This window comes from Ruditapes philippinarum, unplaced genomic scaffold (genome assembly GCF_026571515.1).
Source record: "Ruditapes philippinarum isolate M1 unplaced genomic scaffold, ASM2657151v2 ctg1086_1_1_1_1, whole genome shotgun sequence".
NCBI classification, from domain to species: Eukaryota; Metazoa; Mollusca; class Bivalvia; order Venerida; family Veneridae; genus Ruditapes; species Ruditapes philippinarum.
The window spans coordinates 198,245-270,333 of record NW_026857769.1 but is presented as its reverse complement, the minus strand read 5'-3'; the positions used below and the strand labels follow the sequence as shown (position 1 = coordinate 270,333).

The 72,089-nt window shown below is 32.6% G+C and overlaps 2 protein-coding genes and 1 long non-coding RNA gene across 3 annotated transcripts; all 3 read right to left on the bottom strand.

The window, feature by feature from the left end:
* Positions 1–14,340: 14,340 nt before the first annotated feature.
* Positions 14,341–22,338, bottom strand: LOC132750897 (sushi, von Willebrand factor type A, EGF and pentraxin domain-containing protein 1-like). Its single transcript, XM_060740969.1, has 8 exons — positions 22,326–22,338; positions 21,688–21,852; positions 20,195–20,359; positions 18,709–18,879; positions 17,696–17,781; positions 16,458–16,545; positions 14,890–15,093; positions 14,341–14,348 (listed from the first exon to the last, which is right to left on the bottom strand). Exons 1-8 carry the CDS (start codon positions 22,336–22,338, stop codon positions 14,341–14,343), a joined length of 900 nt encoding a protein of 299 aa, XP_060596952.1.
* Positions 22,339–23,186: 848 nt separating this feature from the next.
* On the bottom strand, positions 23,187–26,316 carry LOC132750904 (uncharacterized). The gene is made up of 3 exons (XR_009628614.1): positions 26,156–26,316; positions 24,659–24,823; positions 23,187–23,345 (listed from the first exon to the last, which is right to left on the bottom strand). It is a non-coding gene; the product is annotated as an uncharacterized LOC132750904 (long non-coding RNA).
* An 11,890-nt stretch (positions 26,317–38,206) lies between these two features.
* LOC132750896 (uncharacterized) lies at positions 38,207–65,715 on the bottom strand. The gene is made up of 11 exons (XM_060740968.1): positions 65,546–65,715; positions 63,561–63,659; positions 53,602–53,867; positions 53,335–53,355; positions 50,468–50,639; positions 47,908–47,971; positions 45,515–45,650; positions 44,134–44,261; positions 43,302–43,446; positions 39,522–39,695; positions 38,207–38,262 (listed from the first exon to the last, which is right to left on the bottom strand). The coding sequence occupies exons 1-11, from the start codon at positions 65,713–65,715 to the stop codon at positions 38,207–38,209; spliced, it is 1,431 nt and encodes a 476-aa protein (XP_060596951.1).
* Positions 65,716–72,089: the final 6,374 nt, after the last annotated feature.

Below are 72,089 nucleotides of genomic sequence, written 5' to 3'. Positions count from 1 at the left end.
GGGGGAGGAGATGTCGAAAGACGTCAAATCTCTTCTTCGTGACTTCTCTCGTCTTTCTATTAAAGATGGTGTTATTTATCGTACCGCCACTCTGGATGGAGAAGAAGTACAACAACTTGTTATTCCTTATTCTCATAGGAATATTGCTTTTACTGGTGTTCATGACAATGTAGGCCATCCAGGACGTGATAAATCTCTATGGTTAGCTCGTCAACGTTTTTATTGGCCCGGCATGGAGGCAGATTTTAATAGTCGCATTTCAGGTTGCAAAAGTTGTATTTGCAGAAAGACACCGGTAGTACCTGCTGCAGAATTGGTTCCAATCCAGACTTCAAGACCCATGCAACTTGTGTGTATGGATTTCCTGAAGCTGGAGAAGTCCAAAGGAGGGTATGAGGACGTCTTGGTCATTACCGACCATTTTACCAGATATGCCAAGGCTATTCCTTGCCGTAATCAAAAGGCGACTACCACTGCTCGTGCCTTATATGAACATTTTATTGTCCACTATTCTTTTCCAGAGCAGCTGCATTCTGACCAGGGGCGGAATTTTGAAAGTCGGGTCATCAAGGAACTTTGCAAAATTGCAAATGTTCGAAAGACAAGAACCACTCCTTTCCACCCTATGGGAAATCCATCAGCTGAACGATTTAATCGGACCCTTCTCAGAATGTTAGGTACTCTGGCAGAAGATCATAAATCTAAGTGGGCAGATTTTGTTCCTTCTCTTGTTCAGGCTTATAACGCCACCAAGAACTCTTCTACAGGTTTTTCTCCTCACTTTCTTATGTTTGGATGGCATCCCCGTCTTTCTGTTGATGCCTATCTTGGTACTTTTCCTTCTAATTCTGAACATCTTTCTCCTACTACTTATGTTTCTCGTTTGAAGGAACGCCTTCAGTATGCTTATCGGTTAGCTGGTGATGTTGCCAAGAAGCGGGCTGATCAAAACAAGAAGCAATATGACCGTAGAGTTCGCGAGAACAAATTGGTTATAGGCGATATTGTTTTGGTCCGAAAAGTCAATCTTCAAGGCCGACAGAAGCTGGCAGATAAGTGGGAGAAGGATCCCTTTGTTATCATTGACATACCATTTCCTGACCAACCTGTATATAAAGTACAACTTGAGTCTCGAAAAGGTCCTGTCAGAACCCTTCACAGAAATATGCTTCTTTCATTTATTTCTATTCCTGACGAAAATAAAAATTTACCTGTTGAAAATAAGCCTAAACCAAAACCTAGACGTGTTCCTATACAGAAAGAGTATGATGCTGATTCTAGCTCTTCTGAATCATCATCTGGTGTATACATCATACCACAGAGGAGATTTCCTGTTACTCGCAGTCGCAATACTCGTGTTGATTATGGACATTCTTCTGATGCTCCCTCTATTTCTATCCCTTCATTTGTTCCCAGGATTCACCCCAATCCTGCGACGTATTCCCCAGACAATGTTCCAGTTACTCCAGTAAGTGTTCCAGTTACTCCAGTAAGTGTACCAGTTACTCCAGTGAGTAGACCAGTTACTCCAGTGACTATTCCAGTCATTCCAGTACATACGCCCGTTTCATCTTCACGCCCTATTCCACGCCCTAGACGTGTGATACATCCACCAGATAGGTATGGAGAATGGGTTTAAGTGTTGTATAATGTTGTATCATTTTTTTATGCAGTCCTTTTAAATTTCACATGGGTCCTATGTATGGAGGTATATACTATGTATTTATTATTTTCAAGTAGAATTGACAACTCTACTGTATTGCATTATTTCTTTATATTTTACTGTTTAACTATTGCAAAATAGTTATAGGAGGGCAGTATATCTTAAATAATATGATATATTTATGTCGTCATATGAATATACAGTGTATTGCATTTTTGTTTTTCGAATTTATTTTAATGTTATTTTTTTCATAAATCCAGGTTTCATTAATAATTGTTTAAGAAAATGCCGGTGTCATTTTTAACCAGAGGGGGGAGTGTGTAGATAAGGTTAAATTTAGCCAAGTTCACTTTTTATAATAAATACGGTAGTTATTTCCCTTAAAGGCCAAACCAAATCTATTGTGGTGTTATGTGTTCATGTTTGTCTTGGTTCCTTTTGTTATGAGTGATTGAACTGGTTTTGCAAGTTTAGTGATGGATGATTGGTTTTGGTATGCAAGTTATTTTTAGATGATTTGGTTCTGGGATAACTAATATTTCTTGGTAACTGACCACTCCTTTCATTGCAGTCAAAGTGGAAACACATTCTTTGCATTTACATTAAAGTTATTTCATTATTTCTTTATAGAAATATTTGTATTCTCTATATTTATTTGAAATTAGATCTCATCTATTTAAAGCCTGGTATGTATATATTTATTTTAATTGTAATTGTGAAATGTTTATAATGTCTATATTGTAATTATTGTAAATTATGAAATATGCAATTCATGAATTTTCTATTGTATTATATTTCCCTTTGTTATTTGTATTATAATCTTTTTATTTTGTTATAGGTTTCTTCTACACCTGAATAAATATATAAACATCATCAAAGTGTTTATTGTTGAAGAAACCCCCCACTACATATGTATCAACTGAGGAAGCTTAATAAAGCGAAACATGTTTTGATACTTAATTTGTGTTGGTTTTTGATCAAATTATCCTATCTTGGAATATCATCAAACCTTCCTTTTTTCAATAGGAAGTTTGTGATTCATACTTCTAAATTTAAAGAGAATTAAAGCTAAATTCATAGGTAACTTGCTGAGGTATGGCTCAAAACAAAAATCCTATTTATAAATCCTGTAATTTAGACATTTACTGGAATTATTAATTGTACTTCTCCAATTTTGCATAAAATGATCACGCAATCTTAAGTTGACAGTATTCTTGAATGAAGCAGGAGATTCCACATTTTGATTTATCCAAAAATGCGACAATCCAAGATCATTTAAATTATTTCGAACAAAACAGACCCAATCTGATTTAATATTATTCAGAGTATATAAATTATGAGTTGTTCTATATAGAATGCTGATTATCTTATCATGTTTAGAATTAACTATTTTACCCCAGTAATGGAGAACTCTACTTTTAATTTGTGTTGAAAGTGGGGCAATACCCAACTCCCCATAAATCATAACATTTGGAGTACTCTGTTTCAACTGTAGAATTATCTTTAGGTATTTTAATTGAAATTTATCCACAACACTCACATCTTCAACACTTAAAACTTCACACCCATACAACAAAATGGGTGCTATCATTGTATCAAACAAGTGTAATTGCATATCTAGTGGTAAATTATGTATCCTAGATTTCCTAATTACAGAAAACATGGCTTTACGGGCTTGATCAATAAGGAATGTTTTAGTTCTGCTGAATTTACCATTAAATGAAAATTGGACACCTAAATATGAGAAATGCTCAACAATTTCAAGGACAGTCCCCTCATAGTGAAAGTTAGGCATATTACGCAAACCTCTCTTGGTTTTCCAAAATATAATAACTTTGGTTTTATTTGTATTTACTTCAAGATTCCAAAGCTTAATGTCATGAGTGTTGAGGCACTTTTCTGCCTTTCCGTCAACTTCGGATACGAATCAATTGGAATACCTCGGCTATTTTTCTTATTCGTAGTTTAACGTAAAGTGTCGAGAAGGTACGATTGGATAGCCGACAGTAATAGTCGAGGTGTTCCGACTGGCACTAGATAACGAAATGGGAAATTACCGAATAAGACGTATCTTTTAAATATTTACTAGAATAGCGCTATTGCACCTTCTTTTCGTACATTCACAGCTGCAGAAGCGCTAAGACTTAATAAAATATCTTTTATAAGGCTACCGTATATCGAGCTATACATGTATTATATCCAGAATCAACCATAAGTGCTAATAAAATCAAAGCACAGAAGGCGCTGAATTTGTTTGGGTCTCAGAATGTCAGAAAGGTGAAGGCTGTGAGATTATAAACCAATTTGTTTTTGTATAGTGCCACCAATGCTTTCCAGTGTTTTAAATTGGCTATAAGACTAATTACAACACTGATAGTCAATTCAATGTATATGACTTAAATTTAAAAAAAAAACATGAGTTGCCTCAACCTCTCGATTCACAAGCGAGCGTGCAAACCCCTGGGCCACGGTGAAATTACATGTCAACGGACCGAAGAAACCATATTATTCTAAATTAGGGTTTGTAACTCTTATTATTTCGACGCTAAACACAAATGTAAATAATCATGGAGATTACTGTAAGCATGTATATCTATAAAGACTGAAACACTATTAGAAATCTTTGACCATTCGGGAACTACTTTGCTTGAAAATTAATGAGCCTGTCATTTGACAATCTTTACGCATTGATCTCCCCTGATTTTTTCGGCGTTAGTGTACATATAAAGGGAAATAACCGCTTCAAAAAAGTGGACTACTTTAGGCATTTGCAATTAACAGCATTCGGCTCTGAAATTTCGCTACCATTATTTGGTCTGACGACCCAAACAAATAAAAACAACAAAAATCCGAAGAACGAATACTTGTTGATGTTTTGCTTTTTGTTTTAATAAGCTCTCTGGTATTTATTCTCCACTATTACTTTTCGCCAGGTGCTAATCTCCAGTTTTTATTTTGTTCAGTATTTCCTTTACCAAAAATACTGTCTGCAGTGTTTTTCTTCTCTCAAAAACGTGTTCTGCAGTTTCTCTTCTTTGCAGTAACTTTTATATCTTAAATTATCTCTCCATAATCTGTTCCCTAGTTTTATTTCTCTCTTTAAGGGTTTTCTCCACATGTCGTTTAATTTCGTTTCTACTTTATCTTCCATAATCAATAATGTGCCCAGTGCCAACTGTCAGGTTTAACTTCTTTTAAGTAGGTTTTCTCGTCAAGTTTTTCTTCCCTCCAGTGTTTCTCCTATCTTAAATGATTTCTCGAGTATGAATTATCCAGTTTTGTCTTCAGGATGAATTCTGAAGTTTTACATCTATTTAGTACTTCTTCGATCTTAATGGGGAAAACATATTTTAATGTTAAAGTTAATATCGAGGAAATTTTATTTAAACCTGTTTTCAAGCATAAAATTAAAATATTTTTTTATTTGTAAATTAAGTATTTTAAAAATTATTTTAAAGCCACTGACCTCCATATGTTAAAATGAAAAAAATGAAATAAAATTTCAAGTAAACAGTAAATACTGATCTAGTTAGGTTTATTGTATAAATCCATCATTACTGTCACCTTAAATCAAGAAAGAATTTTGACAAAAGCGTTAATATATCGGGTTTTTCTTTTCCATAATCTACTACGTTACTAACGAAGTAGCCAAATAGATTTGACACGGTCACGTGTCACAATAGTGGTCTGGAAAAATCCCGGTATCCGGTATGCCCGGGATCGTTTATCAATTTTCATTGAGTAGGCCCCTATCATATTTCAAGCTAAATGTTAAATCGATGAATTGGTCGTCATAAATATAAAATAATTAAACAATTACAATTTTTAGTGCCATGAATTACTACAAATATAAAAACAAAAGCAGTTATTGGTATCCCTGTATGTTTGATTAAATCCCGGATTCCGTGCGTTCCGGAGCACAGGTCGAGATATTGTCCTGTACATTTCTTTCAACTATATAATGATTTTGAGGGGGATTCTTCTGGAGGTCAGCTGCTTTTTATGTTCAGAATTTATTTCTGATTCTCAAATTCTCCATTTCACCTCCAGAAGCCAGCGTTTATGTTTGAAGACGAGAGTCCCCAACGTCATTTCCGCCAATTCCACAACAGCGAGGAAAACGCTACACGCACAGATTTCATTCTGTCTCTAATTTTCATAACCGTGACCAACATCATTCTGAGAGAAGTACTAATACTGGAGATTTATACTTACCTTTACTCTTGTCAGCATACGATAGTAGTCGCGCGATAAAACACGAAAGAAAAGGTCGTTGATCCTTTTGCAACACCAAGAAGAACAAGGAACAAAATAACTTACAATTGACAAGTGAGATGAAAAAAACAAGCGAATAAAAGAAGTGACTGAAGATGTTAATGAGTACGACGACCTTAAGATAATCTTTAACTTTCACTTCAAAGAAGTTACGTTGGATGAGACTTGTTTCGCCAATTTCGCGGGTTCTTAAAAAGACGAGTAAATGTAAATGCAACTCTTGGCGTACAGTCATGTCAAATGCTATTCTTTATTTGTTTACAAATTTAACATTTGTTTGTTAAGTATAGGGACTTAATTTAGAAGCAAATGAAACACGTGACATAAATTTGCTTTGCATTTTTTTGTTGATCTGTGTACAATATCTATATCTCATAGACTGTCGATTTTGACTGCGATTAAGACTTCCATTTCGGAAAATGTTGTAGATTTGCATGCATAATGAGAAAAATTGATATTGCAAATATGTGTGTAAATGAGATTGTACTTAATATCTGAGTAATGTCTTAATATAGATATATAGTATCATAGTTTTACTGTAACAGTTGTCATATAAATTGATAACATATTTTTTTTGCTTTGTAAAGCTGTATTGCATACATACGTATTCATTTACGTACAATATCACGTTTAAGGCGATATTTTCAATTCAAACAAAATTTAAGTTTTGATATTCACCAATTCTATAAATAATTTATCGAAAACAAACACCGCTTTATACCTCTTCCCACTTCGCTGTTGTTGTTGTTGTTGATGTTTTGTTTTCTTTTTTAAAAAATAAGCCGGTACGAATATTTTAAATTTGTATGTGTAATTTGAACTATAAAAATGCAGCCCATGGATGTGTCCATTTCTTTTTTTTAATGAAAGAGTAATTATTATGTTAGAAAAATGTGATAGGTTTGCTTACTTATCTACTCTCTTGAATTATTCCCTACTCGCAATTTTTAATCTCTACATGCTAGTATTAAATTACTACTCACTAGTTTAAATTTTGACTCACTTATATCAATATCTTTTCGCTAGTATAAATCTTTACTCACTTATGTTAATATTTACTCACAAGTATAAATCTCTACTCACTTATGTTAATATCTACTCGCTAGTAAAAATCTCTACCCACTTATGTTAATATCTACTCGCTAGTAAAAATCTCTACCCACTTATGTTAATATCTACTCGCTAGTATAAATCTCTACTCACTTATGTTAATATCTACTCGCTACTAAAAATCTCTACTCACTTATGTAAATATTTACTAGCTAGTATAAATATTTACCCACTTATGTTAATATCTACTCGCTAGTAAAAATCTCTACCCACTTATGTTAATATCTACTAGCTAGTATAAATCTCTACCCACTTATGTTAATATCTACTCGCTAGTAAAAATCTCTACCCACTTATGTTAATATCTACTAGCTAGTATAAATCTCTACCCACTTATGTGAATATCTACTCGCTAGTAAAAGTCTCTACCCACTTATGTGAATATCAACTCGCTAGTAAAAAATCTCTACCCACTTATGTTAATATCTACTAGCTAGTAAAAATCTCTCTACTCACTTATGTTAATATCTCCTCGCTAGTATAAATCTCTACTCACTTATGTTAATATCAACTCGCTAGTAAAAATTTCTACCCACTTATGTTAATATCTACTCGCTAGTATAAATCTCTACTCACTTATGTTAATATCTACTCGCTACTAAAAATCTCTACTCACTTATGTAAATATTTACTAGCTAGTATAAATCTCTACTCACTTATATTAATATCTACTCGCTAGTAAAAATCTCTACCCACTTATGTTAATATCTACTTGCTACTATAAATATTCTACTCACATATGTTAATATCTACTCGCTACTAAAAATCTCTACTCACTTATGTAAATGTTTACTAGCTAGTAAAAATCTCTACCCACTTATGTTAATATCTACTCGCTAGTAAAAATCTCTACCCACTTATGTTGATATCAACTCGCTAGTAAAAAACTCTACCCACTTATGTTAATATCAACTCGCTAGTAAAAAACTCTACCCACTTATGTTAATATCTACTCGCTAGTATAAATCTCTACCCACTTATGTTAATATCTACTCGCTAGTGTGAATCTTGATTCACTTATGTTAATATCTACTCGCTAGTAAAAATCTCTACTCCCTTATGTTAATATCTACTAGCTAGTATAAATCTCTACCCACTTATGTTAATATCTACTCGCTAATGTGAATCTTGATTCACTTATGTTTATATCTACTCGCTAGTAAAAATCTCTACCCACTTATGTTAATTTCTACTCGCTAGTAAAAATCTCTACCCACTTATGTTAATATCTACTAGCTAGTATAAATCTCTACCAACTTATGTGAATATCTACTCGCTAGTATAAATCTCTACCCACTTATGTTAATATCTACTCGCTAGTGTGACACTTGATTCACTTATGTTAATATCTACTCGCTAGTAAAAATCTCTACCCACTTATGTTAATATCTACTAGTCAGTATAAATCTCTACCCACTTATGTTAATATCTACTCGCTAGTGTGAATCTTGATTCACTTATGTTAATATCTACTCGCTAGTAAAAATCTCTACCCACTTATGTTAATATCTACTAGTCAGTATAAATCTTGACCCACTTATGTTAATATCTACTCGCTAGTAAAAATATCTACCCACTTATGTTAATATCTACTCGCTACTAAAAATCTCTACTCACTTATGTAAATATTTACTAGCTAGTATAAATCTCTACTCACTTATGTTAATATCTACTCGCTAGTAAAAATCTCTACCCACTTATGTTAATATCTACTCGCTACTATAAATCTCTACTCACATATGTTAATATCTACTCGCTACTAAAAATCTCTACTCACTTATGTAAATGTTTACTAGCTAGTATAAATATCTACTCACTTATGTTAATATCTACTCGCTAGTAAAAATCTCTACCCACTTATGTTAATATCTACTCGCTAGTAAAAATCTCTACCCACTTATGTTAATATCTACTAGCTAGTATAAATCTCTACCCACTTATGTTAATATCTACTCGCTAGTAAAAAACTCTACCCACTTATGTTAATATCTACTCGCAAGTATAACTCTTGACCCACTTATGTTAATATCTACTCGCTAGTAAAAATTTCTACCCACATATGTAAATATCTACTCGCTAGTATAAATCTCTACCCACTTATGTTGATATCAACTCGCTAGTGTGAATCTTGATTCACTTATGTTAATATCTACTCGCTAGTAAAAATCTCTACCCACTTATGTTAATATCTACTAGTCAGTATAAATCTTGACCCACTTATGTTAATATCTACTCGCTAATAAAAATATCTACCCACTTATGTTAATATCTACTAGCTAGTATAAATCTTGACCCACTTAAGTTAATATCTACTCGCTAGTGTGAATCTTGATTCACTTATGTTAATATCTACTCGCTAGTGTGAATCTTGATTCACTTATGTTAATATCTACTCGCTAGTGTGAATCTTGATTCACTTATGTTAATATCTACTCGCTAGTAAAAATCTCTACCCACTTATGTTAATATCTACTAGCTAGTATAAATCTTGACCCACTTAAGTTAATATCTACTCGCTAGTAAAATTCTCTACCCACTTATGTTAATATCTACTAGCTAGTAAAAATCTCTACTCACTTATGTTAATATTTACTCACTAGTATAAATCTCTACCCACTTATGTTGATATCTCCTAGCTAGTAAAAATCTCTACTCACTTAAGTTAATATCTACTCGCTAGTAAAAATCTCTACCCACTTATGTTAATATCTACTCGCTAGTAAAATTCTCTACCCACTTATGTTAATATCTACTAGCTAGTAAAAATCTCTACTCACTTATGTTAATATTTACTCACTAGTATAAATCTCTACCCACTTATGTTGATATCTCCTAGCTAGTAAAATTCTCTACCCACTTATGTTAATATGTACTAGCTAGTAAAAATCTCTACTCACTTATGTTAATATTTACTCACTAGTATAAATCTCTACCCACTTATGTTGATATCTCCTAGCTAGTAAAAATCTCTACTCACTTAAGTTAATATCTACTCGCTAGTATAAATCTCTACTCACTTATGTTAATATCTACTCGCTACTAAAAATCTCTTCTCACTTATGTAAATATTTACTAGCTAGTATAAATCTCTACTCACTTATGTTAATATCTACTCGCTAGTAAAAATCTCTACCCACTTATGTGAATATCTACTCGCTAGTATAAATCTCTACCCACTTATGTTAATATCTACTCGCTAGTGTGACACTTGATTCACTTATGTTAATATCTACTCGCTAGTAAAAATCTCTACCCACTTATGTTAATATCTACTAGTCAGTATAAATCTCTACCCACTTATGTTAATATCTACTCGCTAGTGTGAATCTTGATTCACTTATGTTAATATCTACTCGCTAGTAAAAATCTCTACCCACTTATGTTAATATCTACTAGCTAGTATAAATCTTGACCCACTTATGTTAATATCTACTCGCTAGTAAAAATCTCTACCCACTTATGTTAATATCTACTAGCTAGTATAAATCTTGACCCACTTAAGTTAATATCTACTCGCTAGTGTGAATCTTGATTCACTTATGTTAATATCTTCTCGCTAGTGTGAATCTTGATTCACTTATGTTAATATCTACTCGCTAGTGTGAATCTTGATTCACTTATGTTAATATCTACTCGCTAGTAAAAATCTCTACCCACTTATGTTAATATCTACTAGCTAATATAAATCTTGACCCACTTATGTTAATATCTACTCGCTAGTAAAAATCTCTACCCACTTATGTTAATATCTACTAGCTAGTAAAAATCTCTACCCACTTATGTTAATATCTACTCGCTAGTATAAATCTCTACCCACTTATGTTGATATCTACTCGCTAGTAAAAATCTCTACCCACTTATGTTAATATCTACTCGCTAGTAAAAATCTCTACCCACTTATGTTAATATCTACTCGCTAGTAAAAATCTCTACCCACTTATGTTAATATCTACTCGCTAGTAAAAATCTCTACCCACTTATGTTAATATCTACTCGCTAGTAAAAATCTCTACCCACTTATGTTAATATCTACTCGCTAGTAAAAATCTCTACCCACTTATGTTAATATCTACTAGCTAGTATAAATCTTGACTCACTTATGTTAATGATCCTGTATGTTGTAAATAAGGTTGTTACCACACTTAAGTGAAATGTTATATATGTATATAATTATGCTTCTAAAACAAGTTTTAAACATCGTAGAATATGTAAAATATGTTCCACATTATAAGCAGTCATTAAAACATATGCATTCATTTCATATTGAAAAATTTGACTTAGACTTTATAGAAAATATATTTCTAATAATCTCCCTTTACAAATAATGGTTTTTGGAACTTTTAGTACAAAAGTAATGAATCCTCATTTTAGCATTAAATTCATGATAAATCATGTTACAGGATCTTTAATATTTATTTGCTAGTATAAATCTACTCACTTATATTAATATCTACTGGTTTGTATAAATCTTGACTCACTTATGTTCATTTCAAATCGCTAGTAAAAATCTCACTTATGTTAATATTTTCTTGCTAGTATAAATCTCTACTCACAAATCTTGACTCACTTGTATAAATGTTGACACATTTGTATAAATCTTTACGCGCTAGTTATTTTATTTATACTCGCTAGTATAGATGTCACCCGCTTACATATATTTCTATATTAATCTTTACTAAGATAGAATAAATTTGTAATCGTAAGTTTAAATTTCTGCACGCTTGTATAGATTTATTTTCGCTTCTATATTGTATGTAATAAAGAATTGTGGAAGCTACGTACGTTTTAGTAGAAAATTAATGCACGAGAACGCATTTAAAGCCCGGTCTCGCAGGGCGAGGGAATTGATAAGTTTAAGAGATGATATGTCGATAAAGGTGCGTTAGTGCTATTCTTAGATAATAAAGTACAAATGAGCCGCGTCATGACAAAACCAACATAATGGGTATGCGACCAGCATGGATCCAGACCAGCCTGCGCATTAGCCTTATCAGGATCCATGCTGTTCGCTTACAAACCCTATAGCTAGTAGAGAAACTGATAGCGAACAGCATGGATCCTGATATGCGCAGGCTGGTCTGGATCCATGCTGGTCGCAAACCCATTAAGTTGGTTTTGTCATGACGCGGCTCCAATATTAATCGAGTGACTCGAGCTACGTGAGCTTTAAATAGAAAGTTTTCTGCAGCGGGACCAAACTTCGCCTTAAGTCGCACATTTGCTACATATGTATAAACTAATATAAATCGGTACCCGTGCGTTGATATTAACTATTAGTTAGCAATTATGTAGAGCATATAACGTTACTAAATGTTACTACTTGTTAAGTTGAATATTTAACTCAGTAACATTGAAAAATTACATAAGTTTGCTGATGTTCTCATACTACTAAGCCTAATAACAAGTAATTTATAGATAATTAGGCAAAAAAGACTAGTAAGGACTTCAGCTCAAACATTGTCTTATGCGAACGAAAAACTCCAAATAAGGAATTACAAAAGTCCCATTAGTCCTTTAAAAATAAATAGTATATGAATTGGCTTTTAAACTGCATTAATTGTAAGCAAGTACTAAAAACATAATATGTATTAATTAAATGTTTAACTTCAAGCGAGTAACAAAAACATAAAACATGCTAGTAAAATCTTTAACTGAAATAAATAATAATAATTGATGAACATTAATTGAACGTATTTTAAATACCTGGGCAAAACCATTTGCACTTAAACACAAACTTTTATAAAAACTCGGAAACGCTTTCTGTTGGCATTTTCCTATCTTAAATAAGCTGTTTATATGAAAACGGATAAAAAGTTCATGATATTATTGATTATTGGATAGTCTAGCGGAATACCTACTAATTTATTCTAGGACGACAATTATCATTATGGTTCTAAGTAGCAGCCAATTTGTTTGACAATGTCGGGTCACCGACTTAAAATGAGAGATGTAGGTGGAAGAAGTGTAATATGATCATTTAATATACCCATTGCACTTTTTTGAACATTCCATGAAAATCACTTATCAACAAATAGAAATAATTCCTCATCATACATATCTAGGTATTGCCAAAGCCAGTTCAGGGTCATTTAAGGCATGTTTCAATGCATTTTCTGCTTCAGCAGTCTCAAATCCCATTTCAGTAAGCTATAAAAACTTTTCCTTGGATTTTCTCTCCATTCCATCACTATATTTCTGCATCTCAACGCTTTCTTCAAAACTAAAAAATCTTATATAAGGCGCACGTAATTCTGTGAAGGGCTAATGTTATTATTCTATTCTGCGATTGTTTTCGTAGGCATATCATCATTCAAGACTAATGGTACAATCTTTTAAGGAAAAATTTACCTTAGACTTATGTTGCAAAAAGCTTTATGGAGAACTCAAACTTCCTTTTATATACTAAAGCCAGGGTCAAATATAAGCAAGAACTAATGCTCCCGGTTTCTTTTTACAAGAGTACGTTTTGCTATATAAAGAGCCAATGTTAAGTTTTTCAAGCGCTAATATTTTATTTACATTTGGACAATAAAATCTGTTTGAAGGGTTCATGTCAGTTTTTACCTAGATCTACTTTTACTTATATTTAATTATCATGGCAGCTTCATATATCAATATTGTTATTTTTAAATACGACTTATTCTTACAGTTTATATCAGATTTATCTGTGGTTCGTGTGAAGGATTCGTCGGTGTTTATTCTTTTATTCTAAAACTGATGTTTTATCAATGACTCACATTAGCGTTTTTATAAGCTCAATTATCTTTTCACAAAGGTCTCAGGTAAGAATTATTGATGGTTCGTAATACGTTTATTTTAAGGGTAAATTTAATGGCTCATAATAATTCAATCCATCTAGGTTGCACAATTGCTTTATTTAAGGCTACTTAAAGCATTATCTGCTGCTCATTAGATTTAAGCTTAAACGAAAGAACAATGTATTAAGATTTTTAAATACAAACACTTTTCCATATGTTGTGAATTTACTTTGTATCATTAACAGGGTCCTCTGGCTTATTAATATGACCATGACATTTCAGAAAAACAATACTTTTTATCAGATATAAAGATCATCTAGATTATTACTTCAATACCAAGTACCTAAGTTCAAATGCTATCTTAGGTAAATAAACAACACCCAGTCTATCAGAACGAAATTTATTATTGATATACTTTCAATATTTTATGAATTTGCTTCGTTTGAATCATTTCAATTTTGAAGAAGAATAAAATAACAACAAAACGATCCCAGTAACTACATCTTTTTAGAACATTTCCCCTGGTAAGTTCCTTCATTTTTCTGAAAGAGAAGAAATGCATTTTATTCCCTGAATCATGGTGCACAACCATGTCATTACCTTTTTACCGAAAATATCTTTTAACGACACTTTATGGTTCTATTTTGAAATTAAATATTATCTATTTCTATTGAGTTTGGTTTATATTTATTCAACAAAATTACTTAGCTGTCGATACAACATGATACACCTAAACCAGTAACGACTCCAAATTGACAGTGTTTGCTGATATTTATAGAATAAAAGTCCCTGGACCTTATACATAAACTCCGACAACAAACGTTTGAATTGTTATTATAGGAAATGATATTTTTTATAAGTGTCATTGTAATTAACCGTTCACTTATTGTCAACCGCGAAACTCCGAAAGCGTATTGGTAAAACAGCAATCTGAGGTCCCAGGCTTTATCTCCTTGTCTACAAATAATTACGTGTGACACTTTGAAGTTACAGTAATGAAGTAACGCTACAGAATATCTAATTTAAATCAATAATTGCTTTATCAACGCTTGAAAATATAATTATGATAAAGATTATACTCACTGGGTGAAATTTCGCACATATAATTTTTGTTGAAATCACAAAGTTCTACAAGCCACTTGCTAGCATACCCATGATAGACACAATCGGTTATTTCACTATTAAAATTAATGCCTTTGCCTACTTCAGAGATGTCAAATGTTGCTCCTGAATATTCCCACACAAATTCACCTTCTTTTTGTATGTCGTTTAATCCCAACCAAACATCTGAAAAATAATATTTTATAGTCCAATTGTACAATTTTGTTTCTTAATATATTAAACGTTAAAAATTACGTAGTAGTCCCGTTTAATGTTAAACAAGAAACATTTACAGACTGTAAAATCTCCCGTCGAACAGAAAAAGTGCTATAAAAAGAGGATCATTAATTGGCACCGACTGGCATTTAAAAATAAAACATTAAAGAGTTTTGTGATAAAAGCTCCACTTTTCTGCTAAATAGAACACTTTTGAAAATTAAAACAAAGGAATAACTACGAAACCATAAAAGGGTGAGGTTCTCATTCCTGTTCACTGCTTTTCTCTTCAAGGAAATCTTTCTGGTAGTGAAAGTTCAAGTTTATATATTAATCACAAAAAGAAAAACGGGCGAACGCATGGACGGAGATTATTTCCATATCCATCGCCGTCTTTTCTGTACATATTTTCCCATCTTTAAAGACCTTTTTACAACGCGGTCCATTGCTATGAAAAATAATCAGAAGAAGTATTTTCTTGCACATGCGCAATCTGCGTAGGACAAAAAGAGCATCGCCCTCCATAGAAATATAATAGAAGTTCATAGACAATTTCGTGTTAATTTAAGGTAAAAAGTATAAAACTGTAAGAAATAGCTTTTAAGAAAAACATAGTAGATACCTTTATAGCTTTCTGGCCAAGTTTGCCACAAACATGCATGGAAAAAGACGATTCTTAAAGAATTCCATCTTACGATAACGGAACTGACATTGACATTTACATTGTTTTTTTTTTAATGTGGAAATATATTTATTAGCAAATAAAGAGGTCAACTTAACTGTTGTCAAATAGTTCATATAAAAGCTTAAGAAATTTTAATAATATATGAGATCGAGGTTAATTATCATTCTGAAAAAAGCCTCATTTTATCCTGCCAAGCATGTTTTAAAGTCACATGAATTAATTCATATAGTTATTCAAAATATTGATAAATTAAGACGGGTAGTGGATAGTGAAATAACACACTTTTTATCATCCGGTTCCTAACTGGTGCATAACTTGAAATCACGTCTATTAAAGCTTTTAAATATGATAACGTGAAGTCATCGTTATTGCGTTTTTGCCCAACGCAGAATGCGAATGCACGAACTGCAACATTCGTTACTGTGGAAAAATCAAAATGTAAAAAGGTCTATATAAAGTTCTTCATACATTTTACTTTAGATACCAGCATATGGATTTGAAAGTTTTGATATGGCATAAATAAAATAAATTTGGCCTTTTTAGAAAGGTTTAAAGTAAAATACAATACGTTTTACTGTAAAGGTGATTGTTTTTGTGACGGTTATATTTTGGCACGAAGGCATTGTAATATTATAATGTTTTTACTTACAAGCATCACCGATCGTTTCTTTAAAAAAGGTGTTTTCAGAGGCAGAGTTGATTTCTACAAGGTATCCTTTTATTGATTCGCATTTATTCTGCAAGAGATAAAGCAATTCCATAAGTATATATTCATGTATTAATGGTATTTGATAAACACATATGTGGCCTATTATATTTTAGAACAGAAGTTTGACGTGAGAAATTGGCCTCGTCCCATGGGTGTTATTGATTTGCAAGATATGAACAAATCTTTTGCAACTGTTGTTTCCCTTAGAATGTTTTACATATGCACTTTTTCAGATAAAAATGTGAACTTTGTGATATCAGTTTTAGATTTAGATTTTGTATCTGCTTTTGTTTATAATTTACAATATAACTTGTTCCTCGTTATGGAAAATTTTTATATTCAGGTGAGCGTTTTCAGGGCCATTATGGCCCTCTTGTTAAAAGTTAGCAAATAATTTAAACAATTTGCTTTATAGGGGATTTGTATCATAACGATATGAAGACATTATGAAATTTTTTTCAGAAAGTTAACATGAAAAACTTATCAAACAAAATACATTGTATATGTTAATGTACCTACTTGAAGAAAATGACATTTATAATTGTCTAAAAGAATACACAGTTGTCATTTATACAGTCAAATTATTGGTATATGGACACATGTATCCAATAATTCATTTTAACAATAGGTTTGGTTCAATAAATGTTTACGTTTGTATTAATTTGCTAGAAAATCTTATTAGTGCTTTTTCGAGATACATGTATGTTTGCACTTTAATTTCATTTTCGTCTGTAAAAATGCGACAACGATATAATTTTCAGAAAGTAATACTACTAGTTGTTTTAATCAGAAAGACATATATAGCAAAACATGATCTGATGGTATATCTACAGCAGTGCTTAATAAATATGTAATATTCGTAGCATGTTGTTATTAAATGATACTAATCATTATCTTATGCCCTTAAGAACTTATTTAAAACAATATATTTCTAAAGATGTTCAATTGAGCAGACACATTATATCCTTCAAAATGATTACACTGCTCAAGTAAAAAAACCACCGAGGTACATAAAGGCTGTTTCTCATGGTACATACGTTCTTATATCCATTTTGGGAGTCAGTGTTTCTATAAAACATGGTGTAGATGGGGAATTTCACATATAAAGTCGTAAGAGGCGAAACATCAGTTGGACGAACTGCTGAACAATATAGGATAATAAAAGAACAAAATATTACTTTGGCAGCTTCCCATGTCATAAGTTCTTCTACAAACAGGTAACAACTTTTTTCGAAACTGGTCCATCCTTCAGGACATTCTACACCTAAACACATATCAACAAAATAACATAGACAAATAAAAAAGGAGAGCAATATTAAGGTAAGTGATGTAACAAAATGAGATACACAATTATTATGAACAGTAAGGCGTGAGTCTTTACAATCATATTATCAAACACTTTATATGTTTTTAATAATAAAAGTTTATTTCATTGGTGCTAAATTTGCATATAGCAGCTAAAGTTATTAAGGCTTTATAAAGGACAACATATTGTCAATTATTAATAAACATTTTCTTTTAAAAGTTTGATTAATATTATGAATATAAACTTGAAGATGAAAATTAATGAAAATAGGTTAAATATTAAACGTCATAGTAATGACGTTCGATCATGAGAGGAATGCAAACACGACTTGAATTTGTCATTCAATAAGTGCAATTTGAGCAAAATGTTTGAAAATACAAAATAAACTAACGTGTGAAATTTGACAAAATAGTTCAAAGATGCGTATGAAATAAACCATTCTTGTGTTATTGAGGGGACATTTGATTAATTTATTTGTGACACATTTGTAAGTAATTTGGAGTAAACGAGAAATGTCACCGACAAAAATCATTATTTCTTAATTGTAGCGTTATCTAATCATGAAGTTATATTTCCCTGTTTTTTTGTCCTAGATGTATATTCCTGATTACCTAAGTATAAAACATCAATAATACGTGGAAGTCAAAGGCAAGGTCTGCGAGGCGGGTCCTGGATTTGGCTTTCCCGCCTATAGACTACCAAGTACATTAAAAAGGAAATCAAATAAAAAAGAATAATCAAATACATGTATATATATAGAGATTTTTCAGCTAAAGAATCAGTGAAATTTTCTAGTTGTACACCGCTATTTTCAACGTAACTGATTAATTGACAAAAGTTACAAATATTTAACAAAGATGGAGATTGATACAAATTAAAATTTACCTTTTACAGAACAATTTGGTGGTGTTTCCCAACTGCCAGTGTTAAGGCAGCTTATTGTCCCATTCCCATCATACCCAAATCCTTTATCACAGACAAGAGAAGCGGTTGATCCAAACGTTGTTGCGGTATAGTTCAAATTACCATTGGATACATTTAATGGAGACCCACAGTCTGAATAATGGTTAAATTCATTTAAAACATTTAAAATTAATATCATGACGTTAAACATAAACGGAAAAATGGTTTACATTTATCTTCATTGTCACGATAACCTAGAGATTACTGTAGAGAAAGTATTCCTCTGGCTATTTTATTAACAGCGAGTGGGGCATGCGTGAAATCATCATCCAGTGTACTAAGAATAGTTGATAAATATTTTGTTTCCTGAACCTTTTATCCTATTTCTGTACAATATTTATATGAAAACGGCATAATTTAATCGTTTTTTTTTAAACAAAAATACTATCAGTTATATGCATTATTCTCTTTAATTTGTATTTCATATACACACGTCAATATATGTACAAAGAGCTCTGATGATTTTCAAAATGACGAATAATGTACACATTTCAATAAATTCTAACGGCACATGTTCAAGTTTCCCGAATGCCAACATCAACAAAGCATACGCCTGAGTTATTTTCAACCACATAAAGACATTTTAGAAACACCAAGCTTTAAACAAGGACAATCAATTGTTTCCTATTATATCCATAACCACATAAAACCAAATTGTTAGCGAGTACGTACTGACGCAGGACGACGAACGATTTATAATCACAATAAATAACATGAAAAACGTTGTTCTTTGTTGAGCTACAAATGTGAGCAGAATGTGCTATGATCAGCTAAAATACAACGACTGTTATTTAATATTTAAGTGAGAAACTCAGGTGTCGATCGATTACTATATAAAATATTTGTAAGGGATTAGGAAGAAACATATATCTTTTATCAGATCACTGTGACATTAAATCTTTAACGTTATGAACCAGAATCAATATTTTATCAGTAGCGTTATTCTACCATGAAGTTGTATTTTCCTGTTCAAGATTTTAATTCTTCAACGTTGTCCAAGCAGTAAATTTTTGAGTAGGTAGATATAATATTTCAATTATAACATAAGACAATCAATGAATGAAAACAATATAAAGGTGATAAACAAAAATCAGATCATGTGTACAATATCTATAAGGTAATACGATGACAGATCTGTTTAAAATCACCTATACATTAATACATATTATACTTTTATTATTCATTTAAATCAAGGACTTACAATGTTGTTAAAAGTATACATAACAAAAGTATTGATGGTGTAACTCTCCAGGAACGATGGTTAGGAAACTACCCGCCTACATGACTGAAATACTGTTGGAAAAAGGCGAAAAATGAAAACAAAAGAAAAACAAACAAACAAACGAAAGTATTGACAGAAGTTCTAAATATTTGACAAAGACTGAAATTAATACAAATTAAAATTTACCTTTTACAGAACATATTGGTGGTGTTTCCCAACTGCCAGTGTCAAGGCAGCTTATTGTACCGTTTCCATCATATCCTCTATCACAGACAAGTGAAGCAGTTGATCCAAACGTTGTTGCGGTGTAGAGCAAATTACCATTGGATACATTTAATGGAGACCCGCAATCTGAATAATGGTAAAATTCATTTATAACATTTAAAATAGATATCATGACGTTATTCATAAGCGTGAGAATGTATTACATTCAAATTCATTGTTACGATTTAATAGAATACCTAAAATGAAAGAATTCTTCCGTATATTTTATTGACAGGGAGTTTGGTATGCGTGAAATCATCGTCCAATTTACAAAGAATATCTTCCAAATGTATTTTGTTTCTGGAACACTTTATCCAATTTCTGTATAATATTCATATGAAAACGGCATAATTGTCCCGTCATTTAAACAAAAACACCATTAATTACTGCTTTATACTCTTTAATTTGTATTTCAAATATACAAGTCAAAATGTTTTCAAAAGAGCTTTGAAGGTTTTCAAAATGACGAATAATGTACACATTTCAATATATTTTAACGACACATGTTCAAGTTTCCCGAATGCCAACATCAACAAAGCATACCCCTGAGTTATTTTCAACCACATAAAGACATTTTAGAAACATCAAGCTTTTACCAAACGACAGAAAAAAGGACAATCAATTGTTTCCTATTATATCCATAACCACATAAAACCAAATTGTTAGCGAGTACGTACTGACGCAGGGCGACGAACGATTTATAATCACAATAAATAACATGAAAAACGTTGTTCTTTGTTGAGCTACAAATGTGAGCAGAATGTGCTATGATCAGCTAAAATACAACGACTGTTATTTAATATTTAAGTGAGAAACTCAGGTGTCGATCGATTACTATATAAAATATTTGTAAGGGATTAGGAAGAAACATGTATCTTTTATCAGATCACTGTGACATTAAATCTTTAACGTTATGAACCAGAATCAATATTTTATCAGTAGCGTTATTCTACCATGAAGTTGTACTTTCCTGTTCAAGATTTTAATTCTTCAACGTTGTCCAAGCAGTAAATTTTTGAGTAGGTAGATATAATATTTCAATTATAACATAAGACAATTAATTAATGAAAACAATATAAAGGTGATAACAAAAATCGGATCATGTGTACAATATCTATAAGGTAATACGATGACAGATCTGTTTAAACTCACCTATACATTAATACATATTATACATTTATTATTCATTTAAATCCAGGACTTACAATGTTGTTAAAAGTATACATAACAAAAGTATTGCTGGTGTAACTCTCCAGATACGATGGTTAGGAAACTACCCGCCTATATGACTGAAATACTGTTGGAAAAAGGCGTAAAATGAAAAAAAAGTAAAATAAACAAACAAACAAACGAAAGTATCGACAGAAGTTCCAAATATTTGACAAAGACTGAAATTGATACAAATTAAAATTTACCTTTTACAGAACATATTGGTGGTGTTTCCCAACTGCCAGTGTCAAGGCAGCTTATTGTACCGTTTCCATCATATCCTCTATCACAGACAAGAGAAGCAGTTGATCCAAACGTTGTTGCGGTGTAGAGCAAATTACCATTGGATACATTTAATGGAGACCCACAATCTGAATAATGATAAAATTCATTTATAACATTTAAAATAGATATCATGACGTTATTCATAAGCGTGAGAATGTATTACATTCAAATTCATTGTTACGATTTAATAGAATACCTAAAATGAAAGAATTCTTCCGTATATTTTATTGACAGGGAGTTTGGTATGCGTGAAATCATCGTCCAATTTACAAAGAATATCTTCCAAATGTATTTTGTTTCTGGAACACTTTATCCTATTTCCGTATAATATTCATATGAAAACGGCATAATTTTCCCGTCATTTAAACAAAAACACCATTAATTACTGCTTTATACTCTTAATTTGTATTTCAAATATACAAGTCAAAATGTTTTCAAAAGAGCTTTGAAGGTTTTCAAAATGACGAATAATGTACACATTTCAATATATTTTAACGACACATGTTCAAGTTTCCCGAATGCCAACATCAACAAAGCATACCCCTGAGTTATTTTCAACCACATAAAGACATTTTAGAAACATCAAGCTTTTACCAAACGACAGAAAAAAGGACAATCAATTGTTTCCTATTATATCCATAACCACATAAAACCAAATTGTTAGCGAGTACGTACTGACGCAGGGCGACGAACGATTTATAATCACAATAAATAACATGAAAAACGTTGTTCTTTGTTGAGCTACAAATGTGAGCAGAATGTGCTATGATCAGCTAAAATACAACGACTGTTATTTAATATTTAAGTGAGAAACTCAGGGATCGATTGATTACTATATAACATATTTGTAAGGGATTAGGACGAAACATATATCTTTTATCAGATCACTGTGACATTAAATCTTTAACGTTATGAACCAGAATCAATATTTTATCAGAAGCGTTATTCTACCATGAAGTTGTATTTTCCTGTTCAAGATTTTAATTCTTCAACGTTGTCCAAGCAGTAAATTTTTGAGTAGGTAGATATAATATTTCAATTATAACATAAGACAATTAATTAATGAAAACAATATAAAGGTGATAACAAAAATCAGATCATGTGTACAATATCTATAAGGTAATACGATGACAGATCTGTTTAAACTCACCTATACATTAATACATATTATACATTTATTATTCATTTAAATCCAGGACTTTCAATGTTGTTAAAAGTATACATAACAAAAGTATTGCTGGTGTAACTCTCTAAGAACGATGGTTAGGGAACTACCCGCCTATATGACTGAAATACTGTTGGAAAAAGGCGTAAAATGAAAAACAAAGAAAAACAAACAAACAAACAAACGAAAGTATTGACAGAAGTTCTAAATATTTGACAAAGACTGAAATTGATACAAATTAAAAATTACCTTTTACAGAACATATTGGTGATGTTTCCCAACTGCCAGTGTCAAGGCAGCTAATTGTACCGTTTCCATCATATCCTCTATCACAGACAAGTGAAGCAGTTGATCCAAACGTTGTTGCGGTGTAGAGCAAATTACCATTGGATACATTTAATGGAGACCCGCAATCTGAATAATGATAAAGTTCATTTATAACATTTAAAATAGATATCATGACGTTATTCATAAGCGTGAGAATGTATTACATTTAAATTCATTGTTACGATTTAATAGAATACCTAAAATGAAAGAATTCTTCCGTATATTTTATTGACAGGGAGTTTGGTATGCGTGAAACCATCGTCCAATTTACAAAGAATATCTTCCAAATGTATTTTGTTTCTGGAACACTTTATCCTATTTCTGTATAATATTCATATGAAAACGGCATAATTGTCCCGTCATTTAAACAAAAACACCATTAATTACTGCTTTATACTCTTTAATTTGTATTTCAAATATACAAGTCAAAATGTTTTCAAAAGAGCTTTGAAGGTTTTCAAAATGACGAATAATGTACACATTTCAATATATTTTAACGGCACATGTTCAAGTTTCCCGAATGCCAACATCAACAAAGCATACCCCTGAGTTATTTTCAACCACATAAAGACATTTTAGAAACATCAAGCTTTTACCAAACGACAGAAACAAGGACAATCAATTGTTTCCTATTATATCCATAACCACATAAAACCAAATTGTTAGCGAGTACGTACTGACGCAGGACGACGAACGATTCATAATCACAATAAATAACATGAAAAACGTTGTTCTTTGTTGAGCTACAAATGTGAGCAGAATGTGCTATGATCAGCTAAAATACAAGGACTGTTGTGAGAAACTCAGGGGTCGATTGATTACTATATAACATATTTGTAAGGGATTAGGACGAAACATATATCTTTTATTTGATCACTGGGACATTAAATCTTTAACGTTATGAACCAGAATCAATATTTTATCAGTAGCGTTATTCTACCATGAAGTTGTATTTTCCTGTTCAAGATTTTAATTCTTCCACGTTGTCCAAGCAGTAAATTTTTGAGTAGGTAGATATAATATTTCAATTATAACATAAGACAATTAATGAATGAAAACAATATAAAGGTGATAAACAAAAATCAGATCATGTGTACAATATCTATAAGGTAATACGATGACAGATCTGTTTAAAATCACCTATACATTAATACATATTATACATTTATTATTCATTTAAATCCAGGACTTACAATGTTGTTAAAAGTATACATAAAAAAAGTATTATTGGTGTAACTCTCTAGGAACGATGGTTAGGGAACTACCCGCCTATATGACTGAAATACTGTTGGAAAAAGGCGTAAAATGAAAAACAAACAAAAACAAACAAACAAACGAAAGTATTGACAGAAGTTCTAAATATTTAACAAGGTCTGAAATTGATGCAAATTAAAATTTACCTTTTACAGAACATATTGGTGGTGTTTCCCAACTGCCAGTGTCAAGGCAGCTTATTGTACCGTTTCCATCATATCCTCTATCACAGACAAGTGAAGCAGTTGATCCAAACGTTGTTGCGGTGTAGAGCAAATTACCATTGGATACATTTAATGGAGACCCACAATCTGAATAATGGTAAAATTCATTTATAACATTTTAAATAGATATCATGACGTTATTCATAAGCGTGAGAATGTATTACATTCAAATTCATTGTAACGATTTACTAGAATACCTAAAATGAAAGAATTCCTCCGTATATTTTATTGACAGGGAGTTTGGTATGTGTGAAATCATCGTCCAATTTACAAAGAATATCTTCCAAATGTATTTTGTTTCTGGAACACTTTATCCTATTTCCGTATAATATTCATATGAAAACGGCATAATTTTTCCGTCATTTAAACAAAAACACCATTAATTACTGCTTTATACTCTTAATTTGTATTTCAAATATACAAGTTAAAATGTTTTCAAAAGAGCTTTGAAGGTTTTTAAAATGACGAATAATGTACACATTTCAATAAATTTTAACGGCACATGTTCAAGTTTCCCGAATGCCAACATCAACAAAGCATACCCCTGAGTTATTTTCAACCACATAAAGACATTTTAGAAACATCAAGCTTTTACCAAACGACAGAAACAAGGACAATCAATTGTTTCCTATTATATCCATAACCACATAAAACCAAATTGTTAGCGAGTACGTACTGACGCAGGACGACAAACGATTTTTAATCACAATAAATAACATGAAAAACGTTGTTCTTTGTTGAGCTACAAATGTGAGCAGAATGTGCTATGATCAGCTAAAATACAACGACTGTTATTTAATATTTAAGTGAGAAACTCAGGGATCGATTGATTACTATATAACATATTTGTAAGGGATTAGGACGAAACATATATCTTTTATCAGATCACTGTGACATTAAATCTTTAACGTTATGAACCAGAATCAATATTTTATCAGTAGCGTTATTCTACCATAAATTTGTATTTTCCTGTTCAAGATTTTAATTCTTCAACGTTGTCCAAGCAGTAAATTTTTGAGTAGGTAGATATAATATTTCAATTATAACATAAGACAATTAATTAATGAAAACAATATAAAGGTGATAACAAAAATCAGATCATGCGTACAATATCTATAATGTTATACGATGACAGATCTGTTTAAAATCACTTATACATTAATACATATTATACATTTATTATTCATTTAAATCCAGGACTTTCAATGATGTTAAAAGTATACATAACAAAAGTATTGCTGGTGTAACTCTCTAGGAACGATGGTTAGGGAACTACCCGCCTATATGACTGAAATACTGTTGGAAAAAGGCGTAAAATGAAAAACAAACAAAAACAAACAAACAAACAAACAAACGAAAGTATTGACAGAAGTTCTAAATATTTAACAAGGTCTGAAATTGATAAAAATTACAATTTACCTTTTACAGAACATATTGGTGGTGTTTCCCAACTGCCAGTGTCAAGGCAGCTTATTGTACCGTTTCCATCATATCCTCTATCACAGACAAGTGAAGCAGTTGATCCAAACGTTGTTGCGGTGTAGAGCAAATTACCATTGGATACATTTAATGGAGACCCACAATCTGAATAATGGTAAAATTCATTTATAACATTTAAAATAGATATCATGACGTTATTCATAAGCGTGAGAATGTATTATATTCAAATTCATTGTAACGATTTACTAGAATACCTAAAATGAAAGAATTCCTCCGTATATTTTATTGACAGGGAGTTTGGTATGCGTGAAATCATCGTCCAATTTACAAAGAATATCTTCCAAATGTATTTTGTTTCTGGAACACTTTATCCTATTTCCGTATAATATTCATATGAAAACGGCATAATTTTTCCGTCATTTAAACAAAAACACCATTAGTTACTGCTTTATACTCTTTAATTTGTATTTCAAATATACAAGTCAATATGTTTTCAAAAGAGCTTTGAAGGTTTTTAAAAGACATTTGCGACATAATGTCGGGAACGATTATCGAGGAACAGTTACGTTAATATTGAGGGGTCATCTCAACACATATTATGGACACTTAAAAATAAGGCCAGGATATCTGTCTGTGTTTCTTTCCTTAATTTTCATTTTAGTAATTGCAACACGAACTGATGCCAAGTTCCCTACATAAATTCGGAACTTTTCTCATAAGCTTTGTCAATGGTCGTTTACGTTGACGGCTGTTTTGTCTAGTGCGCTGACGTGCATCAATAGTTTCGTCCTTTGATGATGTCAAAACGTTTGGCAGCTTGAGCACGGTTATCTTAACGTCTTGACGACGGTCTCGGTTGTGCAGGCGGGAGCGAAGCTGCTGGTCAACTGTCCATGTTGGCCCTCATTTATACATCTGTTAAGATTTATCGGAGCTTGACCTAGCAATGACTGCTGCATGTGAGCCACTTAAGCTTGCCCTTGGATTAGATGCCGGTCTTTCCACAGGGACTGCACCTGTGTTTTTTTCGGCACATAATCCTTAACTCAAAAGACGTCTTTCAAGACGTTGTAGGCAGGCCTAAGGGCTGGCCATAATTTGAAACTATTGAAAAGTGAAATTGAAATGGTGTGAGTGACTGAATCGGTGTTTAACGCGATATTTATACATCAAAGCAGCAGGTGTCAAGTGCCGTGTGCCAGCAGTAAAATGGTGCCCCGTACTTCACTTCAGTGTAACTATATTTTTCTGGTCCTTTAGGATAATTGAGTCCAGCACTTTTAAGTGTTGAGAGTTGAGTCCCGCGGGGGCGTGAGGGTTGTTGCACTATTTATTATTCATCATGTGCACTCCAATCAAACCAAGTCTGCATTTTCATGATTTCTTTTGCTGTTTTAATGCTGCCGAGGTATCACTTTTCCAGATATTTCAACAGTTTTTTCCGTCATATACTGATAGTCCGTTTATTTACGGTCTGAACAGGTTCTCTTTTGCTTGCCTTCGATACATTAAACATTATTCATTAATATTTCAATGTTGAGCGCCGAACCAGGAGTTGTCAGAACCATTTTTCATGTATTTGGTATCACGTGGCTTGAACTAACATGGGGGACCATATGCCGCTTTTCATGGAATGGCACTAACGTGTCACGTTGAAGGTTCAATGATAACCGCCATATGAACACATCTGCGGATGTTTCAAAATTCTAAATTTTATCCGTTCATGTTAAATATTGAATTCTGCTTAAGCCGGTGCTAGGGGGCGTGGACGGTAGTTTGCACTTGACAGTACCGTCCATGAACAAGCTCAATCAAACCGAGCCTGCAACATTTTCAATTCTTCCGTGTTTGTCTTTCTTTAAGGATTCTTTCTTTTATTTTGAACTAATAACCTTTTTCAGTCGAAGAAGACTGTCTACTAAAAGCCTTATGGGGAAAAAATAATTATATATGGAGTATTTAAAATACATCAGCACAATGCATCAGCAAATTAAAATAGACAATCATGAATTTTATTGCAATTACCCAGGGTTTGAAAGCTATTTTTATATACGATGTCAAAATATATTAAGAATTTGGTGCAGATTATGGTAACTGATTTATGATGATTTATGTACTTTTATCGTTTCTCTTAATCATGCTTACTTAATATTTCGGTAGGATTTTTGCTTCCTTATAATCCCACCACCATTCTCACTGAAGTGGCAGAAATGTATTTCAAATGCACACATATATACAAGTTCTTCGAGTTACGTTAAGAGATACCCGAAACACTTACATTATTCTTTAAAAAAAACATCCCAAAAGTCACTAAACACTTTCGTTCAGTATCGTCAGTGAAAGACGGATCCAGGCTTAAATTCCATGTTTTAATTTGAAACGATGTACTCATTAAACAAATGCGTGTACATTTGGCTGTCAGGTCTATTGATGGGACATATCACCTAAAGTAGAGCCACAGGAATAATATTATTCAGGACAAAAATAATATCACGTTGACAATGCTGGTAATATCCGTTACATAGAAAGCGTGTTTATTATAAAATGTTGGATTATTTTGAGATTATCCCTTTATATAACTTGTCCTCGATCCTCAATCCCCGTTCCTCATTATAAGCCGCAAATGCCTAAAAGGACGAATAATGTACACATTTCAATATACTTTATCGGCCCATTTTCTAATTTCTCGAATGCCAATATTAACGAAGAATATCCCTGAGTTATTTTCAAAAACAAAAAAGCCATATTAGAAACATCAACCTTTTACCAAACGACAGAAACAATGACAATCAATTGTTTCCTATTATATCCATAACCACATAAAAACCAAACTGTAAGCGCGGACCTGCTTACACAGGACAACCAACGGTATATAATCACGATAAATCACATGAATAACGTCGTTCTTTGTTGAGCTACAAAGCTTAACAATATTTGCTCTTGTCAGCTAAAATACAATGACTCAGGGGTCGATTGATTACTATATTACATATTTGTAAGGGATTAGGACGAAACATATATCTTTTATCAGATCACAGTGACATTAAATCTTTAACGTCCTGAAACAGAATCAATATCTTATCACTAGAGTTATTCTACCATGAAGTTGTATTTTCCTGTTCCAGATTTTATTTCCTTAGAGTTGTCCTTGCAGTACATTTTTGAGTAGCAAGACTTTTATTGTAATACGGTGACATATCTTTTTATATATCACCTATACACTATTACATATAATACATTTATAATTCATTAACATCCAGGACTTTCATTTTTGTTAAAAGTATACATAAGGAATGTATTGACAAAAGTTCTAAATATTTAACAAGAATTGAAATTGATACAAATTAAATTTACCTTTAATAGAACATATTGGTGGTGTTTCCCAATTTCCAGTGTCAAGGCAGCTTATTGTACCGTTTCCATCATATCCTCTATCACAGACAAGTGAAGCAGTTGATCCAAACGTTGTTGCGGTGTAGTGCAAATTACCATTGGATACATTTAATGGAGACCCACAGTCTGAATAATGGTTAAATTGCTTGACGTTAATCATTTGCGGAAAATGGTTTACATTCAACATCATTGTAACATTTGACTAGAATAACACTTCCGTATATTGTATTGATAGCGAGTGGGGGAATGCGTGACATCATCGTTCAATTTACTAAGAATATCTTCCAAATATTTTGTTTCCGGAACATTTTATCCAATTTCCGTACATAATTCATATAAAAAAAACAGTAATTTTACTGTCTTTTTAAACAAAAACATCATCAGTTATAGCTTTGTACTATTTAATATGTATTTTATATATACACGTCAAAATGTACTCAAACGAGCTCTTAATATCACGACACAAGCAAAAAGTGGTTTCTATTCAACCTTATCGTAACGATTACCCTTCATCCCATGACACATGCAGACAACTGGATTGTGTCACTCATAGAATGCAGTTTGAAATTAGCAGAGTTTATAAATAACACATGGGTTTGTGGGTAACAGTAAAAATATCAGCCCGAGGAAAATACTGTTACCCGAGGCGTAACTGTCCTTACCTTGCAAGTTTTAAGTGCACTGTACTGTAGGCCTACTTGAGAAGCTGTTTTTCTTTTATTCTTTAAGCAAGTGATGATATCTACCAGTCATAAACATACAATAAGCTGTGTTTTATTTAGAAAACAAAACACTAACCCATTTATAAGGTTATGATCTGTGAAATATGATCCTTCTGTATCCAGAATATTCTTCGCATGGTTTTTGTCAAAGTGCATTTACAATATAACGATGATATCCTACAGATGTCTGTCCACCAACTCTATCTGTAACGTTTCACTGGTTAAAATTGTTAAATAATCCTTTGTTGCATGCTTTAATCGTCTGCATGTTGCAGTTGGACACAAATTTATTCACGTTACAATTACTTCCGTTGAAAACGGATGTTTACTGTTTGACTATTCAACAAAAAGGTATTTTATACGCGAAAAGAACTCAAGGGTGCAAAGAACTAAATTTTATGAGAGTCAATGCCCTAGGCCCTATCGTCGAAAATAAGAATGAATCGAGAGAAAATGGCGGCCATTTTATTTCATTTTATTTAGAAAATAGACCACGTGACCAGATTTTATACTGTTAAAAAATACTGTTACCTATGTAACAATACAAAATTCTTTGTCACGTGGTACACTTGCATTAACAGTAAGAGTAACTCTCAGAGGCCTATGAGGAATTAACATTACGAAAAGGGGAGGGGTAATAATATTAAATACTTGTGTTCTCGTGGGCGAACTTTGTACAGACTTAAGGCTACTGTTAATTTGGCGTTTGAGCGTACTGAGCTGAAATCATTGATTGTTGTCTTTATATTCTATTTGTGTACAAGAAAAATGTAAAATGATTCACTTCATCTTGACACAAATGACGCAGGTTAGAAATGTTCAAATATGCAATCATTAACAAACAGTTTAATCCCTTTCCTCAAATATTCTGTTTATAACAAGAATTGTTGCTGTCATGTACCAATTGAGAAACTCAAAAAAAATGTGCACATTGCAAATAAGTTGCCAAAACAAACCTACGCACAGGTCATTTGTTGTTTAGATTAGTACTGTACATTATTCCGCCGGATGTTTTGTAAATCATTTAAAATTGCATGATTATATTTATCGTATGCACTGTTCATAAGAGATGGGCCAGGTATTAATAAAATTCTGCTTTCACTAATGCCTACCTGGTAAGGAAAGTAATACAAACAAGACTTACAAGACGAAAAGATGATAATAAAAATATCTAAGTATGTACATTTTCTTCTTCACCTATTATGCTACTAATTTTCTGCAACTTATCATGGAAAGAAACATATCAATATTTCAATAAGTCAAACAACATTATTTATCAAATGTCAGTTACATGTTTCGCGGCAAATGGTATCATGATATAATATACAACTCAAAATTTGCTAAGGATCACCTTTTTTACATTGCATATTTCAGTCCTATTATCATCATATTAAAATTATTTTTCCGCTAACGATATATTTGTACGGAAACCTCATAATCGTGTACTTACGTTATCGATTTGTCACGTACATCTTGCACGATAAGCCCGTAGAAAACCATGGAAATGTTGTGTTTAATGGCAATGTGCTTTCACGTGTGCAAGCAGCAAGACTTCTTTCGTTTTATTGTAAAACTGTTCGAAATTAACAAACTCTGGCTAGTCGATAGGTAAGACGTCGTCTTAGTGAAGATGAGATGAACAGGGATATTGGAATGTTGGAGGCTGGCCGTTCACAAAGGCACGTTGCCCATGTCCTTGGGGTATCGCAGAGAGTTGTCTCCAGGTTGTGGAACCGATTCCAAATTACTAGAAATGTCTTGCAGATCCACGCCAGATGTCGGGAACGTTCAACGACTCAAGCCCAGGACTGATTTATTGTCCTTCAGGCCAGGCGCCAACGGTTCTCGAACGTTACGACTTCATGTAACGACTTCCAGGATGCAACTGGTGTGCGTGTAAGCACACAAACTGTTAGAAACAGGTTTCATGATGCTGGATTGAGGTCACAGAGGCCAGCAATTTGCATTCCTTTGACACAACGCCATATTCATGAGCGTTTGCAATGGGCGCCGACTCATACATATTGACAGTTAGTTAGTGATTGGACCCCGGTCCTCTTCACTGATGAGTTAAGGTTTTGTGTGGACTTCACGGACAGACGGGCCAGAGTTTGGAGAAATGAACGCTTAGCTCAAGCATGCGTTGCAGACCACGACCGTTTTGGCGGGGATTCAGTCATGGTGTGTGCGGGAATAAGCGATCAGGGGAAAAAGACCTACACATCATTAAAAACGGTACACTGACGGCAGTTAGCTATGTCAATGAAATCTTAGACGTCAATGAAATCTTAGAAGTCCATCTACGCACGTACGCTGGCGCAGTCGGCCCTGATTTCATTTTTATAGATGACAACGCCTATGCACACATAGCCCACATCACAAACCTAAATCTTGAGGAGGCAATTATGGTCAGCGAGGTCCCCGGATTCAAATCCAACTGAGCATGATTGGGATAAGCATGCAGAAAGCCATTTCGTCACGACAAGTCCAACAAACAACAGTTCAGGAGCTAATACATGCAATCATAGAGGAATTGGCACAGATTCCTCATCACATGGTCCGCGAGCTCATCAGCAGCATGCGGCGGCGATGCCAGGTCGTTATTAATGCCTTTGGACAACATACTCGGTATCAAACACCCTACGCCAACCATTCCCTGATTTGCAAGATTTTTTTATTCACCTATGTGATTTTTAAAAATGTTGATTTTCGTCCAGCACATTCTTTCTGCAACAGGCACACGTAAAGGAATACTTCCATTGTCAAATGAATTCCTAACTAATTACATTAAATTCCTTGAAATAAATTTTAACATTTATTACAAATACACAAAAGTAACGCATTGTAGTAAAAGTGATCCTTAGCAAATTTTGAGAAGTATAAACGGAGGTAAATCGAAAACACTCATATGGCGAAGGCAGACTACGCATTTGTTTGCCCTCCCTAAGTATTTGATACCTAGCTGTATTTGATCTCTGATCAGTAAAATAATTTTTGCAGTCAGTTTTGCCGGACAAGTTATTTTTAAGGTATTTTTTCTAAAACAGTTTCAGATTTAAAACTAAAACTATTAGTATAAATACATTTTCAGATTTCACAATGTTAAGATCATCTCATTAATCTTGCACAGCAGTAAAATACATCAAAACCCACTGCGTACTACAAAATAAATAGTAAGTTTCTATAGAAGATACAAATGTAAGAAATAAGTTACCGAATTTAAGTTTATTTTTGTTTTGTCTTTTGCATGCGTCATGAAAATTGTTCCTGTTCTCATTCATTAATATGACATGCTGCGAATCACCAAAAGCGGAAACCAATATGTAACTTTACATAATAGAAATCGGAAGGAATTTTGGTTCAGAATTTATTTTTTAGCTGTAAATTGATGGTATAAATTGTTCAAAATCGGGTCCATGAACAAAAAAATGTAAAAACGAATATCTGTGGGCGCGGAGCAATAATAACACATTGTTGGCATATTGCAATCAACCGTTTTGCTGAAATCAGTTTCAAGGTTTTAACATGTTCAAAATAAATAATCTGACCGTTACCTTTTTGTGCGTAGCTTTAATACATTATTTCGAAAATATTATTTAAGATAGTGAACAAAGTAACACTTGAGGTGCACAATTATTATAAGCAGTTATGCGTGAATCTTTACAAACATATTATCAAACACTCTAATTATCATTGTTAATAACATATAAATAGTTTATAAACATCGGTGCTAAATTTACATTACGACATAAAGATACATAAACATATATTCGGTATTTATAAAGATTTAAGATTCAAAATTTAATATTCTATAACGTTCATTAATTATTATTAAGAATTAAAATAATGACGATAAAAAGTTGAGGGATAGGTTTAATATTCAACATAATTGTAACGATGACATTTGATCATTTGACCTCTGCAACAGCAGAACTGGGATGTGTTACTCACTGCGTGCAATTAAGGAAAAAAAGTTCGTAAGACTCTTGCATTATTGGAGGGAGATCACTTGACATATTCAAGGTTAATGTGATTCTGACATTAAAGAGTCATATACTTAAATTGAGAATAAGTTTTTGCAAAATTAACATCATTTATATAATGTGTACAAATATTTTGAATTGGTCCACATAAATCTTGTCACCAGAATTATCAAACATTTTAAAGATGCTGTAAAGTCTATATTGAGAGTTTTAACGACGTGCATTATTAATATTGAATTGAGATGTACTAAAAAATAAATAATGTGGACAAAGATTCGTAACGTTTTAAATATAAAGAAATCGATTCCAATTGTTATATACCTTTTAATGTACATGTTGAAGGCTGGGCTTGATTGAGCCTGTTCATGGACGGTACTGGCAAGTGAAAGTGCAAGTTCGTTCATAAATATTTTGAATTTTAATCGTACATAAGAAGCCATGGGGGTTATATGCGTATCAGCGACAATAGAACTCATGTCATGCGAAAACTATACAAAAGCGCGAAATTAATAAAAATGTTTGAAAAGTTCGTAATAAATAATTCGTGCATTATTGAGAGGAACTTTCTTTTTGATTCAAAGTAGCTGTGATCTTGACATTAAACGTCATGAAATTTTGTTTTATGTTATTAACGTTAAAAAAACATCTTATGGCGAAGAACTGGGGAAGATGCTTTTGCCTTATCTTGAGATAAAATGACGTAGATAAGTTTTCTTAAAAAAATCCAGTAATTTTGAAATAGCATACAGTCCTTCCATAAAATGGTCAAGATAAAGATATAATTTGATTAAAAACGAATAACACACGTTAGCAACAATATGGCAAACTTTTTGCATACAAATTTTCAAGACGCTACTCGAAAATGCCGTGTTCTACCTTTAAGACGATTTCACGAATATGTGAATTGAAACAAATCTAATGACATACGTTTAATTCTGATATTTGAAGACTTAATGACAGTGTTAAAACTTTAATGAAAAAAGTAAGACGCAATAGGGACAGCTCTTAAAATACTCAGAAAAGACAAACTTTAAGAAACGTGCAGAATCACAACACTGCTATACAACATAACCATATTTAATGTTTCATAGATACATTTTTCAGTACTTTTTAATCACAAATATTGTTATATATTGGCATACTTTAAGTCTATTTGTTGGAATAGCAACCAAATTTTACAACCTAAGAAAAAAAGTGCATAATCTCAAGACCGACATCTCCCCATATTCCACATTTTATTAAAAAATCTGTACATTAAAATACATCACGCTAAAGTTCTTAGGGTTTTATTAAGAACGAAATATGTAAAAAATTAAATATATTCTTTGACCAGGTCATTTTCAAACATGAAGAATTAAAATCATGACGTTATCAGGAAAAATGGGATAATTACTCAACGAAATTATAACAATGAGCTGTTACCCAAGCAACACGACAGGAATTCATTTCTCATTGAGAGAAATAAAAGCAAAGGGGTTAAAAGTTGCATTACGTTAGATTCTTGAATTTTTGAAGGTCATTTCACAGACAGATTCAAAGTTGCTTTGACCTCGACATTTGAACGTCAATAACCAAAAAAAGTTATGTTTTTACTTTATCAGCGAAATTATCTCAAGAAATTCAACTTTTAGTAAAAAAATGATTCTATCAATCTAAAAGGTAATGTTGACGCTGTAAAACATTTCAAGATGTGATTATAAGTAATGACAAACAATATAGTGACATTTCCGTGTTCCAGATTTATAGTCATAAAATGCACCTTACTGTAACATCTCTTATATAGTTTATTATTGTATTTCGAAAATAATAATTTGTTTTGTTGAAACCACTTTAAAAGGTATTTACATATTCAAGACTTTTAGTCGTAAAAGATGTTTTACTGGTACAATAAATTTAGTATAGCTTACATTAAGTACATAGACAAATAATAAATAAGAACACTATCTATGTAAGAGAAAAACGTAAATTAACAATATGTACAAGTATTATAAGCAGTTAGACGTGATTTTTGATATATGAATTAACAACCGGTTAAGCAATATTTTTAATATCATGTATTGCAAAGTTATTTACGGTTGTGCTTAAATTATATTTAATAAATACTAAACAATACCTTTGATTTTGCATCTTGCTGCTTCCCATTTTCCGGTGTCTAAACAAACTATTTTCTTTTGATTTGCTCTATAACCAGGTTTACATTTCAAAGTCGCTGTTGCTCCAACCTTCGACGTTTTTACTTTGTCAAGGGTGACTCTTCCATTTAAGATCTTTATAACAGGACCACAGTCTGACAATGTACAGATATATGGTCAAAATTAAAACATTCAATGTAGCTTAAATTCCAGAATCAGTTTAATCCAAATCTTTACTCATAAAAAATGTTATCACATTTTCTTCAATATTGTACGAGTATTCATTAACAGTTAAATAAATTTTGATTGATTGTTCCTTAAACGTATGTACTACAAAATATTAAATGTATGTGTTTCACACATTTTATAGAATATTTTATACAATTTATAAGATATCTTTTTTGCATTTATTCCATTTTGCTCTTAAAAATGTATTTTCAAGAAGCAGGAGGCATATTTCCCTGTATTTCTACATAATGGTAATTTATATGTTTATCATATACCTCTTGATTTATATCTTTGATGAAACGTAACGCATGTTCATCAACAAGAAAGTACGTTATGACGTGACGAAATCGTAAAAGATAAGAATTTGAGAGAACCATTTAGCTATAATGATGCTGTCATAAAACGTGAGACCTAAGTTGGAAAAAAAGGATCAAGTGTGCATTACTTAACACTATGTTCCTCTTCTTCAAAAGCTATTTATAACAATAAAACATTTTTCACATTTTGCAATCAATTATTTTGTTGTAATAACCCGCATAAGTATTTACATGTTCAAGATTTTTAGTCTTAAAAGTTGTTTGATTGGTACATGCCTAATATAGCCTTACATTAAGTACTTAGAAAATAACAAAGACAAAATATCAATGAGACAGGGACAAAGTTTACAGACAATAATTCCAGTATAATAAGCGGTTCGAAGTGAATGTTCACAGAAGTATTGGTACTATCAAACAGTTTAATTATGTTTTAATACCATATATAGAAAAGCTATTAACGTCGGTAATTAATTTGTATCTAATAAATACTGAACATTACTTTTGAGTTTGCATCTTGCTGGTTCCCATTTCCCGGTATCTGAACAAACTATTTTTTCTTGATTTGCTCTATAACCAGGGCTACATTTTATAGTCGCTGTTGCTCCATATGTCGACGTTTTTGCTTTGTCGAGAACGACTCTTCCATTTGACAATTTTTTAACAGGCCCACAGTCTGACAATATATAGAAATATATAGAAAATGAAGACATTCAAAGTAGATCACATTTACCCGTTGAAATTCCATAAAGTATGATAACACGAAAATTCATGATTGTACTTATGTACGGTTATTAAAGGGTATCCTTTTAACAAACTTCAATCAAAAGGAGAAACGTTTAAAACGTTTATATAATTCTTTTAAGTCAGGAAATGACCGGTAGATGCCATTACATTGCCATGAGTAATGTAACAAAACCAAAGAGCTCATATAATGTATACATTCGAAATTAGAGTCTTATTTTATGAACAATGATCGAACGTCAATTAATTCATGACAACCAAGTTGGCATAATTATAATAAGAAAATATGTACATTTCAAAAGAAAATGGGAAACAATTGTTTTCCCAGAAAGTGCGAAATACTAGGAATTTCAAGGAAATTTTGAGAAAAATTATTCTGTTTTATAAACAACCAGACACTGATACATTCTTTGTGACTACTAGCCCGAATATTATTGTTACTGAAGTACTTGTTTAGCTGACAAGGATGAATAGCTTTCAGATCTTGTTATCTAGAATATTGTTGAATAGATTATTACACACCAGATTTGATTGTCGTACGATTGTGATCTAATTGGCATTGTTTGCACTCTATACAATTCATCAAAATATTCAAATAGAAGTTAGTAATATTATATTCATCAACAATTAAATTTATTTTGATTATTTTTTTATTGAAAGTTTTTACTTAAAAGTAGTATAAATATTAGTCAATAGATATTGGTCTCATTAACAAAAGTGTGGTGATCTATTTTTATAAGTCGTTTCACATTGAGACCACTTATCATCCACCAAAAAGATGTTTATTTTACTTTAAAACGATGATATCAACATATAAACTGTCAACTATTTTACAAGAAAACGTAAATAAAGCATTCAAAGCATTTAAAAAAATATAGTTAATCACAGTTAAATAATATCCCTGTTATTCCTTACTTCTATGAAAACAAATATCATGCACTATATGAGCCGTGTCATGACAAAACCAACATAGTGGGTTTGCGACCAGCATGGATCCAGACCAGCCTGATCCATGCTGTTCGCTATCAGTTTCTCCACTTGTAATAGAGTTGATAAGCGAACAGCATGGATCCTGATCAGACTGCGCGGATGCGCAGGCTGGTCTGGATCCATGCTGGTCGCAAACCCACTATGTTGGTTTTGTCATGACACGGCTCAATTATTGTTCTCAGATTATGTCAATAAATGTTACTATTTACCTTAAAGGGACTCCACTGAGGCTTATATAATTAAAAGCCTAAAACATAGCATTTGAATTTCTTACACAAATGAGTTGGGGCACTTAAATCAGAAATATATGCAATAATCATTCTGGAAAAACGAAGTCCGCGAATGAATGATCTGACATTTTGCACAAAGATTAGTGGTCTAAACCTACATCAAATGGTACATTTATCTGGAAAAATATTTTCAGTCCAATCATGTCAAAAAACCTCAGTGGAGTCCTTTAAATTTAAGATATGAATAAAACTATGAAAATGCCTAAATAGCGCCACGTTACCATCGAAATGTTATTTTAAATAGAATATTGCACTTAACATTTGCAATTATGCTTATTATTATAACTCATTACAGAATAATAAGTTCTCTGTTGCACATTTTTACATTTGAGTAACGCTTGTAACAAATAGTGCTGTATTACTTTTTATTCAACTCATCAAAGAATGTAGGATCGATCTTCTTTGTAATTAGTCACGTTATCTATCCTTTTAAATACAAATTGATTGTATATCATTAAAACAAGAACTAAAATTTTCACACAAAGAAATTATATATATATAAAGACATTATCATTATTTTCTTATATAAAAATATTAACTTAATTTTACCTTTTATTGTGCAAATGGATTTTTGCCATTTACCGGTATTCAGGCAGGTAATTTTCTGCTGACTTGCCAGATAACCATCATCGCATTTTATTGTCGCCGTGGCTCCAACGGACGTTTTGGATTTTTTGTCAAGAGAAATCTTTCCATTTTGAATGTTTTCGACTGAGCCACAATCTGTAAAATTGATTTAAAATCTCAAAGTTTTCGTATCAATATAATGTTACCGGGGATAAATGATCGAAGACTTTCTTCTAGTTCATTCTTTTATCATTGGACATACAATAACGAGCCTACAAACAAAATACAAAGTTCAAGTTTACTATTAGGTAACAACTAATATCAACGACTATACTGTAAAGTAAGTTATCAGTTACTCGTACTATGTGGAACTGGCGAAGGGAAATATTTTACTTAAGCAAGAAGATGTTTCGCGGGCATTTTAGTGTCATGCACATGAAATATTATTGAACACATTCATACAACCTTTCAACTTCTAGTCACCTCTCTTCTTACGAAACAGACTATACAATAGCACGTACGCAGATAGGCAAATAACAACAAACTACAACATAACACGGAGGATACAAAATCCCAGTGATAAACAGGAAACGATACACAGGTTACAAATATTACAATTATAATACATTACAATAGCACAATGTAGGAAAACTGATGACCAAAATGCAATTTACCCAAGTTAATTTCTATTGAACAGACATGATTGGAATATATAATTTTGGTTTGGAAAAAAATCACCTTTTGAATGTATGTATTTTTTTTAATATCTTATTGTTTTAATATTTTTTGCTTCAATCTAGGTCTTTTTCACCTCAACTGCGATATACCTCATCAAAGACAACAACATCACACCTTCAAAGACAGTATGAAAACAAATGGAGTAAATAACATCATGCACCTTTTACATCTTCAGTTCAGTTAAATGTATGTTCCGAAAACAATTTAAATATTGTTCCTCTGATAAAAAAACCTTTCACGCTGTTATATTTTATCTAGAAAGAAATTAAACATGAAACGTATCTGGATTTATCCCAACGTCTAGTGGTAAGGTAACTTATTTTGTTTTGGTCTGGTTTAAAAACAGGATCACATGTAACAGTCGCGGACGCTCCTGTTAACGGTTGAATTTTTTCAAACGTCACTTTTCAAATTTGATTTTTAAAGGGCATAAGATCACATTGATTTTGTATTTTAATAAGATTTTAAACCAACAACTCGACAAACCATTGTCCCTCGATCCTCTTATTTACTTAAAAGTGCATCGGCCTTAGTCAGTAGATGAGCACTTGTGATTTTGCGGTCAAGTTGTTAAGATCCGGGTCAATTGGTGCTGTACTGGAAGACTAAAAATTAATGGTATATGCCACTATATCAAAGCTTTGGCCTTTATAGTAAAGGAACATTACATTTCAAGATATTTTTAAAATTCAACATATATAGAAGTGTAAGGGCATTCTTCTTCTTCTTCCAATACTGTACATAACCCACTCTGGGGCATTGACGTACAGGGTGTATGTACAAAGTGTTTTGCGGCAAATAAGTGCATATTCAAAAGAAGGACATGTTAAAAATAAAATCAACTCCGGCATATTTTGGGCCCCAAGACTAGTCCTCCCTTGAAAGCCTCATGGTTGACTGCTGTAGCTAGGTGCTCTGGAAGATGGTTCCACAGGCGGTTGGCCGAAGGTACAAAGGAAAACTTCATGGTTTCTGTTCTGCAGAATGGGATATGAAATCTGTATCCGTAGCCATGGCCACCAAGTGTCAGGGGGTGGAAGACTGTGCAGCTGGGATGGCTATGAGGCTGTGCGTGATCCTGTAGACCATCACAAGTTTGGCATTGGAGCGGCGATGCTGTAGAGTTGGCCAGCCTAGGTCTGCCATCATTGCAGTGGTGCTGCTGGTTGTTTTGTAATTGCCTTTTACAAATCGGGCAGCTCGCATTTGGACAGCTTCCAGCTGGTTGATGTTGGTGGCTGTGTGTGGGTCCCAGACTGTGCCTGCGTACTCCAGGATTGGTCTAATAAGGGTCTTGTAGGCCTGGGCCTTGATGTCTTGTGGGCAGCTTGTGATGTTCTTCTAAGGAATGATAGAGAGTTCTTGGCCTTCTTGATGGTAGATTCTGTGTGTATATTCCAAGAGAGATTATTTGCGATGTTGACACCAAGGTACTTTCCACTTTTGACAGATTGAAGAGTTGATTGGTGGACCTTGTAGGCATAAATGATAGGGCTTCTTTTCTTTGTGATGTGTATTACTTCGCATTTGCTAGGATAGAAAGACATCATCCACTTGCGTTCCCATTCCTGGAGTCTATCAAGGTCTTCTTGAAGGGCTAATGCGTCAGCTTCTGATTTGATTTTCCTGTAGATCAGGCTGTCGTCAGCAAATAGGCGGCTGATGGAAGTCACGCACCTTGGTAGGTCGTTGATGTAAAGGAGGAACAGTAAAGGACCTAGTACTGTCCCCTGGGGTACCCTGGATGTGACTGGGGAGGATGCAGATGAGTGGCCTTCAACGACAACCTGTTGGCTGCGGTCAGACAGGAAGCTCTCGATCCAGCTTCTGACTGTCCCTCTGATGCCGTAGTGATCCACCTTGGAAAGGAGTCGTTGATGAGGCACAACGTCGAACGCTATACTGAAGTCTAGTAGTATGGCGTCCACTTGTTCCCCTTGGTCAAAGGCTTATGGCAGGTCTTGAAGAGTGAGAAGAAGCTGACTTTCAGTTTAGCGTTGTTTTCTAAATCCATGTTGTTGATCTGAAGGGATGTTGTGGAGGTCAAGGTGTTTCATAATTTGGCTATGTAGGATGTGTTCTAGGAGTTTGCTGCATACTGATTACTTATAAGGGTCATGATTTATTTCACTTTTGTAGAGGTCAGCAAAGTAATGCTACATGCAAAACATCTGGACATTCTAGTTAGACACAATAAAACTTAAATAAGTCTATATTCACTTTGTGACACCCTTCCATTGGTTCAAAAAAGCTGACTGGACACGAACAGACGGACTGACAGACAGACGCACAGGTGCATAACAATTGTCGCCGAAATTGCTCGAACGTATAAAGAATGTGCATAAATAATTTTTGTAATTACTTTCTATTATTTAATACAAGGAAGAAAATCCTATTTCCATCACCATTATGTACATAATCACAATAACAAACAAGAGCACCGCTAGGCGGAGCATTATATGCCCGAAAGTGTTTTTTTAGTAAAGATGAAGCATTCATGGAAATTAAATAAAGTATTACCTCCTTCAAATAACAATCCTCCTAAGAAATTTTGAACACTGTGGGCCAAATGGAACTTAAGTTATGCTCCGGAAACTGTTTTCAGTTTTGAGGTAATAGTGACCTTGACCTTTGACCTTGTGACCCCAAAATCAATAGGGTCTTTAACCCAATATGGACAATCATCCTACGAAGTTTGAGTATTGTGGGCCAAATGGAACTTAAGTTATGCTCCGGAAACCAAATTGCTAACGGACGGACGGACGTGTCAACATTTGGGGTTTATGTGCTTTTTCTTTGATCTTTAGGTGGCATTCCCCCCCATAAACCAGTAATTTTACCACATAAACCAGCCGGTTTATGGGATTTCCTTCTTTTTTTTTAACTAAAATTATGGACGGAATGAAGCTCATAGACCAATGGATCTTCGCCCGGACAGACGGACGGACGCCATGGGGTATAACATAATATGCCCGAAATTCTTTCGGGCATATAAAAACAGGAGTATTGAATCGTGATAAATACCCAAAATGACAGTGTTTATCCAGCTCACTTGCGGTTTTATCGACGCATATGAATAAAGCGATGATGAGCAAGAATCTGACGATGCAACTGTTAGTCCTTGCAACATGATTTTATTTTCCTTCGATCCAAATATTGGGTTTCCTGGCTTAAATGATAAAAAATGCTCCCTTAGATATATATTCTTTGAAATGTATTTTCTGCCGTTTTAAACAGCAAGACCAAATAAAAACTATTTTTGTTAACTTAAGCAAAGTGAACATTTTAGAAACAAATTAAAATCTATACGCAGCCTTATTACTTTTGCACATAAAAAGAATGGCATTATTCATATATGCGGGTGAATGTAATTGATAAGCTATATACTTGTTGCAAACTAAACTTTAAGCTTCATTTGAAAGCATACATCATTTCGCTTGAATGCATATTGCAGTAAGATATATAATACAGTAAAATCCTGCTGTTTTCTTAATCTATGTCGATACTCGTAAATAATGTAATAGAATGTCTCTGATATTCAAATATTTCTACGTAAACAGAATGAAGCGTTCCGGAAAAAGTACATGCGTCATTTTCTTCAAAAGAAATATGTAAAATATATTTCTTTTATATAATCTACGGGTGTTTTTTTTCAAATTAATTTACAATATTTGTTTTTAACTGCAGACAGCAAATATAATTATGGCTTTTTTACACTTTAAATGACTTATTCATTCATTAAATAACATAATTGGATAAATTGAATATATATTGTTTGATAAGGCATATTAGTTGTACTTTAGTTGGCGTCCATTGAAGTTTCATAAAGATAATAAATCATAACAGTATAACCTACCAAACATTTAGTAGTTTTGCCCATGTTGACTTGAAAACATTTGTGCGTCACTCCAAAATTGCCTTCAATGCCTTTCTTCACACATTTCTTGGCGCTCACAAAAACAACATCATTTGCTGTTACTTCATCTGTAATATCAAAGCAATAAGCGGCTTTAATAGATTAATGAAGGTAGCATAAGAAACCTAAATAGTGTAAGTAAAGCTGTGCTGAGGTATTTATTAAAACAGACATTGAATATTTGATATCAATTGTACATTATGAAGAAACGATCTCTAATCTGAAATCAATATTTTCCATAAATCTGGTTGTTTTAACTAATTAACGGTATTGGTAATATATACGTTAAGTATTGAGAAACGACTTCCTATGTAAATAAGATATAATTACAGGAATCAATTTACTCAATTTAATATATATACATTAAAGCAACTTATGTCATAAGTGAAAAGAGAAACTACACTTTTACATAATTTTATTATTACATTGATTAAATCAAATAACACAAAACCATTCCATCAAATACATGTACATCAGTTCATGTTTACATTATACACATTTATAAAAGCAGTAAATGTTTGTTAATGGACCCACGGCAACAAAATAAAATCTGGAAACAAAGTGATCCCTCGAAAATTGCAGACTCTGTTTCATTGAGTCCGTACATGAAGGATTATGAATGAATGCAACGTCCCTAACGCCCCTAGCACAGGCCCAAATGTGTCAAAATATGATATTTCAAAAGCTTAAAACTAAAATATATTTGCTCACTTGAAAACAATATATCAAGCACTAAATGATCGTAGTTGAGATATAAAGAGTAAAAGGATTCTCGAGTCGGTAAAAGCAGCATTTAAATAGCCTTTCTCCAGGCAAACAATGTTATTTTTAGATAAATAGTTTCATATTTTAAAAAGAATTAAGATGGAATATCATATTTGCCCACAATAAGTGGATGTCTTTACATGTATAGAAATGAGAGAATTGATCTTTTTAACGAATTAAGGCAATTTCACCCTTTAAATGTCCAATTACTTTTAGTTGGTAACAAAGAGTTGTCTTTAGAAAATAATAATAAAATATTTTTGACTGTTCAGCATTTCATTAAAGTAAGCAAACGCTTATGATTAAATTACTGAAATAGTTAATTTGAAACGATTGAAAATTGTTTTTCTAAAAGAAAATGAAAAGTGAATGTCGCTTTGGTTATAATGCATAAACATTTATGAAAGTCGTATACAGACGCTGAAAATAAATGTTTTAAACTTTAACCTGATAATCTGATTTAATTGTTCTTTAGAATATTGGAATGATGAGGAAAGAACGAAATGATGGCAATGCAATTTAACAAACAAACAATTATAATTTCTTCAAAACTTACCGGACTCGTCCTTACTGTAGAGCTGATAATCGTAGTCGGGTGAGGGTGACATTGAGTCAGAAAGTTTTGCAAATTTAGTTTTTGTTTCTTTAGTTGTCTCCATCTGAAGAAGAACGAATTCTTCGCCAACTGAGTCCTGAAAGCATGGAAATAATATTTTGCCATTAACTGCTTAAACATACATTTTTGAAATTTGATATCAGAAAGAATGAAATTTGATACTTTGATACTTAAAAAAGAAGTTTTATTCCACGGAGGTACTTCGGGTTCTGGTTGTCTTGGTGTTAAGGACCGTCGATATTGGCGTACCTTTCATTTTTAACATTCAAAACTCGTCGTGTAAGGAAATAAGTTACTTAATGTATAAAAAGTAATTTCCATTTAACTGCAAATTAAATCGCGCTTGATATGAAGTATATTCACTATTGATAAAACCGGCTCTAAGCTGAACTGTTTAAAACTCAACAAAATTGCAATTGAATCATGTATAATACTAAAGAGTCAATAGTTCATATCTATAACACGTAGAAGGACAACATATCGGTTTTTTTTTACTTTGTACAATTTTCATTGTATTGTTTTAATCTTACACCACAGAATACAAATAAACTGGTGTATAAAAGAAGGATCTGGAATACAATGAATAATTCAGTATCAGACAACAACAAATCATGAAACTATTATTTTTGGAAGTTGTTGGCAAGTGTGAGATACATGAACCGACATTATATATATTTATATAGTAGATAATAAAATGTTGTAGAACAAAATATTATTATTCATCATATAAATGATGATTCTAAACCAATAAGAACTTTATTAACTTTAGTTTTCCTAGCTATGAGAATACCAAATCATAAATTTCTATTTTTTACACACCTCCTCTATTGTTTGTGACAGGTCTATATTTTTCGGATAGACCTGTTTAAACAAAAGAAAGTCCGTTATGAGGTCTATCTTTTGCACGTGCACAGGTCTGTTCTAGTCAGACAGACCCGGTCATGAAATACACGTGAAAAAATAGACCTGCCTATGCGCAGACAAAGAAAACATGAAATGCAATCAAAAATTAAAACCCTTTTAACTAAGCAATTATTCCAGCATCCCTATATTAAATCTTTCAATAAAAATAATGGATAGCATGTCAAAGTTAGGACACATTTAACATTTATTTAATCGCGTCATTTTTTAAAGTAATAGTAATTCTGTCATTAAGTTCATAATATAACAAAATGGAAGCTTTAAGTTCATATCTATGAAACTATATAGCACAAATCACAGCATACTCATTACGATTTTAAAATGTAAATAAAGTTATTAGTGATTTAGTTTAAAACATTTTATGATGAACGATCATATTTTATTCTAGAACACTTTATAATATGCTATATAAAATATAGTTTCGGTTCATATATTTCACACTTGTCAACAATATGCATATGTAAGTCTTTCTTGGTCTGCTTGGTATCCACATATTGCCCTTCGGACAGTTGCCCCCTCGGAAGTTTGCCCCCTTTTTGCAATGGCGGTCATTTGTCCCCTCATATCTTTGGAAGGGGCGAACCCCCCCTCCCTGTTTTAAAAAAATATTTTATTGTTGAATTGTTTGCTACCATAATTCATCGCCTATTGTCGACATTTCATTGTACTTAAATACACAAAATCTCTCGCGCAAATTTGTGAAAGTCAAAATAGCATCCATAAATAAATAAAACTAAAATGTTTCCATTGGCATACATAAAATCTATACACAAGATGACAAGTCACAAGTCACAACGGCAAAAAAGGGGACATACGTCCGGGATCAACTGTCCGGGGACAAATGTCCTAGAATCTGCATTGTCTGATACGACATACTTAACATACCTTCTTTTACAGATCTATTCACTTTATTATTGACAAATTGCACATTTAGCTTTTTTGATTTTATTTTAAGGGGAAAGCAAAGGATATATTGTATTTAAGCAGAACGTTGATAAAAGCTTACCTGTATATGCGTTGTGTTAAAAATAATATTTGTGCAATTCATCGAATGCTTCGGATCAGCCATTGCTCAAGCCAATATAGTTTTAACGGTGTGTAAGTTGGATATCGGCCTCGTACATCGATCTTTCTGTTTAGGAAAGACCTGGTCACGAATTTCATGAAACACCTCGAGCGCTATGCGCTCTCGGTGTCACATGAAATTCGTAACCAGGTCTTTCCTAAACAGAAAGATCGATGTACGAGGCCGATATCCAACTTACACACCGTTAAAACTATATTGGCTTGAGCAATGGCTGATCCGAATCAGTATTTGAAAAAAAATATGGAAAATATGCGCTTTGTAGACCTGTACACTTTAAGAAAATTATAAAGTATAATGCACATATAAAAAAACCAATCTCACTCACCCTGTCTTCAGCAATGACCTGTTTTGAACCATCCTGGTATATGATTCTGTACTTTCCGAGCTTGCTAAAATTAAAAGAAAAAAAATAAATAAAAAAATCTGACAAATAAATTTCTAGGACATATGAAAAATAACTATCTCGTTTAATTACTTTAGCATTTAGAACAGACGGGCAATTAAAAAAAAGATTTAATTTGGAAAAGTTTGATGGACGCTATCAATTTTTGTTTAGTTTTATTTTATTGTTGAGCTTTATTATGTTGATGTGTTAACCCAACTGAACAAAACTTTTACAAATTAATTCATTTTTCTGATTTATTTTTATTTATTTTACTTTTTGTGTGCAAAAATGTCAATCAGTTTGTAATGGTGAATTAAAAAGAACATTAGTAAGGTACAAGCATTTTTAAACATATCTCCATTTATTTAATTTTTCAGCGTAAGTGATCATATATTTTAACTAAGTAAACACGTGACTATATCCAATTTAACAGAAATAAACACGAACTTTCTGACTCAGTGTTATAAACGAAGAAAAACAATCAAAGCACAATTTGCAACAATTGTAGATTTGTGGTGAATTAAGAGTATTCACCTTATTATAACTGTAGGCATTCAATGGCTCCGATTTCATTTTTTTATATATTTAGAGACAATGCAAAACAGCATTTTTTTAAGTTAAACTGTAAGATAATAAAACTGTTAAATGTAGTTATAATTATGATGAAAAAAATGATACTCACCGATAATAAAAAAATATATACATACTTAAACTTTATTATTCCAATATGTATTATAGTCCCAAACATATAACCGATAGTGATGTTTTAACAATTTTTGAGATACACACAAAAAAAGACAGTCAAGCATGGAAATCATGCTTTCGTACTTCATGTATTTCATTTCCCTCCCCTCTACCCGTCAGAAAAAGTAAGTTCAAGTGTTAATTTAGTTTACAATGAAGGCAGGTTCTTTTGGTTTGTTAATAACTTAATTAGTTTCTGGTAGAACTGGCAACTATATTTGTAACAGTTTAAAAGCATATCTATGTTAGAAGAAGAGCTTATCTCAAAATTAAAGCAAATCAATTATTGAACAATTAAAAGATCGCAATTATTTTTCATTAATCTTAAAATTTCAAATATATAATAACGTTGCTCGATGAAATGAAAATATACAAATATTGGCATCTTAAAAAATAGCCCTACATAACATCTTAAAAGTAAAATTACATTATCCCTATTGATAGGTCATTGACAGGGATATTCTACTTGTTTCTTAGCGTCAAACGTTGCAATTTTACGAAATGGAAATATAATATACTGGTAACTTCTGAATCACTGGCAAAAGAAATGGCGACTGATAAAATGCAAATTATAGTAGTTTTGTTATAATAATTACAAAATTATTTTCCTTTAACAATCTCATATTTAATATCATTCGAAAGGTCTGTTACTCATAATTTAAACATTAAAAATTGATTTTTAAAACCTTTTCCCTTTTTCGCGGTAAAGGGGTTTAAGTTGGCTCTTTCCTTCAAATTTTAGACAAGGAAATAAAAAAAAATAGTTAAGTTTAATTTGAACATCCTTAAATAGATTTATTCTTAAGAGGCACATTTATTTAAATAAATAGTGGTAATTGTTAATCTCGTAATATTACGTCGATTTCCGTCGCGCAGGTTTTCAAAATGGTCGGGTGAAATCACGAGATCAGGGACGCCCGGTATCCGAGATCGTATGAGATACATAGAGAAAATCTATATGATTATATACATAGAGAAAATTAATAAACTATGTATGTGTTGGTATTTGTCGCAAGGAAGGCATTGAACGTTAACTTTTTATATATCGTATGAAACGACAGGTGCATTAATTTCAACTAAGAATGAAATATATTCAGAGCTATTTAATAACAAATAGAAAAATAAACGTTTTTGTAAATAAACAATATTTGCCAACATTCCATTTTGTTTAGATTTTCCTATTGTTTTCATATTTAAGCTCACGCTTTCTTTTACTTTGGGACCATACGCTTTTTTAATGGAATGCCACGAAGGTGTCATACACATTGGAGATTCCATGATAACCGCCGTATGAACGTGGATGTTTCTTAATTCATTTTTTTTCAATTTTCTTGTTTTAATGTCGAATTATGCTTAACCCGGTTGCTTAATACAAGTGGCTTGAAGACTAAAGTTTCGTCAGTCTCGTTTAAGTAAAGATTCTTCTAGATGGCGCCCTTGTGTCTTCTTTTGCGTTATAAATATTTGCTTAAAACTCCAATAACCCATTTTAAGTGTGATTTATTTGGTTTGGTTTTAAGTCGCACCTATGCAGTACGGGTCATATTGGGAGTTTTCAGCATTACTGGTGGAGGGAGACGTTCTTCAGGCTAGATAGATAGCTTCCTCGAATGAAGAATCTAAAAGTCACTAAATTGATTTTAACCTGTTTCGGTAAGGGGCTAGTGGTAAGAAAAACCAAAAAAAAAACTTATAGGATAAAAAATGATATGAAACAGATATTTCTCACTTAGTAATAAAATATGGTACAACTTACATGTTTTTATCGACACAGTCAGCAAGAGTGAGTATCCAAGCGTCAGACATTTGTACACCAGCACAAACCTCATCATTCCCAAGTTTTATATACACTATCAATTTTTCTATTGACCTCAATGAGTTTGCTCTCTCACTAAGTAGCTTCTGCGAACCTACAGTTTCCACTTGCCCTATAGATAGAACATAAAAAATAAGTGACACTGTAGATTAAATAAATGGACCCGCTGATAAAAATAACAGTTTCTTTTAATTTACTGATCATTAATTATCAATTAGAAAATACTCCATAAATGAAAAGTATGAAATATTTGTTCTTAAAATATTACAAACAATTTCGCTGATTTAAACATATGTACTTACATAGCATGACAAGAAAGCATATTTTCAAGACATCCATCGTATACAAAACTTTACAAATATCTGAATATTATATAGAAAAAATTGGAATTGCCGAGGGATGATAATCATCAGTCAATTGCGTTTTAATTTATTTAACTATCCTTAGGGAAATTGCAATACAAGTGGGATTGTTGGGATTGTGTAAGAACATAATTTCTAAAAGTAATGTTTAAAATTATTGCTAGCTTTGCATATTCTGTGCTTAGTCTGACACATCAAAATTAGGAGCGTAAAATCAAAATATTACATTGCAATTTCATTTAAATGAAGGGCTCGTAGTGATTTTAAGTGAGTAGAAGTATTGGTGGAGGTTCTGTATAATCTAGTGCCTTCAATAGAGGGTTAACGCTTTTTTTGTACAAAAACATCCGAAGAATCATAAAGGCGAATTTCAAGTATGAGGTTCTTTAGCGCTTTTCTTCCATAAAAGTTAACATCAAAGTCGGTTATCTTTTTTCCTATAAGAATTCTACTTTGCTATGCTTTCCACGTGCTTGTGTTAATTCAATTAACAGTTATGCTTTGATGTTGAAATTTACACATTATCTTAATCGTAAGTCATTTAATAAAAATAAACACGAGAAATCATAAATTTGGAAATTAATATCCAATTTAAAATGTTTATAAATGCTGTGGTCAAATGTTTGAAAACCTGATGAAGTATTTAAGCCTATATTCTGAAGTCACAATTATATGTAGTTGTAGAAAAATGAGGAAAAAGGTCAGGGTCGTTTTATCAACGTGTCGTAGTCTACGACATTTTATTGTCCGTGTCATACGTCTGAGACAACGTCGCACGACCGTTTTATGAAACGTGTCGTTGACGTAGTGTTTCTGTGACGTCGCAGCCTTTGTCGTAGACAAATATTCACGCGAGACACAATCTGGCCGGTACGCGCTTTGGTCTCGGCCCAGTGAATTTTTGTACTCTTTGTTCTATAGTTAATCAGTCACATTTGGGGCTTAATTCTGGATTCCACTGTTCTTGTTGAATTATATACAGTCTTCAACTTTAAATATCAACACTATCTAAGTCAAATGATGCCCGAAATATAATGTGTTAGCCATCTACTTTTTTCAGAAATCTTCATTCTGTTGTAACACTGTTTAAATTCACCACTTAAAAACTCCTGACTAGTGGTGGTTAGTACATCTTCAATCCTTCGGCCAACAAATGAGGTCCTAGAGAATACACAAAAAAAACAACTTTTGAAGTCACCATATAACACAAAAAAATACACAGATGCAATAAATACACTTTAATTTTGACCAATCAAGCTAGAGATTACTTAAATTGGGCCACTTTAAAATTTAAAAGAACTACAACGGGTCCGGTCTAATTCCGTACAGGGTTGAGACCTAAATGGATCCAAAATTTAAGTTAAGCCAAAATTAATACTCATTACCTAGTTATTTAGTGTTATACAAATACAATTATATAGGTTTGACATGCCACCACAAGTTACATTAATTCAGAGCCATTTCTTAAATTTGAACCTTGATGCGAAAAATCAGACTCGGCCAACAGAATTTTACGCAAAGACTTATATTACAAATACTGTCATATCTTTTGATTCTGCCAATGGATTTTTTTTAAATAAAGTTTTATGTTACCGGCTAATGTTATATAGTTATTTTATGAAAGAATAAGTCCTTATTGCTTTAAATTTGTTATAGAATTTCCATTTCTTTAAAAGAGAACATGCAATTTTAGGTTACAATACAAGTAATCACAATTAAATGTGCTTTTTTATAACTTTTTCTTTCAATAGTGTTATAAAACTTACTGATTATGACTTTAACCTATATACCTTGGTAAATAAATTAAAGTACCAACATATACATTCTACATTGTTTGCTTAAGATATCAATAAGACAAACAGGGGTAATCTTAAGGTAAGTAAAGAGGTTATTATAGCAACATGGGCTATGTCTTCTGACAAAGTAAGAGTAGCCAAATCTCACACAAATATACTTTAAAAAGATAGCACAATACTGTCTCCCACTTTAAATCATTGAGAAGTTTTAAAATAGTCAGAATTTGAGAAATTTTCTCCTCATATTCACCAAAATATCTACCAAATATTGGCCGAGGCGGAGCATTGGGAGTAGCTAGCGTCAATAGCTAAATTTCAAACTAGACATAAGTTTTTACCTTCTCAATGTGTCCTGACAAAGCTGCTTCCAAACCGAGCTGTAGGACTTCTTCCATAGATCTGAACCAGGATAAGGGAAGGGCCTTTACTCAAACCCAATAGCTTTCAGGTAACTGCAAGGTCTGAAAAAAAAATGTAACACACAGCAGTAGGAAATTTTAAGAGGCATATATGGTGTAATTCTGGTATCTAAAAACAAAGAAAATTATGTGTAAATTAATGGCTTGATTTGTTGATTCACACAGGATGACTAAATATTGTGTGCTTAAAAATGCATGCAAAATACCAGTTTAGACATTATAAACCTAACCTAATTCAACTGCTGTAGCAGCTACAACAACAACAAATGAGTCAATTATACAAAATCTTCACTGTTAAATAAAAAAAATTGAAAATCTTTCAAATGTGTGTATATTAAAAATACACTCTGCAACACAGCACAGATTTATTTCACTACACGGAAAATGTCTATATTTCCAACAATGAGAAACACATTTGTCCTGTTCAATTGTCTATGGTGGCTGATTTGTTACGCTTTTACGTGTTGTGTTGTCGCTGAAGACAACATAACAAATACCGTTATCGCCTTTTCTACTTGTAGCTACGAAATGCGCCAAACTGTGGCGCATTATCACCATGTCACCTTGTGGCTTGGCTAATATTGAAGGGTTTGCTTTGCATATATCCTTTGCTAAATTGTCAGCGCCTATAATGTGTTGTGGTCCATGTGACCAATAGACTACTATGGTGCTACGTTGTTCGAATCCCATGGCCGTGCTTGATGGACCCCTAAGATCTCTGGAATGAGCATGCCAATCACTCTTTTTTACCAATGTAACCAGTCTGAAAACACACACACCCCAATCCTTGCAATACATGGTGTCTCCATAATTTAAGATGCACTTCTCAAAAACTATCATTTTTAATATATAAATCTGGAAAAAAAAACTGAAAAAAGCTATTGTATATTGCTAAACACTGGGTACAAAAATAAAATTCATTAATTTATAAACTGATTTCTAAAATATTTAAATTTCATTTTTAATTTCAAATTAAACTTTAAGTTTTAATTCATTAAAATGTATTAAATCTTTCATTCAAATCTCTGTATCCTTCTTCCAGCTCACTGACACAGTAGCAGACACCTACATTTAAATGGGAGACAACAAAACTAACATTTGTCCCAATTTAAAATGTCAAAATTTAAATTTTGAAATAAGATTTAAAATTTTCAAACCTGTCACTTACCCTTAATTATCATGACAACAATAAGGCAAAGTTCCATCCATATCCATCAACTGGTTCCTGAGAAAACCCATTTTCTTATCTCTTATATTGGTCTCGGCCCAGTGAATTTTCATACTCTTTGTTCTATTGTAAATCAGTCACATTTTAGGCTTAATTCTGGATTCCAATGTTCTTGTTGAATTATATACAGTCTTCAACTTTAAACATCAACACTATCTAAGTCAAATGATGCCCGAAATATAATGTGTTAGCCATCTACTTTTTTCAGAAATCTTCATTCTGTTGTTACACTGTTTAAATTCACCACTTAAACAAGAATGCATTTGTGAAAAATGCTATGCCACCGCATTAATACAACACTAAATTGTAATGAAGGAACAGATTATTTTGTTTCTATATATACAATTGAAGATTGCCATAATGCATAGATCACTGACCTATATAATTCTTATTATCAGATTAGTGGTTAAATCTATTGTTATTCAAATAAAAGATCAGAGTAGAAATCTATCAATGCAGTCGAGTCTAGTGATTTTGGTGGTGAAAGTCATATTTCACATGGCCAAAATTCCATGACTTTACATCAAAGGACAACACAGTAAGACACTTTGTCAAAAGCTAGGCCAGCTGTTATCAAAATCTGTGCACATGGTTCAAATTTCATATAGCTGCACATCAAAGGACAAGAAAGTAGGTCACATTATCAAAATTTAGGTCACCTGATTTTACAGCTAAAACTGTGCACATAGTCCAAATTTCATGGCTGTACATCAAAGGACAAGAAATTAGGTCACTGTCCCCTAAGGCAAGGCGAAATTTTGACCCAAGGCTTTAATTCAAACAATATTGATACAGTTCAACCAAACTTTTCATGTCAAATATCTAAGCTGTAGCTTTCTACAATTCAGAAAACATTTGTTTCAGTTTGTTTTTACTATGTGTACATAATGAAAAGGGCAGGCAAATTTTGACACCAGGGGCAAAATTTGAAAAACTTTGGTTGAGGACCTATTGATGATATAATAAAGCAAACATCAAAGCTCTAAGCCTTGTACCCCCACAAAAGAAGATTTTTTAATATTTTATTATATGTACATAGTAAGAATCAATGACCCCGGGGAGGGGCCAATTTTGACACCAGCGCTGTAAATTTGAACAATCTTGGTAGAGGACTACACAAAGTCTCATGCCAAATATCTAACCTCTAGCCTTTGCCAATTCAGAGAAGAAGATTTTATTCTCAAGTTTTTACTACAAATGTATGTACATATAAGGAAAACCATCGCCTCTGGGGCAGGGCAATTTTAACACTTGGAGCATAATTCAAACAACTTTGGTAGAGGACCCATAGATGATATTATATACAAAATATCAAGCTCTAAGCCTAGTACCTTCAGACAAGAGGATTTAATTTTTTACTATATGTACAAAGTGACTGAACATCAATGACTCCCTGGGCAAGGCCAATTTTGATCCCAGGGCTATAATTTGAACAATCTTGCTAGAGGTTCATTACACAATGTTTCATGTAAAATATCTAACCTCTAGCCTTTGTCAATTTAGAGAAGATGATTTTTTTAAAGTGTTTACTGTATACATATAAGGAAAACCTATGAACCCGGGGCGAGACTAATTTTGACACTAGAGGCAAAATTTGAACAACTTTGGTAGAACAGAACAGAACTGACCAGAACTTTTATTTTCCAGACTTATACAAAGTACATCGTCTTGTTTACATGCAGTGAATAAATATATACAACATAATCACATAAATATATGTATGGCGAGTGATTATAATAAATATAAACATAACAATTACAAGCACCAAATTCATAAGAGGATAAACTACAATTGAGAGTTCAAAATTGAATTTCTTAGTTTTAAAGCTTCTTTAATATATTTGCAAACATTTATTAATATTTTTTTAATATTACTACACAATAATTCAGTAAATTTAAACATAGATGGTCTGTTATAATAGTAGTTTTTTTTAGATATTTTTTACGTAAATCTACAAATCTTGAACACACACATATGAAATGATACTCATCCTCTACATCTAAAACATTACAGCACTGACAATATCTTTGTTCACGAGGAATGTTATTAGTGGAATACCTTCCTGTTTGTATTTTGAGAGGATGAACAGATAGTCTTAATCGACAAAAAAACATTCTAAATTTACGTGGTAAAATGTCAAGATAATTTTCGTAACAAAGACACGATTTAAAATGTTTGTAATTACATAAAACAGAACTTCGATCTAGGAGACTGGCCCATTCTTGTTTATACGTATCAATAACTCTACTTTTAAAATTTTGAAGAAACAATTTAGGATCTATATAATTATCACTATCAAAAATATCAGCAAAACCATAATCCCATAACAACTTCTTCACGTTTGAGACCCAATTTTTACACCCCTTTTACAATCAATTACACCTTCTTTATACATTATATTTAAAATGATATTATCAGAGTTTTTCAGCTTGCACCAAAATTTAATTATTCTAACATAACGGGACACATATTATGGATATCTTCCTAATTCACCAAAAACAGCAGCAGAACAAGTATTATGTCGTACATTTAATAATCGTTTGCAAAATTTTAAATAAATTCTTTCTATTTCCTTAGATTTTGTGTACCCCCATATTTCAGATCCATATCCTAAGATAGAGCCAACAAGTGCATCAAATAACTGGCATAATATTTTTGGTTTTAAATCAAATTTCTTACAGTTATAAAATAAAACATTTAGAGCCTTTAATGCTTTCCCTATTACATGTTCCTGATTAAGTGTGAAATTACCAGTATAGTTAAAAACAGTACCCAGGTAGTTAAAATCATTTACAATATCTAAGATTTGGCCATCGTAGGTCCAGTGTTCTGTGGGTAGAAGTCCTCCAAGCTTTCTAAAAACCATTACTTTAGTTTTTGCAGTATTTACCTTGAGGCCCCAAGTATTACAATATGAATATAAAAGATCTAAATTGTTTTGAAGTTCTATTTGTGACTTGCCCTCGATGGCCATATCATCAGCAAATAATAATAAAATCAGGGCTATAATTTGAACAGTCTTGGTAGAGGTTCACTAGACAATGTTTCATGCAAAATATCTAACCTCTAGCCTTTGTCAATTTAGAGAAGATGATTTTTTAAGTTTTTACTATATACATTAAAGGAAAACCATCGCCTCTGGGGCGGGGCTAATTTTGACACTAGAGGCAAAATTTGAACAACTTTGGTAGAGTACCTATAGATGATGTCATATACCTGATATCAGAGCTCTAAGCCTTGTACCGCCGGGGCGGGGCCAATTTTAACCCTTAGGGCTTTTATTTGAACAATCTTGGTAGAGGTCTACTAGACAATGCCTTATGCAAAATATCTATGCTCTCGGCCTTGTGGGTCTTTACAAGAATATTTTTTAAATTTATGCTGATAATTCCTTTGGTTGCCATGGCAACCAGAATTCGGCATGGAATGAAATTCTTTGAACAACTTTTGAAGCCCTTCACCCAAGGATCAATCCTGCCAAGTTTGGTTGAAATTGGACAAGTGGTTTTTCACAAGAAGATTTTTTAGTTCACTATATAATCTATATAACACGCACACGCACGCGCACGCGCACGCGCACGCACACACACACACACACACACACATGTGAATCGCTATATGCCATCGCATCGCAGATGCTGCGGTAGCATTAAAACTCCTGACTAGTGGTGGGTAGTACATTTTTAATCCTTCCAGCAACAAATGAGGTCAAAATGAGAGAATACACAAAAAAAATTAAAGTCACCATATAACACAAAAAACTACACAGATGCAATAAATACTACTTTCTAGACTACAACGGGTCCGGTCTATTTCAGTACCGGGTTGAGACCCTTTGACGTCACATGTCAAATGAAATCAAAGTACTTAAAATACTGATATAACTATAATTGAACTAAATCAGACGCTAAAGAACGGGCCTCCGTGACCGAGTGAATAAGGTCGCTGACTTGAGATCACAGGTCTCCCACCACTGTAGGTTCGATCCTCACGCGGGTCGAAATATTTCATGTGAGAAAGCCATCCAGCTGGCTTACGGAAGGTCGGCGGCTCTACCCAGATGCCCGCTCGTGCCTGAAATAATGCCTGGAGGGGCACCTGGGGTCTTCCTCCACCAATTAAGCTGGAAAAAAATCGACGAAAAATCTCGGCGGGACGCTCTAGGATGACCCGACTTGAGTGGACGGTCGCACATATGGGCTTTCCGGCGGCGACCTAAAATAAATGCATTTAAAAAAAATAAAAATGGTTCAGGTTAATACCCGATCAGATAGTTTTTGAAATTAAAACAGAAAACCAAAAAAATCAAAACCATTTTAAGAAACGGGAGTATGTTTATAGTACTTTAAATTAAATAGAATCTGTATCTCGTGCAATTTTGTGAACTGTTATTGTATGTCCGATCCTTTTGTATGTTGTATGAGAGAGATTTGAGAGAAAGTTTTACATTGGTTTTAAACATTTCCTTTCTTCCAAATTCCCGCGAACTTTCCTTCTCCAGGACACTTTATCCTTATTATGTTACGAGTAAAGATATACAGTATAACAGAATTTACTTAATTTATGAATTATTTTTATTTATCTAATAGAATTTTTGATAAGAAATATCTTATTATTAAGTTATTTTCATTCTGTATTGAGACGCTGTGGTAAGATCATTTTCATTTTATTCATTTACTTGAAATAATTCTTATTTGCATTGCTCAATTGTTGTATTGTTGTTTTTATGTATGTTTAATTAACTTGTATTATAATCATGAATTTATGTTATTCGGATTTTTCTTCGTATTACATTCATTAAATTGACGGACCTAGCCAGGAGTTGTAGTTAATTATTTTACCCTGTGACAAAGACATTTCTGATGTTATCTATGTTGAATTTCGCCCGCTCCTACATGAATTCAATTGAGTTGAATTAATTGAATAATAATAAAAATATTAAAAATGACAGATTGAATGCATGATAAAAGTGAGATATTGTTAATTAAAAGTTAGTCATGTTTGTACACGCTGTGGTTCATGGAGAGGTAAATCATCATAATATTAACGCTTTAAGGAATAAGGGAAGTTCAGAAGTGATGGTTATCAGTATATAAAATCTGATGTTATCATAAACATGTAGATTAAACTTTGATTACATAGGTTTTATCATTCATCGAATCTGTTTAATTATTTAAAAAAAAAGCAATTATAAATAAAAATGATGATAATAATAATAATAATATATTAACTTGATGTCTAAAGACATAATGGTAGTTTAAATAGCATAAACAGTATTAATTAACGCAATGAAAATTTTAAAAGATGATTACTTAGAGAAAGCTTTGTAATGGTATGTGATACTTGGGCTCATCTTCCTGCATTCTCCATATTACAACAGCAACCATGTGTTTGCTTACCAACTGTAGTCACGTGACGGGTTTGTCGAACGGTCGAATGACAGTCACGTGATTCTTATAAAAGAACATAATTAAATAAAAATAAAAAAATAAAACCAACTGATTTAACAATGTCATTTCAAATATCATTCATAATTTATTTGGAAAAAAATAGCAACGTCTGACACTAAGAAAAAAGTGAGCCGTGTCACGACAAAACCAAGATAATGGGTTTGCGACCAGCATTGACCCAGATCACAGACACTTGGGGTTTGGAGCTCAAAACGCCTTTAAAATCCAAATAAAATGCATATTTGTCAATCCCAGCACATGTACTGATCATATATATCAAAAAAACGTAATATAAGCCGTTTTGAAAAAAAATCATATTTCAACATCTATAATATGTGTATTATTATAGATGTTGAAATATGATTTTTTTTTTCAAAACGGCTTATATTAAGTTTTTTTGATATATATGATCAGTACTTGTGCTGGGATTGACAAATATGCATGTTATTTGGATTTTAAAGGCTTTTTGAGCTCCAAACCCCAAGTGTCTGTGACCCAGACCAGCCTGCGCATCTGCGCAGTCTGATCTGGACCCATGCTGTTCGCTATCAGTTTCTCTACTTGTTATAGGGTTTGTAAGCGAACAGCATGGATCCTGATAAAACTGCGCGGATGCGCAGGCTGGTCTGGATCCATGCTGGTTCAAAACCCATTATGTTGGTTTTGTCGTGACACGGCTCATTAGTAAAGTATCCCTTTAATGACTTATCCATGGGATACATCATTAATCAACTTGATAAAAATTGTAAGGTTATTTGTATATTTCATTTAATTCGGAAACGTTATCATATGTTTGAATTTTTAAGGTTAATTGAAAATAAATGTGGTCTTTCATTGTTCAATTATTGATTTGCTTTTAAGGTATTCTCCTACCATAGATATTCTATTAAAATGTTACAAATATGGTCGCCGGTTTCTACCGGCGACTAATAAGATGGGATTGATTCCGTACCTAGTTTAAATACTAAGATTATTTCTAAAAAGAACGGCCTTTTTAGATAGCACCTTGTTTATCCAGTAACGCAGGAATGTGCAAATAACGCAGGAATTGTGCAAGTGTAACGCAGAATTGTGCAATTTAGTGGCTAAAACGTGCACCGCGGTAAGTAAATGGACCAATATTTTTACTGTAGAAATGAATTAGCGCATACGGTTGCTAAGACATTATACTTTAAACCTCATCAAAATTATTTTCATGAAAATGTTTATTTTTCAAGATTATTCTTGAAAATGACGACCTGACTAGTATATTGATGGCGATTTTTAGTTTCGTTGATATCTTTAAATACAATACAACATACATATAACTTTACGATTTTTTATATTCAGTGTACCTGAGACATTTTCCAATCTACTCGTGTCATATAACACTTAATTTAGCAGATAGAACGTATTTGAGACCATTTTTCAAAGTAACGCCGAATTCGTGAATTAATCACTGAAGCAACAAAGGTTATCTCATTAAAAGTAGCTAAATCTAGTTTTTTATCAGTTTCCTTCTATTATCATAAGACACTTGTAGATTGACAAGGTATACAGAATATGGAAAAAAAATGTTTTGAATGTGTTAAATGTACATATTTATTTGACAAAAACACAAAAGTCATCGTCAAAACGGTGATTATGTTGTCTTTCTCACGAATGATTTACATTTATTGAGATTATTGTTTAATATTTTTCTCTTTGCCTGTACATATTTTTGTAAATATCTTTTAGAAGTATCCTCATGGATTTCTTAAGTTCATTCGAAGCCTGTGGCAATATCAAAGTAATCAATTAAATATACTTTATATAATAAAAAATAAGCTAGGTTTACTTAGTAAGGATTGTTGACTATTTTTTATCTGTGCCTGTACATTTTTTTTGTAAATATTATTTATCATTATATCAACAAAAACTTCATTCCAAGCAATAAATCATACAAATATAATTATTATACCCTTTATTGGCTTAACAATAAGTATTAAAAGTATAAGCTAGAATACTAATTAAGTAAGATTTTTTTTATTGTGCCTGTACATATTTCTGTAAAATAGACAAAGAAATGATGTTACATTTTGTATTCTGCATTATCTTATTATTGATAATGATCCTGTGCATGTATTGATAATTTTTTCTGTTATTAATAAATTCATACCCTTAAATTTACTTATGACAACATTATGTAATGCATTTACTATAATGTTTGAAAAAAGTTTGATCATGTAGTACTTCTCATTTATGATTGTTAAATTTGTAAGTTGTATGCTATTGTACCATGATTGATAAAAGAATTAAAAGTTTTTATTTTTTTGGGAAATATTTTTTTTTTGTTATACCAATTAGCTAATGTTTGAATGATATCAATGAAAGGTTCTACATGGTTATGTTCTTAAATAACAACAATACAGTCCTTTTCAGGGTAATTTTCTTATTTATTTACCCAACATTCATGTGAAGGTACCTTGAACTTAATACATTACAAAGGAATGACATTTTTAGAAGCTTGTGAAACATGAAAATTATACGCGAAAGAACAACTGACTTCCAGAAATTTTCCTCATGACTTCAAAAATTCCTTGAAAGAAAGTCCTGACTTCCTAAAAAAAAATTCCTAGTGGAAGCCCTGGTTCAATATTTATCATATAAGTGTAAATTCCCCCTCTGACATGTTGTATTTGTTGTTTAAGAAAAGAAAATTCCTTTAATAAAGTGATTTAAGGACATTTTTTTAATTTATTAACATTGCAAATCTATCATAGTACTTTCCATATGATCATATGTATCTTAATTAAGTTAGTTTATAACATGGTGTCAAACAAACCACAAATATTTAAGAGGAGAGAAGACAACTTATACTATTTACAGTAATTTTCCTTTATTGGCTATACAACTTCTTAATTTCCATATTATTAAAATGTATTGTGTTATCTTTGTCAATATTAACTAATTTATACTCAAAATAGATTTTATTGGTAACATCTTATGTTTATAGGGCTGTTTATTAAGTAAATTTAGTTTGCCTATTGAAAAATCAGTACCAGGTCCATTTTCTAAGTTACTTCCCTTGTACTATACATGGCCATTATAAATAAGTAATTATGCAGATTCAGTATTAAATTTATATATCATAGGGAAATGGCCATATCTTTTTTTAATTTTCAATGAAAATTGATGGGGTTTTCTTAATTAAGTCACTCAAAGATTGTTGTTAATAAATATTATATATGAAATTTGTAAACAATAAGCATTTTTTTGTGGGGGAGGTTAAATTAGAGTAATATTTCCTTATTTATTGTTAAATTGACTATTTATCTTTTAGTTGATATACAATATAGGAAAAGCACTATAACTTTTGTAATAATTGACAGAACTTGATGGGGATTTTTTATTTTAGACCCTTAATGATGTTTGTTAATTGTTATTACATAATCATATAGACGTTACATTTCCATTTTAGTTTTATTTGGGGTTTTATTGGGCCTAATTATATCAATTTATTGATATTTTACTGATTTTCATAGGAATCTTAGATATTGTTTAATTGTCACATGTTTGATAGAATCTTACTTTTTTTGAAATCTGGAACATTTGGGAAAAGATACCAGTAACAAGCAACAAATGATAACAAACACAAAACCTATCCCTAAAATACATATATAACCAAAGATGTATTGCTTGTTTTTTAGGTTTATGAAATCAATTTTGTTTCACATCTACAAATTAAACTCAACTGTTTGTTAAAAAGATTGTAATTTGTTTCACTAAAAGTTCATGTAATCAGTTGATTTTTTATTACTTGCTGTTCAATCTAGTTGAAGTTGTAGCCTCTTCATTTTCTGACCTTTCAAGTATATTGTGTCTCAATGCACCATATGTAATGTTGTTCCAACAATACCTGTAATACATTACCCATATCAAGCATTGTATAATATGCATTTTCCTATTTTAATAAAACAACGAGTTTCATCTTATCATTGAAGGTGAAAAGTTTTAAGCATGAAAGATACAGGGTAATACACTACAATACTTATATTACTAATATTAAATAGACAAATCCCATTTAGAAGAAGAGACCAATGTCAAACTTATTGAAGATTGACGTTAAATTTTCACAGGAGTAGCAACAAACTATATCCAGATGAATGCATTTTCTGGGCATAGAAGAATATTTCAGCTTTTAAATATCTAGATTCCAACTAAAAAACCTAAGTACACTTTTACAGCCGTGATTTTATTTTACGGGCGTAAAATAGAACTTAAGCATTTTGATTCAGTTTACATCACCTCAAAATTCTAAGTCAAACTTTACGTCCCTACAGAAAAGTACAGCCGTAAAAAATAGAAAATTACGCCCATACTTTTCATATTTTTCCTGCTCTTAAAAAAATACGTGTGCTTTACGCCTGGAAAAAATTTACGTCCAATTTCCGTGTCTTTTCCTGCTACTTTACGGCTGGAATTTTCGTATGGGCCACACTCATGCAATAAGTGGGCTATATCATACCTCACTCTGCATTCGGCACAGTTGTGATCAACTTACTTAATGTATTGCCCCATATCCCCTGGCAATAGGGTTGTGCCCAATCTCAGTCTTGTAATAGCCTTGTCTATTTTAGAATTATTGGATATTGAATTGGGCGGCTGAGCCCAACTGAGTAATGGATATGTTTAAGATGCCCTTGGCTGGAATTAAGTTCAGCCTGCCATAAGTTAACAATATATTTTTTAATTATTGAATAAACCTCAGTTGGGAAGAGTGAGATTGATTCAGTGACACTGTTGAGATTTAAGCCCATTTTGGCCGCCCTGTCTGCTTGTTCATTGCCCGAGATCCCTAAATGTGCAGGGCACCAAACCATGGTAACTTGTTTTCGTAGGTTTAAGACTTTATTATATAAAAATGTAATTTCATTTAATAAATCTGGTCTCCACTGACTATTGTTGGATTTCAGAGAGATCTGTGAAGAGAGAATCTGAGAATATGACAGCTTTGTTAATACGAAAAAAAGGTATTACTGTTATAAATCCATTGCATAGCATTTTAATTGCAAGGAGCTCAGCAGTATAGATGGATGTGTTGTTGGTGAGTCTATCAATTTTTTCAAATTGTAGGCAAGGTATAACAACCGCCAAGGTTACCCTGCCAGAGTCCGGGTCCTTATTTCCATCTGTATAGATAAGGGTTTGACCATATATTTGTTAATCAAAATTAATTAATCTGTACTTGAGACTCGAACCCAGATGTAGTATTTTTATGTTTGAGATTTCCTTCAAATTGATAGGGGTAAAATACCGGCCTCAAACTCCAGGTCCCTAGCAGATGTGGGTTGAAGGGCCCCCAGTGCCAACCGGAGGGCAGTGTTTTGAAAGGTATCAAGTTTGTTTAAATGAGTTATTTTTGCACAAGAATAGATTTGAGCCCCATAATCTATCTTTGAACATATTAAGAAATTATATAGGAGTAAAAGGCTATTCTTATCAGTCCCAAATCAGTGCGCTGCCTTTTAACATCCTCATGACATTTAAATCCTTCTTACATCTGTTGACCAAATCCTTGATATGTGGCCCGAATGTTAATTTTTGATCCAAATGTAAGCCAAGAAATTGGACCGTTTTAACAAATTTAATTGGAGTACCACCTAATGATACATTCAAATTGTGCTTGTTTCGATTGCCAAATATGATGCCCAAAGTTTTGGTTTCAGATATTTTGAAGGCCCAATTTTGCGCCCACCTCCACAGAGAGTCCATACCAGCTTGTGCATCCTTAGCTAGCTTAACCAAATTGGACCCTGATTTCCAGGTGCTGGAGTCATCAGCAAACTCAGGCTAATAACCATACCAGAATCAGAGAGAGATTCTGATAGGCCGTTAATAATGATAGAGAATAGTAACGGCGAGAGGATCGAATCCTGGGGTGTGCCACGCTTCACTGGCTCTGTTTCAGACATTGTGCCCTCAAGTCGAACTGATATCTTAGATACTGGAAGCAGGCACCCGTCACACCATGTTCTTTAAATTCATACAAAATACCAAAGTGCCCGATAAGTTCAAAAGCTGCTGTCAGGTCCAAAAATATTGCTAACACTGATCAGTCGGGCATACTTCCTGATCGGGAAACAAGGGGATTCCCCTTCAAGGCTTCCCGATCAGGCAGTAAACGTCAAAATCCTTCCCGATCGGGAAGTTTTTTGGCCTATTTTTACGTAGGTCAGGAAAAATGGCCGCTGCATAATAGTTTTCAACCCACTTCAATATGAACATCACATTTAAGTGCAGAAAAGATACATCTAAAATCCTACCGAGTCATTTTCTTTTAAAATGCCTAAAACTAAAATTATCTGAAAGTGAATTTGAGTGAAGTTTTACGATTTTACTAAGAAGTAGCGGCTTCCCGTTTTGGAAACACTGTTTCCTGATCAGGCATCTAGCATAATATTCACCATTAAATGTTTTCCGTTTGGGAAGTTTTCTTCTTTAAGTTAGCGCGTTCTATTCTGGAATTATTGCTTGGGACAACACCAACAAATAAAGTTATCTGTGCAACAAATCAACATGTGAGTCATGGTGTGAATGTTTTGAAGTCTGAAGTGTCTAGCAGTTCAGATACAAATGATAGCATCATAGGTGGTGTCTTCTTAAATTTTGTAAAAATAAAAATTTGAATATATTCGAATATGGAAAAACGAATATTCGAACATCAATGTAAGTTCTTATTCGTTCCCGGCCCTAGTTATTTTTATTATGCCCCACTTCGAAGAAGAGCGGGTATATTGATTTGCTAATGTCCACACAATATCTGTATGGCTATAAATTGCATGTATACAATTTTATGTTGAAAAAAAAAAGTTATGTTATGTTAATGTTGGTCGGCCAGTCCATTGGTAGACCTCAGTTATTATCTTAAAAACTATTAATCACAGAGTCTTCATATTTTACATACTATTGGTCATAACTATAGTAGATGAAACCTATTGATTTCAGGGTCACTTTGTCAAAGGTCAAGGTCACAGGGACCCTAAATGTCAATTTTTGGGTCTTTAGGTCAATGGTCAAGGTCACAGGGACCTTAAGTATGTTTGTTTATCCGTCGTTAGACCACATTGTTTCTGCTGATTATCTTAAAAGATATTTATCAAAAAGGCTTTATATTTCATATACTGATTGGTCATAACTATTAGATAACATATATTGATTTTGGGGTAACTAGCTTAAAGGTCAAAGTTGCAGGTGTTTTAAATTTCGGAATCGTTTCCGCTCATTATCTTGAAAACTATTTATTAGAAAGTCTTTATATTTCACATATTGATTTGTCATAACTAGAAAATGACCCTTTTTGATTTTGGAGTCACTAGGTCAAAGGTCAAGGTCACAGTGACTTGAATGTCAAAATAGTATCCGCACAATATCTTGAAAAGTATCTTTCACAAAGTTTTCCTATTTCATGTGTTGATAAGTCATATGTGGTAAATGACCCTTATTGATTTTGGGGTGACCAGTTTAAAGGTAACAGGTTCCTTAAATGTCAGAATGGTTTGCGTTCATTATTTTGAAAACTATTAACCATTATTTGAGACCTATTTATCACTAAACCTTTTATATTCCACTTATTGATTGGTTAAAATTAGTAAATGACCCCTGTCGATTTTGAGGTCTTTAGGTCAAAGGTCACAAGGACGTTAAATGTCAGAATGGTTTCTACTCATTATCTTCAAAACTACCCGTTATCAAGTTTTTGTGTTTCACATTTTAATTGTTCATAACTAGTAGAGGGCCCCTGTTGATTTTGAGGTCACTAGATCAGAGGACAAGGTTACAATAACCTTGAATGTTCAAAGTAGATGCTCATAGTTACATTTACATGATAGTATATAATTATTTCAAGCTATTCTTCCATTTTTGTTTAACTTACTAATGATAGATTTCATTCAATTTCAGCTAGAAAGGGGGGGGCATATATGTTCATTATGATATTTCTTGTTTTATTATTTATTTTATCTTATATTTTATTCATTTTTTAAAATTAAAGTGGCTTTAAGGGTATGTTCTATATCTTACGAAATATTTAAATATTTATTAACAGCAAAATTATGCTGGTTCCATTATTATATGGTTGACTCCTGAAAAAGTAATGTAACATAGAATATCACTGTTATTAAATACATATGAATCTTGTAAGTAAACAGGAACACAATACTGTTTTGCTATATTAGCCATTCGCGTTTAAGGCAATAAATTACCATATTTATTTCACATAATAATTTTGGAAGTATACTTTTTTAAAATTTTAACAATAATTTTTGCATCAGATATATAGCTTTATACACTTAAGTTTCAGAAATATGACACAGTCACTACAAACACATGTAGTATGCAAACACGTCTTGAGCTATAGCCAAAAAAAATTATGTGAGCTCTAGTCAACATTTGAATTATTTGAGCTGCCTGGTAATTGTTTTGAGAAATAACACTCTATGCAATGTTGTTCAACATTGTGCTTTACAATCTTAACAGTATGAAACTTTTGTATTGTAATGATGATTTTTGTACTGTCCGTCAAGTATAGCTAATGTTTTGATAGGTATTATTACGCCTAACAAGAACATAAGTTTCGCCAGATATATTCTACTCGTCGTGATTGAATTATGTGCCACATGTCTTTAAAAACTGACCAGGCTTGGCAATTTCTAATCATCAAGGCCAGGAACTACAACAAATATAAGGTACTTCCAGATTGGGAAGCAATGTATCTTAAACTTTTAATGATGAATATTTTGCTAGATGCCTGATCAGGAAGCAATGTTCTCAAAACGGGAAGTGGCTAGTTTTTGGTAAAATCTAAAGACTTTACTTAAGTTCACTTTCAGATTATTTTAATTGTAAACATTTAAAAAGAAAATGACTCGGTAGGATTTTAGATGTATCTTTTCTGAACCAAAATGCAATATTCATATTGAAGTGGATTGAAAATTGTTATGCACCGGCCATTTTTCTTAAACTACATAAAAAAGGCCTAAAAAACTTCCCGATCGGGAAAGATTTTGACGTTTGTTGCCTGATCGGGAAACCTTGAGGGGAAATCCCCTTGTTTCCCGATCAGGAAGTATGCCCGACTGCTGATCGTGATCTACTTTTGCTGAGATCACGTCATGCTGCAGTCGAGCAAGTTGGTCTAAAGTGCTCCTACCCTTTCTAAAGCCAGATTGAAAGGAGTTTATAATATTTTTTTTATTCCAACAGATATTCTAAACGAGCCTTAACCATTCCCTCAAGCAATTTCCCTGAGTGAGATGTAAGGCTTATGGGTCTATAAGATTTTGGGATTTTTTTTGTCCTTGCCATTTTTATATACATGTAGGTATGACACATGCCTCATTCCAGGCCTCGGGTGATCCCCTTACTCCACAACGTGTTATACAGCCGAAGCCAGATGTCAAGCACCCCCTCAGGCGCTTGAACATCTGGTAGGTAATACCATCCTTTCCCGCCGCAGAATCACGCCTTTATTTAAACATGATAAAAGATAAATTAAAAGACACTGGAAAGGACAAGCTACAGCCCACGTCCCCTAGCACCGGCTTTTAACCGAGTCTGCAACAGAATACTCTTTAACTCAAAATGTAACCATTTCATGCTAAATGTTCAAATTTGCTTAAGCCGGTGTAAATGGAAGATTGCATTTTACAGTTCCACATGAACAGGCTGAATCAAACTGAGCCTGCAACATTTTCAATTTTGCTGCTTCGGACGTTTTTAAGCTCGGTGCCAATACCATTTTCCATTTTGATCTACGGGAGCAAGACAACAGTTGACAGTCCGAAACTGTTTTAATAATTGGATAAAGTGTTGTACCCTCTCATTCACACATACATATATTTTTTGAGGATAGTTAGTATTTTAACGTGTAAAATGTCTGGAAAAAGGATCCCTCGGAAACATTCAATCAGGAAACTATTATTTCAGATTACAGACATATTCTAACTATTCTTAAAATAACAGAACAGTTTGTCCTCAAAATCATTCGAACATTATGCAATTCGCACCAATATTTAAATGGACACTCTGCGCAACGGAGATATTTTTCTTTACATCTGTCTTTGTCACGAATTTATTTTAATGTTATCCAATTTATTTTGCTTCGACCAGACTTTTCAATCTTTGTCGCAACAAACATTTCAGAATTTCATCGCATTACTTTGTGAGTTTATGCATTAGGTTCTACTTTTTCACAAAAATATGCAACTTAATTATTAAATAACGAGCACGTGCCAAGAACATGAAAAATAATTGATAAGTGCTTCGGATATTCAACTGTAATAAAGTACAATGTGTCAAGGCTGATTTTGTAATTGCCTGTGGCTGTTCACATCATTTGGCGGCGTCTTTGATATGCAGCATCAATTTAACTTGTTACACCCTTTACATGTGATAATAAGGTAATATTTATGATATAATATATGTAATATAAGGTAAATTACATTACGTGTAGTACAGTTAATATCATCATGTAAATCAAAACAACAACCTGTAATGCTGCTATCAAATTGTGAACCAACAATTATACTGTTACAATATGAACATCTACGTCTTAAACATCGACTAGATAAAAATGTGCGATCAAGTAAAGCATTTCTCATAACCACATGATATCGAATATTTTTAGGACGTCTATAAGCTAAAAAAGGCCTAAAATTGTTAACGCTTTCTTTATCAGACAAAAGTTATAGATCCCAATATTTATAAAAGATTTCACTAATATTAGGCAGAGATGTATTAAAACTTAAAGTAAAAGGTATTATTGAACTAGTACTTTTAAGGGCAGGACTCAAAGCATCACTTAGGTTCATGTTTAGATTTTTAGAAAACGCTTGCTCAATAAAAGATTAAGGATACAAATGTAATTTCTGTCAGAAAATGTGTTATATAATGTATCTAAAGACTGCTTAAAAGTGCCGTCTTCGAAAATGACACGTCTATAGCGTTTTTTTTTTTTGTTGTTTTTTTTTAGAAAATGCTACGGGATGATAAAAAAAGTACGGTCACTTGTTAAAGGCCGTTGTCATTGTAAGGAATTCACGAAATGTTCTAATAAATTGCGCCAATCTTCCAATTAAAAGTTACTATTTTTAGAATATTAGTGTCATACGCTCGCATGCTGGATTACTTGAGCAAATTAGCTTTCCAAACATCACATTGGCTTAATTGCTCGTGAAATTACAGCGTATTCTGGAAATCGACTGAAACAAAAAGGAAATGTAGCAAGGGTTACATCAGTCGTTTGCTTTTTAATCACAAAGAAAACTAGACTCAATCAACACAACCACTTTATTACAAAGAAATGCCAAATATAAGAATAGAATACCGTTTTATACTAATGCCTGTCATGACTTATTGTGTTATCGGGTAGAACATATTTGTGAATGCTTTTTTCTTCACTAATTTTGTTTTTGCTTAAGCCGGTGCTAGAGGTTAACGTTGTCTTAGAACAGGCTAAATAAAACACTCGCTCTTTGGTAAAATTTGGAAAAAAACACAACATTTCTCTGATAGTCTTCACGTCAAATGTGTCTTTATATTATTTTTCGCATAAATTCTTTGATAAGTACTTGAAGGCGGAAAATACATTTATTTCTCAATACAATGTTAGTCTCAATATGAAAATCTAATCATTTTAGACGAATTGAATCAAACAAGAGGTTGACATAACATATGTTTTTAGTCTGGATTGTGCTACTTTAGAAGACAAAGGGAAGAAACTGTTGCATGATTATTGAGAACTCACTGCGTTCGCCTTTTTGTTGGCTGAAACTAGGCAAACTGGTGTCTGACAGACCTGGTAAATGATCGCGCTGATGAGTTCAGAAGGACACTGTTACCATTAATATCAAAGTCATCCGAAAAAATTGCGTTTTTTTAAAACATTTTATACATAACAAATGAACTGAAAAACACATGCGGTACATTTTTCAATAATCATGCAACAGTTTCTTCCCTTTGTCTTCTGAAATAGAACAATGCAGACTATGCATCAGATCTAGACTTGCAAAGGGAGACACATGAAGCAGTGGCAAGCACGGTTGGTGACATTTGTTCAGTTGCCTTTTTGTAAAACATATCTTATGTCAACCTCTTGTTTGATATCAATTCGTCAATGGAGATCATATGGGATTCAATAAATGCATTAACCATTATAGATATTCAGCCTGAAACACATATGCCAAGTTAATAGTAGAATTAACTTAGTCTATATCTAAATATGAGCCGCGTCATGACAAAACCAACATAATGGGTTTGCGACCAGCATGGATCAAGACCAGCCTGCGCA

Bases quoted from the DNA above. Each gene is read 5' to 3' on its own strand.
- LOC132750897 (XM_060740969.1), bottom strand. The intron at 20,360-21,687 runs GTAAATTTTAAT...ACCATTATTCAG, and splicing joins ACCAATATGTTCTGTAAAAG to ATTGCGGGTCTCCATTAAAT. The intron at 15,094-16,457 runs GTAAGTAAAAAC...ATTATTTTTCAG, and splicing joins AGAAACGATCGGTGATGCTT to ATGTTTGGTTGGGATTAAAC.
- LOC132750896 (XM_060740968.1), bottom strand. From the start codon at position 65,715: ATGTCTGAAACAGAGCCAGTGAAGCGTGGCACACCCCAGGATTCGATC. The intron at 50,640-53,334 runs GTTAGGTTTATA...TTCTATCTATAG, and splicing joins TGCTACAGCAGTTGAATTAG to GGCAAGTGGAAACTGTAGGT. The intron at 45,651-47,907 runs GTGAGTGAGATT...CCATGCTTTCAG, and splicing joins AGGTCATTGCTGAAGACAGG to GACTCAGTTGGCGAAGAATT.